Genomic DNA, 61,530 nt, shown 5'->3' with positions numbered 1-61,530 from the left:
TTTTCCTCAACTGCTTAGGCATAAAGGAAGAGTACTTTTCCAAAAAAAGAGTGACCTGCATCAATGGATATGCCCCATTGGCTAAAAAACCAAACCAAAACAAAGTAACATATAAATTCTGCATTATGAAAAATTAAAATGCTTTCAAGTCTACATTCTAGATATGAATATGGGGAGCTACCAAAATGTTTTCTTATAATGAGTAAATGAGTTTACATCTATTTTCTACTTCTTTTCTTTCTCCTTGATTTTCTCTGTCATTCACACTATCATAACAGCTGCATGACTTTTCTTCAAGTTTAGAGCATTGAATTATTATGTAATGAAATTTGTGCTGATGATTAATTAAAAATAATGAATATATTTTATTTGTAGTAAACTTTCAGAGTAGTATACTTTGCTGTTTTCCCTTCTTGCCCTTTGAGTGTCTTTAAATGTCAGCTGCCTCTTTTTCCCTTATTTATAGAGTTCATCCTGCAGTTTAGACTTCATGTCTTGCCTATTTTGTAGGTAATTTTCTGAAAATGTTTCACAAGGTACTTGAATGCTTTTGAAATTACAACACTGAGCCACTTTCTGTGCATCTGTTTGAAGTTTGAAGTGTTGTGGGGTTTGGGGGTTGGTCTATTTTTTTCTTCTTTTCTTTTGAGTTCAGAGTGAGGATGGTACATGTCATTGGCAAGCTCTTGCTTAATACTCCCACAAATGGCAGTGAGATTTGTGGATGAGAAAATTTAAAATCCCTCCGGTAAATTCTGTTGTTGCTTAACTGTTCATGTTTTTAATCTGAAGAGGACTGGTAAACCAGATTGGAGATGGTAATGGCAAAGAAATTCTATCATAATCACATTTGACATAGAAGAAAAGAGGATAAGGTTGTTTTAGTAATTTGTATTTGCTTGGAGGTCACAGAATGTTTTCCGAGTTGCAATGAGGGAGGGAGGATATGATAGTCAGTCAGCAGAACATTTTTCAGTCCTTCCCCATGTCTGGATTAATTGCACTAAGACATCTCAGGAAAGACGGAGGTTACTGTTCTGGCCTTTCATGACAAGCTTGTTAAAAACAACTCCTGAAACTGACGAGTCCCTATAACTTGAATTTGGGGATAAAAAATTGACCACACTAACAAGATAAAGGATTGTTTCTGGCTAAAACCCTCAGGAATATAATTTCAATGTATTTTTTTTCCCCAGGCACTCAGAAGAAACATGTAAACAACATTCCAGATTAAAAAGTTGCCATAAGTACACATGGTGGAAGATGGGAACAGGCAGGGTGAGCTCAAGGACTGCCGGAAGCCCGGCTCTTTCGATCCCGAGGAATTCCGTGCCGGCCAGAGCAGCAGCGGCCAGAGCAGCGCAGCCACCGGCGGGGCCGCAGGCAGCCCCGGTACCGCGGGCACAGGCGCAGCACCGGGGAGCCGAGCGCTGCCGGCGGGGAGAGACGGCGAAACTGCCCCCCGGTGGTCGGGGTGCCTTTTTTCCTGAATGGATTTGGGATCGAGGTGCAGACGACCGACCTTCAGAAGAAAGACGAACAGAGTAGCGAACACACACACGCGATCAGGAGCTGGCAAGGCGGCGAAGCGACCGTCAGAGCTGCGGGACGGCTGACGCCGGCCCCGCTGCGGTGGCCGGGGAGGCCGGGGAGGCCGGGGAGGCCGGCGGGCTGGCCCGGGGGCGGGGGAGCGGCGGAGCTCAGCCCGCCCCCGCTCTCTGCCCCTTGACGTGGCGCGGACTCTCCCATCAGCCATGTTGATGCGTCGGCAGCGCCGGGGCGGCTGCGAGCGGGCGGGCGGGGAGAGCGAGCACAGCGGGAGCGGCGGCGGCGGCGGCCGGGACGCGGGTGAGCGGGCAGGGCAGCGCTGAGGGGGCAGCGGAGGGCGCGGGGAGCCCGAGGCGGCGGAGCTGCGGTGCCGCGGGGAGGACAGGCGGCAGCCCCTCTCCCCGCGCTGGAAGGCACGGGGGGCACCGCGGGCCGCGGGGCCCCGCACGGCTGCCGGACCTGGAGCGAGCGTGGTGGGAGCTCCCCGCGTCCCCTCCGTGGCAGTGGGGGATCTCCGGGTTCCCGAAACTGCTCTGGGGCCCCCGGCGGCTGGAGGGTCCGGGGCTACCGCCGGCCACTGATCAGCCCTGCCCACGGCCTCCGGTGCGGCGGAGAGCGCCTGTCGGGCCGGGGCTCGGCGAGCGGCCCCCAGCTTGGCCGGGGTGCCGGCGCTCGGGTAGGGCCGGCGGGGCACGGCCTTTCCATGGCCGGGGGTAAAGGGCGGCACTCTCCGGCAGCGCCTGTGGTGCCCCTGTCCCGGAGCTCCGCTGTACGAACGCCGCTGTGCCGCTGATGGGGACGCCTTCCAGTGTAGGTAAAACTACAAGAAATGCAGGCCCTGCTGCGTTTTATGTGTTGATTTTTTAATTTAGGTGGGTTATCACATACTGTGGTTGTTTAAAAAAAAAGTTTTCAGTGAGAGGTCTGGGAGAGCAGATTTGGAAGATGACTGTGTTTGAGTGGTGAAAATGTCAGCAATTTGTTTTAGACAACTATTTAAACCATTTTGCTCGTGTATTTAAGTTCCTTCTTGGAACTGAAATAGATTTGTATTTGGTATGTAATTTGGGCATAAAAAATTAATTAAGGGTTTATTATTAATCTCTTTTACCAGGTTGTTAGTGCCTAATAAACTGAGAGAATAGGCGTGTTGTAAGACAAGTGTGCAGTGAGCTGTACTCACTTAGTGGTCGTTAAATACATGGTATTATGAGGGATTTCTATCTATCTATGCAGCACTTCCCTTTGCTTTGTGTATTTCTGTCTATGCTGGACCTCTTACAGTGCTGTAGAGAAAAATGTTTTGATTTTGTATATGTATGCAGAGATTAGGGGATATTATTTTGGGGTTATTCTGCATTGGGACATATTTATCTTTGCTGTGTAAACATTTAAAGATGCTGATATTCAACCAGTGACTCTCAATGCAATTCAAGTGTGGCTTCTTTTGCGACAGACAGTTGAGATTCTCATGCTGTGGGGTTGTGAGGTACATTCAGCCATAGCAGTGGGAGGAAGGAAACAAACCAGAAAGGGCTTCTGTTTCTTTTGGATATCCTAATCTGCAGTGACATCCCAAAGTGGGAACTGTTGCTGTTCACCTGTTCTGAAAAATCCCTTCTCTGAGGTTTTCTGAGGTGAGCAGTGTGTATTTTGTGGCATTTAGGTATCCAAAATTTGTGTGTAGGCTGTAGGCCAGGAGGGTTTGTTGTTCTTGTATAATGCAATACATCTCCACACCTATCTCAGAAAATGTGTCTGCATAGTTGTAACAATGCTACTGAATGTAACTTGTCAGACCAAGAGTTCCGTATTTGTTGAGTGGGGAAATACGTAAGCATTATTGGCTCTTGAAAAGGAAGAAAAGGATAGAAGAAAAGGTGGAGGAGAACTTGATTATTGGCCACTTTTGCCTTCTGAATAGGAAATCCATATTTAATAGGAAATAATAGTATTTAACACAGTAAATCCAACAAGTCGTTTATGTATCTATGTGCATGTGATTAGTCATTGCACAGTGGTGTTTGTACATTGCCCTTCAAGGAGCAATAACTGGGTGGTAAAAGTAATATCCACGTACAGCCATTTCAAACACAGCTAGAGCAAAATGTGGAGAAAATGCTTTGAAGTCCAGGGCAGAAAGTGTGACATGTTGCAGTGTTTAGAGCTGGATTTTGTGAATCTATAGTTGCTGGCAGTGAATGGCTGAAATAGCCTTAAGTTGCAATTTTCTCTGTCTTCTCAGGAAATAATTTTTAAATTGAGAGATTATTTAATTTGTGGTTAGAGTGGAGATAGTTGTATTGTGCAGATTCTTGCATTAATATCCCATTTTTCAATTTTTTTTACAAAACATGGATGGATTTTGATTTATTAGGAGAGACATTTCTTAAAATCTATATCCTCTTCAAATGCCAGGCTGTTCTTTCCTCTCTTAGCTGAGTTTATTTCTGTCTCTGATTTCTCTGTAGTAATTACAACTTCCAGATGTTCTCTCTTTTGCTCAGTTTTGTCCCCCTGCTTTGCAGAAATTTGAGTAAAAGCAATGGTGGAAATGCTTTTATGCACAAAGTCCCTCATGCTCCCTGTGTTGTAATTGCCATTAGGAGCAGATTTGCTCCTAATATCAAAACGTGCCCATTAAAATATTGGCAGTTGATTATTTCTTAAGGATATTAACTGTGAAATGCAGCACTTCCCTTTGCTTTATGTATTTTGTAATTCTGTTTTCTTAAAAGTTACAATTAGAATAAAAGTTTTAAGTTAGGCTATTATTTTAAATAACTTGAAAAGTTTTTAGCTGTTATAGAAACTAAAGGTGCAATGCCATTATAATTTTGATAGATAGAAATAGGTTTTGATAAATTGAGAGTTTCTGTGAGTCTCCTTACTGTATGTAAGGTCAGAACTAAGAATGTCAGTGTGCTTGGGAGAATTCCTGATTTAAATTCCAATTCAGGAGGGTTTCAGCATTTATAATAGCTCTTCTACTGTAACTTGTTACAGTATAAATTGAGACCTAGGAGTATTTCTACTTCCTTTTATGTGGTTCATGTAGGCTTTTACTGTAAATCCTTAATTATTAAGGAGTGTGAGTTTAGATATCCTAGTTCCTGGAAAAGCCTGTGCTATATGTTTTATAAAAGGTACTGTGTAGCATGCAGCAGATATTCTGGAACAGTGTGTATATAGCTGAGGAGTTTGGGATTGGAGGGAGGAAGTGCTCCTTGCTGACTTTACCAGATGTTCAGAGGTACCTGTTGAGCTTTTCAGATGTGTCTGTGCTCCCCAGTTCTCCAGCTTCTGAGTAATCATAGCAGAACATTTTGAAAGCCTTAAGTCAATGGCCAAAATAGTAAATTTGAATTCAAAGAATTGTTGAAAAGTGCTTCTTGGTACATAATATATTGTAAGGCACTTGTATTTCTTACAAAGTTACTTCCTAACATTGCTGTAGGAATGTACTCTTGTGGAATGTCATGTTGTCATCCCTTTATGTGTGCATGTAGGCTGCATCATGAGATACCAAAAATATAGTTAGAAACTCTTAAAAAATTTTATACAGAAGTATTTTCTTTCCCCTTAGAATTCTGCACATTGCTTTTAGGATTTAAGAAGCTCTACTTTGTTTTATTGACTGTAACTCAGTTACAGTATTTGAATGTGTGACTGTTACTACCTGCATTCAGCATTTAGTAGTTAAAAGTCTTTGCATCTCAATGTTCTGCTGACAGTTATCTTTTTCTTTTAGTGTTAGAGAGAAGTTGACCATGACAACCTTCCTGGAATTTATCCAGCAGAATGAGGACAGAGATGGAGTTAGATTCAGCTGGAATGTTTGGCCTTCAAGTCGTCTGGAAGCTACAAGAATGGTAGTCCCTGTGGCTGCCCTCTTCACACCCCTGAAAGAGCGGCCAGACTTGCCTCCTATTCAGTATGAGCCAGTACTGTGCAGTAGGACCACGTGCCGAGCTGTTCTGAATCCCTTATGGTAAACTCAAAGCATATTATTGTTCCAGTTCTTTGCTTTAGAATCTTGGGAGCAGCTGAACTGTGTGCAAGATCTGGTGCATGGAAGTTCAAGTACTCCTCACATCATTGTACAGTGCAGACTTGCAGGCCTCAGAAGGTTCTGCACATAGATTTGCATATGTAACATATTTACTGATAACGTAGCTTTCATTTCATGAGTTGTTTCAATGTACTTAGTATTGATTAGGTATGTTATTTTTCTGCAACTATACATTTTGGGATTTAGTATACTCTTGCATTTTGCCTCTGGAAAATGACTTGGGTAAAACGTTACAATACTGTATCTTTTGAACTGTTGGACCCTGGTATAGTTTAATTTCCAAGTGAAATAAAGTACGTTTATTACTGACATTAGTTCATCTGTGGACCAAAGCAGGTTATCTGTTTTAGTTAACATCAGAAGTAGGCATGAAAGAGGGTAGAAAGCTGTTTAAGCTTCAGGATGATGTTGGCATAAGCTCAAATGATTGTGGACTAGTCATGGGTAAGGTTGGGTTGCAAGCAGAGGAGATGTTTCATATGTCATTCCTGTCACAGAAGTATGGAAGAGAAGCAGAATGATTTCTAGGTTGGAGTTTGCTAGGCAAGGGCCCTGATTGATAGAGATTAGACATGATGCCAGAGAACCTGTAGAATAAATTTAATGTTATGAATGACTTGTCCCTGCTTGGGAGAAAAGACAGCTTCAAAGCAGATGCAAAATTGTGTTTCAGTATTAAACAGCCTCAGTGGCTGGTTATGCTGGCAGTCAGACTTAGTTGAAGTTAACTTTTTCAGAAGCATTATCTTTTATTGAGGGATGGAAGAAAAGCAATGAAAAGACAAAGTTATAGAGTCAGATGCCAACATTACAGTGAACTGTGTACATTTTTCCTGTGTTGTATGTGCTAGTAATGACTGGGTTTTTTTTCCCCTGAAAGGGTGGTTAGAGGCTCAATCTGAGGAGACTTTAGAAGCCTGTGTGGCACTTTAGGCTAGGTAATTTGCAGCCTCTATAACTGGTAAAGACAATTAGATAGCAATAGATCTATGTTTTGTTTAGAGCATGCTGGAACTTACCTGAAGATTCAATGATATTTTAAAAATGTTTTTGCTCTTGTAGGCGGGAGAAGATGTAATAGCAAAAAGTGTACATTGAGAACTATTAAGGTGACTTTCCCTTAAGATGTGATTAGGACTTTAAAACATCTCTGTAGTGTGAAGATAGAATTCACATTTTTTTTAACTTTCTGAATACTAATAAAAATGTAGACAAAAGGAGTAGACTCATAATTTGAAAGTAATCTTGTTTTTGTTACAGAGATAGCTGTCATGTTGGAACCTGTTTTTTTAGGGCAAAATGTATATTCAGGCTAGTCCCACACTCCGGCAGCTAATATATAGAGGCAGAAAAAGATGAAAAATTCAAAGGTAGGGAGAGTTCAAAAGATATGCGAAAACCATGGACAAAGGCTCTAATATAGGTGCTGAGTCTGTATTTTTAAATTTCTTATTTGCATTTTTTCCTGAAGACCATTCTTTCTCCCTAAACACAATACTTTACCTGATACATCTGTGTAAGGCTCCATTTTCTGTTTGTAATGTGGGTATTTAGGACAAAGTATATTTGAAAGAACCTTTTTAAAAGTCAATGTGTTTTTCAAGTGTTAAAGACATGTATTCTAGGGACAGTGGAGGCAAATGAATTGTTCATGCTAATATAAACTTTACCTGTTGTATTTTTATAGCCAAGTGGATTATCGAGCGAAACTCTGGGCTTGCAACTTTTGTTACCAGAGAAACCAGGTAAGAAAAATAAAAAATGCAATATATAGAAAATATTTTTATGAGGTGAAATGAAAACCTTGATTTTTCAAATTACAGTTGCAAACTGAAATTGACAGCCAGAGCATGAGTGTGCAATTTTATCTTCAGACATTGCATTGAGATTTTTTCCATAATAGCAATAGTGAATATCTGTGGAAAAATGTCTAGTTTTTTTTTCCTTTGTAGAAATTCCAATCTTTTATTTACATTTAATTTCTGTGTTTTTATTTGCAGTTTCCTCCTACTTACGCTGGCATATCTGAAATGAATCAGCCAGCTGAACTTTTGCCTCAATTCTCCAGCATTGAATATGTAGTACAGGTAAAATCATTAAATAGAATATTGAACATCCAGCACCTTGCAATATACAAAAAGAATAAATTTCCATTTTGCTTCTTCACTCTATTTTAGTGACTGTGAGTATTTATGTGCTTATTGAACATTGATGCCATCAGTTGGAAAATATTTTATAAGAGCATTAGGATGGCTTATAAGATTGGTTTCAAAAGAAAAAGAGAGTTCTTCTCTAAAGTTGATACTTCTATTAGGTCTATTTCTTTACAATGAATTTAATTTGTGTTTGTGTCAGGAGGCTGCTTACCTCTGTTGCTTGCTGAAGTAATTTCACTTCAGATGTTACTGTTCATTTATCTCTCATTAACCATTTGAATTTAAGTTTGTATTTGAATGATGAGTAGTTAATTCTAGTGCTGTCTGGTTTAGAAACAACAGCTAATACATATTCAATTCAGGTGTTTGAATTTTAATATTCATCCTTTTTCAGGACAGAGGTTACTTGAATAGAAATAAAAAATTGGCCTAAACCTCTAAATTGCAAACATTTGCAATTTCAAATTTTCAACCTCTAAATTAATTTTTGAGGATTAAAATTTGTAAGACCTCAGTGAGGCAAATCGTAATCTGAAACCTCACTGAAGTGTGACAAATTTTAATGAAAGGAAGGGTGAATACTGAACAGAATCTGTACTTTTTGCTGACTGTTGTAATGCAAAGTAAATTGAATGTTTGCTCATACTACAGCAAAATTAGTTTAGATAGAATAAAAAGTACTGATGATCTCTAGAGTAAAATCAGGAGGTGAAATGCCATGGACTGTCATCAGGCTAGAATCTTTTATAATTGTGAATAGTTTAATGACTGTTATGTTTACTTGGAGCAGTAAGAGGTCATTGTATTTTAAAATATGTATATAATTGGCTCATGCTTCAAAATTACTTGATATCCTGAAATGATTTTTTCTTTTCTTCTGTTGTAAGCATTTCCTTTTTGTACAGAATTCACTTTGGTGGGGGTTTTGTTCTGGATCCTGATTACCAATTGAGAGTTAAGTTAGATGAAGCTTTGACATTACTGGTATGACTAAAATTGCAACATTTATAAGATTTGCCTTACTTGTTCATTTTTGATCCTTTGAATATTGCAAGACTTGTTTTTCATTTGATTCTAATTTTGTTTCTCAAAGCGTGGTCCTCAGATGCCATTGATATTTCTTTATGTTGTGGATACATGCATGGAAGATGAAGACTTGCAAGCTCTGAAGGAATCCATGCAAATGTCCCTCAGTCTCCTGCCACCAACAGCATTAGTAGGTCTCATCACCTTTGGCCGGATGGTGCAAGTTCATGAGCTTGGCTGTGAAGGAATTTCCAAAAGTTATGTCTTCAGAGGAACAAAGGACCTCTCTGCAAAACAGCTTCAGGTAATGAACAGAAGCAAACAAAACCAAATCATTAAGGTGCTAATGGTGAAATAGTCCGCAAACAAATTTTGTAATAAAATCTTATTTATTTGGTGACAGGAAATGCTGGGGCTTACAAAAGTAGCTGTTGCACAAGTCGGTCGGGGTCCTCAGGTGCAGCAGCCACCACCTTCTAACAGGTAATCTACTTTAAATATCTTAAAACACATACCTTGACCCTACTAAGGTACTGGAAAACCTAGGTTTTATGATCAATAAAACAATAAACTGACAGCCAAACTTCTTGGTCAGGCACAAACTTACTAGTAGACAGTTCTTTGCTACAGTTTGTACTGGGAAGAATTGACTCAATGGGTAATAGTAATATTATTTGGATGATTTTTGGAAGTGCTCTGAGAGGCATGTTATAGATACATAAATAATAATAATGATTCTTCTGTTGACTGGTGTGCTGGAAAGTGTTAATAGATGGAAAGTGTTAATAGATGCTTTAGTGCCCCTTATGCAGATAGCCAGTTGTGCCTTCCTTTTTTCTCTCTCTTCTATTCCTCTTCCCTCCCCTTTGGTCTCTCATTTGGAAATTGCAGGCTGGTGTTTGATTTTCCTGTGTATTTCACTGTGGCAGAAGAAATTTATGAAATTATTGAAAGACAGTTTTGCTGTCTCTGCCCTCTAAAAATTAGCTGCATATTTAAACTACTTGCAGCAGCATGAAAGAGATCTTACTGTGTTAATTTTTCTCCTGATCTTTGATTGTCACTGAAGCAGGGAAACATGTTTCTTTTTGGAATTCATAGGTTTTCATCTGCTCTGTTCTTTTGACTAGTTAAGGTTCTTTCTGGATAATGGTGGTATCTGTAAGTCTGCAAGTTTCAGTTTTGCAAGCTCTTTGCTCAGCTTCTTAAACTGAGTGTGTATGTAGTAATTCCAAACTGCTTTATTTTGATGAAGCAGAGACACTGGTCTGAATTCAGACCAGAATCTAGAATTAGATACCTCAAAAGATACCTCAAATAGATGTCTAATATATTGCTAGTGAGCAATTGATAAAATTTTTATTTAATAACTTAAATCTAAACAACTTCCATGTATTTGTTTCCAGATTTTTGCAACCAGTGCAGAAGATTGATATGAATCTTACTGATCTTTTGGGTGAGCTGCAGCGTGATCCTTGGCCTGTTCCACAAGGAAAACGGCCCTTACGTTCCTCTGGAGTGGCCCTGTCTATAGCTGTTGGGCTCCTTGAGGTAAAAGCTTTAGCTGCAGCTAGGCTAAGCTACAGCTAGATAATTTTCTTTCAGAAAAGCTTCCACAATCAATATGTAAAAACATTTCTAATTGATGTGTATGAATTTTGTAGGATGATTCTGGTGAATCTCATCCTTTACATGCTTATAATTTCATAGACGTTTACATATTTTTAATAAGGGAAAAATGAGACTTAGAATTACTGGCAGATTTAACTTCTGGGAGTGAAAAAATGCTGTTATTGTTACAATCCTATCAGTGTGATAAATGTCCACATATCTAATTCTTTTGTTCAGTTTGTAGCAAAACCCAAAGGTTTTCTTTTGTCTTTTATTTCCTGCAGTGCACTTTCCCTAATACTGGTGCACGCATAATGATGTTCATTGGAGGACCAGCGACGCAGGGACCTGGCATGGTTGTAGGGGATGAGTTGAAGTTACCTATAAGATCATGGCATGACATCGAAAAAGACAATGCAAAATATGTTAAAAAGGGTACTAAGGTAAGAGATGGTCATGGGATCTCATACATATTCCTATAAAGTAAACATTTAAATTGGTGGGCACTGCAAAATGCTGTTAGTAATAGGAAATGTATAAAGAGGTGGGAATTGTGTGGTTTTGTTCACCGGGCTCTGAATAGTGGTATGTCTCAAGAATTTCTTCAGAAATGTCAGAATATTGAGTTAGGACTTGTTTAGCTCACATTAAAGTTCTTTGGAGTGTTTCTCTGGTTTAATTCAGAAATTTATGTGACCAAATGGTGTATCTAGTGTTGTAAGGCTGGTGCTTCTAAGACTGGTGCTCAAAACTGTCTCTTGAAGTTACCTATAAGAGTTGGGGAAGGATTAGGCTGTAGAGTTTAGTCATATCTAATTTAATTTAAAATGTACATTTGGGTTGGTGAACTGCATCCAAAACTTGTTCAAGTCATCTTGACTGATTATAATGGGAGCTTAAACAATTAGCTCAGTTGCAGGCATCTCTCATTGTAGACACTTGAGATTAGAATAGTAAATTCAGTTCTGTGCTGGATCTAGCACTAAACACAATGTTTAAAAGGAAGATGATCAAATTTTCTAGTTTAAATAGCAACCATTGTTCTCTTTAGTGGCAGTCAAGCTCTCAGCTGATCAGGAAAAAACCCTCAAGTGTTGAAAATTCCAGTCTTATTAACTTTAGGAAAAATATACTTTTATGTGAATAGAATCTGATAATGTTTTAGAAAAAATTTGTGGCTTTAGGATTTAATGTGAAGATGAGGAGAGTTCACATTGTAAATTGCTATGAACTGTATTTTCATCTTGTATTTAGCATTTTGAAGCCCTGGCTAATCGAGCTGCAACAAATGGTCATGTTATTGACATCTATGCGTGTGCATTGGATCAGACTGGTCTACTGGAGATGAAGTGTTGTCCCAACTACACTGGGTATGTGTCTGTTTGTTTTTTTTTGTAGTATATAAAGATGCAGTTTAAAATTGTTAAACATGAAGCACTTGCAAACAATTCTGCTATTTAAAAGAGAAAAGTGTAAACAGACAAACTCTATTGGCTACTTTTGTACTGGAATTTTAGAATATCTCGGCCTCTGGCAGATTTGTCACCACAATTTTTGGTTTAATCAGAAGCGGGTTTGCTGTTTTCTTTTAATGTGATATTTTTGAGGCTTGAATAACATGGATGTCTTTTAAACAAACAATTTATCAGATACATGTGTTTAAAACATATCTGTGTTTCTGTTTTTCTGTGTGTATCTGTGTAAGTGGAAGGTTTCAGTAAAGATAAGGACCTGTCCTTATTTTTCGTGTTCTTTGGAGTGGTATAAAACCCTCTGTTATTCTTTCTGTCTCACTTATGCCATTCTTTTATATATTGTATATATATAAAATCTATATATGTATTATATATATAGGTTCAGCTAGTGGTTTAGATGACTGTCAGGTACAGTTCCTGAGTTTCAGGCCAGCTTGGCCATGCTAATCACTGCTTCTCTTTGGAGCTGTGTGTATAGCCTTAGCTTGGGAGCTTTCACTGTTCAGGATATTTATATTTAAATTTGATTTTACCTGCATATTTGACTCCTGTTCCTTTTCTGCATCAAACAAACTTGAGTTGTGTTTTTGTTTATACTGTTTTGCTCCTTCTGTCTGCTCTTCTGACTCACCCTATTTCTGTAGCCTTAATGTATAGTTTGTTTATTTCTCTTACAGCTCTTCTATTTTGGTTTTGGCTACATCCCGCATACAGAGAGGAATTTTTGATTCTATCTGTGTCTGTTTTCTTCTATTTTTTAGTATCCACGTGGAAACTTCTTTTGAGTGTAATGTTTGACCTATTGACATATTTTACTAAAATGTTTTAATTAACATTTTTTGATGACTGAAAATATCTCCCATTAATATTTTCTAATGGCAGGGTATATTTCATGACAAGTGGTAACTGTTGCAGTTACATCCCCAGAATGTGGCTAAGCATAAAAATAAGTCCTGCTTCTTGAACGTAGTTTTAACCCTGAAGTAATGAATGAACTACACAAAATACATGGAACAAAATGTATGGAATAATAACTATCAGAAGACTTTGTATGTCAGGATCTTGAGACATCCTTAGTTTTGAAAGTCCACCACAGTATTTTTCCAGTGAAAGATTTTGTTACATACTATAATGACCTTAAGATGCATAGGACAAGGAGCTCACTTCAAACTTTCATCCTTAACATTGTAGCAAAATACTAATTTAATATTAGTCTATTTTAAGAAGGTAAAAATATGTCTTACAGTGAATTGTCTTTAGTTTCTTTAATAAAAATGAAGTATATAAATAATCTAATTTAACTCATGGGTTTTGTTTGTTTGTTTTGTTGTCTAGAGGCTACATGGTAATGGGAGACTCGTTCAATACATCATTATTCAAACAAACTTTTCAGAGAGTATTCACTAAAGACATGCAAGGACAATTTAAGATGGGATTTGGTGGCACATTAGAAATAAAGGTAAGCATACAAAAATGCAGTCTGTTAGTGAAAAAATGCAATAGGATGGCTACAAACTGGAATCTGCCTTTTTAAGGAATTTTTGGGAACATGCTAAACAGATCTATTAAGTTTGGGCTGTACATAGCTGTACGTAGTCCTAGCTATATTTCTGTAGTTCTGGGATTCTGTAAATGTGAGTTAGGTATAATGGTAGTTCTAATCTTGCATTCAATGTGAATGTACAGATTTTGATATCAGAGGTTTCTTGGTTTTAGATAAGTCAGTTTCTCTGTGTACTCCATTACAAATTTTCTTTCACTTTCCATCCTTACCAGAATCCATTCTGGCATTTTACAACATTATTTTTTGCCTCCACCATTGTGATAAGCTTAGAGCTGAATATCCTGTAGGTTCAAGCACTGCCTTCCTTGATGTTTCTTGAAAAATATTCCAATCTCATATTGTAGAAGAACATGAGACTATTTTCATTTTTGGTAAAATTCTGTTTAAATTTTTAGTAATAGGACAAATAGTTGAACCCTCTTTTTTTTTGTATACATATTGATGTGAATTTTGTTGAAAGATCCCAGAAAATGTAAAAATGGAGCCCCAGTTCTAGAGGGATACACAGATCACTTCAAAGAGGAAAGTGACATTGGAAGAACATAAATAACTAATTTAGCTAAATATGTTTAGGACATAGAGTAGAAATTCTTTATCAGGTGTGTGTAGGCTTATCTTACAGTACAAAGTATTCAGTCTTAATCTTACCTTTGGAAATTTTAATCCTTTCATTAGGAAGGAAGCATTACCCTGTATACTTTCTAGGCTCCTATGTTTATAAATCAAGCAGCTTTTCTCCATGTTTTAATTTATCTTCATGCTGTTAAGATATACTAATTAGTATGGCAAATAAACATAATTAAGTGTAGAAACTGAGCATGTGAAAAGTGTCTCCAGATGTATCAAGCATTATTATAACCTTTCCCAAAGGTATCAGTAATGCAGTATGCCTTGAGATTTTAATTATCTAACAATAAAATGAGACTGAATTCTTTAGCATGGTATGTTAATGTATATTTTTATTTGAAATATGAAGACTTCAAGAGAAGTAAAGATTTCTGGAGCGATTGGACCCTGTGTCTCTCTCAACTCTAAGGGACCTTGTGTCTCAGAAAATGTAAGTAAACTTTGCTGAAAATAAAGGTCATGTCCTTCTGTGGAAAAACAGGATTTAAGATTTCTGGATTTGAAGAGAGGCTGAAACTTCCATAAATGAAACAAAATGGTCACTTTTGACCAATTTTAAATTAAATACGTGCAAGCTTACATTCATTAGTAGGTCAGATTCAATTGTACTAGACCTTGCAGATCCCTTGTTACTTGTTTAGATATGTCCACTTGTTTAGATTGTTTAGATTTAGTTGCTTTAAAATTATCATACAAAAGTTATATGATGATGTAGCAGAAACCAAATAGAAAATGAGTTAGCATGCTTTATTGTTAATATCAGAGCTGTGTCCTTTTATCCAAAGTGAACCATAAAAATACGTTTTTTAGAAGGAATTGACAGAGCAAGAGGACACAAGACTGGAAACATCCCTTTTATCTGAACTCTCTCTTCCCATTTCTGTAGCTGTTTCACCAAGTGCACATTTAATTAAATAATTGAAAGATCCAGCTATTGTAGGCTCCTGAAGTAATACTTTTAAATTATATTAGACTTAAATGTTAATATATTTTCTTATAATTTAATATTACTAACTTTTGATTACCGATAAAAAAAACAATTTCTGCAAGTGACCAAAATGTCTTATATTTAAGAAGTTTCACTTTTGTTCCTAAGAATTTGCATAGTAGAGCACTTCCCAGTATGAAAATGCTCACAAATGGCCTTTAATCAAGCACTTTTATTCCTTAAATTTTCCTTGTATTTATGACTGCATCTTTGTGAATATAAAAAATTCAGTATATCCAACAGTTTTTTTCTTGGTGATCTGGTACAGATTTTTTTCATTTCATTGAATATATTGCAATAAAATGAAAAACCCCCAAAATAAATTAAAGGTACATATCCTTGTTTAAGCTACATATCTATTTCATAGGAGGTAGTAGAGATTCACTTGTGAGATTGTCTGTTGGCTTTGCAGTTATATCATGATTAATTTTTATTCCAAACCCCTTTTTGTTGAAATTATCTGAATTCAAATTTGAATATGAATAAAATGAGAGTACCTGCAGCTCATTTCAGTGGTAACTGGACAAGTCCTCTAGCCAAAATGCTTTCAAGTGAGTACAGGCACAGTGACAATATTGCCAGCATAGTTTTCCTTAGAAGTTTTATTTGGTTCCCCTGTGTCCATTATGGATGATGGGTTACTTTAATTGGTTTTGCTGGGTATTTATGTTGCTTTGATGGCAAAAAGGAATTGTCAGTTGAAATACATTGCTATCTGTGTACAGTTACCTTGTTAGTTACTAGAGACTGTGTAACTAAGTAAAATACAGTGTGTAAGCTATTGCTCAAAGTTTTACTGCTGCACCTTAGAACAGTCATTCCACTTGCATGTGCTTTTTGCCTCTGCTTAAGTGAAATCTGGTATTTTCCTGTTTCTGACTTGCTTTTTCAGTATTTTTCTAATGCCAGCTTCTGATCTTTCTAATGTATTAATTATTTAAAACAACAATCTCTTTTTTTAAAATTTTTTCTATTATTCCTACATCCAGCTCTGCAGTTGCTTTGCAGGAGCGTTTGTCTGAGAAGGTGACAGAGAGAGCAGGGAGAAAGCTTGTGAGAGTAGTTGCAAACAGTTACCTATAATGGCTGTTGCAGGCTGTATTTCATAAACAAGGAAATACTTCTGGTTTATAAAAGTATTACAAAATCTTTCTGCAGGAGATTGGAACAGGAGGCACTTGTCAGTGGAAGATTTGCGGTCTTAATCCTACTACAACACTTGCACTGTACTTTGAGGTGGTAAACCAGGTAATAAATATTTGTCTACTTGTGTACTAAACAGAGTAATCTTACTTTATGTGACTGTTGAAGCTTGTATTTTTATGTGATTCCCCCAAGCACAGTAGCAGGGATAAAAATGATGTTGCCATTTTGTGTTGTCAAAGTTTAGAGGTGGACAGTAACTGCTTAATGATGGGCTAATCTTCTTGTTTGTGACAATGAGCACTAAAGAACTCTACAAATTTTGATTTGAGTTCATAATCTCTTAACTCAAATTTTTTCTTTCAGTGTGTTACTTAATGAATATATTTTAATTGCATTATGTGGAAATGCTGTAATCTGTGTATTTAAAAGTGCTTTACAGTATTTCTCTGATGTTTTAGTTACAAGGTAATTACTACATCCTGTTACATTTTAATTTATTGCTCAGTATTTGCAAGCAAAGATTGGTTTCATTGAAATGCATGAAGGACAAATTGTCTGATTTCCTGTTTCCCTGAGGGAAAAGAGGATGAAAATAGAAGGAGCAAGTGTGGTACTCATTCTCACACCATTTCTTATTTCAAGAAGCAGCTTAGGAACTGAGCCGACCATAGTTTCTATATATTTAGTGTGCTGTATTTCAGTTTGTTATTCATGCAAAGGTTTGAAAACTTGAACTTATATTAGCCAGGTTTTGATTTTACTTCTTGTATATTTATGTTGGGCCCATTTTATTGGTAGCTCTAAAACCACCCTAATTATTTAGTGTAATAGTTGTTTTCAACTCTCCTTCTCTTTTGAATTGTTTATATAGCATGTTAGCCTGTATTTTCACTGAGCAGAGTTTCAAAATTTCAGTTTCAAAATTTTACAATCAGTCACCTGGATTCCAATCTTTGTTTTGACAGTGCTGTTGGAGATCCACTGATCAACATTTTAGATTAGTGTCACTTTTCTTATCCTGTAATTCCAGTGAGTCATATGGTGTTAGAATGTGGTGAAACCAGGAATTGTATGGCCCCTTGGAAAACATTGTCTCTGTAAGGGCATATGTAAGGAGAGAGCATTGGTTGCTTTAAGGATATCTGGTGAAGCCAGCAGCTGCTTCTAACATCCCTGAACAACCTCCAAGTTGATTATCTGTGTAGTAAAGGTACTCAATGTAACAAAAACACCAGATGATGCATTAATATAACTTGGTCCATCTATTGGAAAGAATTTCTAGTAATTAGTTATACATTTTCAAATCATACTGTAAAATCTTGAGATTCTCTTTAATTTTCTTTTCCTTTTGTACTTAGCACAATGCTCCCATTCCTCAAGGAGGACGTGGTGCAATCCAGTTTGTGACTCAGTACCAGCATTCCAGTGGACAGAGACGTATCAGAGTGACCACAGTTGCCAGAAAGTATGTTTTACTTGTGGTGAATAATTTTTGAAAAGTCAGGGTGTATATCTATGTATATGCCTTTTACTTTGTAGATTTTGTAAGCAGTCTTTTGTTTGAGACAGTTTCCTCTCTTGTCCTGTGGACTGTTTTTTCTCTGAGAGGTTACAGTGGCTGTATAATGTTATTGAAGGAGTGCTCTGAGGAAAGCCAAGTGATTTTAGACAAAGGGGAAGATGTGAATGAAATTCTGTGGCCTAAACTGAGGATATGTTTGGAGTTAGGGAATGGCAAAAATCACTTCAAAACTGAGCTGGAGAATGCTAACTGCAGTTCAGAGGGATGTAAATACTTGGTATTCCATGTATAACCTTTACCTGCAGTTTCCTTGATTCAATATACTTCACAATTTTAGGACATGATGTTTAATCCTTTGAATACATTTTTCAATGTCCAGTGACATTTATTTACTCTAAGCAGAAGGAGATCATTGCTTGGTTAATTAGATGGAAAATTCAGTTTGTTGAAAAAAGCATTGCCCTAATTGTTGAAAACACTATGTTGTTAACTTAATTAGTTGTATTTGTAGAATTCTGGTGACTGATGAAAGGTCTAATTAGTAGTTTACTCTATAAATTAAAAAGAACTTGCAAAATGCACAAGAAAATTGCTAATGTGGGAGTGTGTGATTAGATTAGTGGATGGTGATTTCTGTAACAACCTTTCATCATTATTTAAAAAAAAAAATTGGCACCTGTTCTATTAGTGCCATTATATTTTATTTCACTGGTTGCATGGCATCTGTACAAATAAGGAACATTTCTAATTAAAGAATGGTTAACTGGGAGGCTGCTTATTTAATCTGCCTAGTAGATTTTTTGAAGCTTCAGCATGAGTGTGTTAAACTGCTAACTGTTAATGTTTCTTTGCCTTAATTTTGAAGGGATATTTTCAGGTTGAAGTTTTTCCTTTCATTGTGATGCAAATCTTTGTATTTTTATTTTGCAGCTGGGCAGATGCACAGACCCAGATTCAAAATATTGCTGCATCTTTTGACCAGGAAGCTGCTGCAATTCTCATGGCTAGATTGGCAGTGTACAGGGCAGAGACAGAGGAGGGCCCTGACGTGCTGAGGTGGCTGGACAGACAGCTTATACGACTGGTAAAACAAGCTGTACTGAATGACTCAGATGGGTTTCTTGCAGACACATACTGTTCAGTGATAGTTTACTTTAAAATAAAAGTAAAAAATAATTTCCACATGAGGTTATACAGAATTAACAAAGATTTTCTATTTTAAATTTAAAAAATAGCAGGTGTGTATTTTCAGTTTATTTTTCATGTATTTTCATTTATTTGTTTCTTCAGCATATTGTAATTGCCAGGAATTAGGAGAAATTTTAGCATGTGATTAACAGAAATTATAGTTTTCTCTGCTTTCTGTTGTCTGTAATGATATTGTAGAGTAAATATTTTTAACAAAAAAAAAGTAGGCCAAGTATCTAGAAAACCATATGGATTCTTTTTTTATTTTAGAAAGTTCAATATCCTGTCTGGTGTTTTTAATGTTTTTTAATTTTTATTTGTACTACTAATAATAATAATAATAATAATAATAATAATAATAATAATAATAATAATAATAATAATAATAATTATTATTATTATTATTATTATTATTATTATTATTATTATTATTATTATTATTATTATTATTTAATTTTAAACAATTTCTTCTGGGCTGTTTAATCATCTAAGTCTGCTTAGTGATTTTAGAGGGAAACACAACTAACACACAAAGTTCTTAAAACTTCATATGCAAGAAAATCACTGCTTGTTAAAAAGAGAACTTGTGTCAGTGTTTTTGCTAGGTTTCTGTCTGTTCTCAGAGTTGCAAGCAGCACAAGTCATGTGCCCGTTAAAACCAAACTTAGAGTAATGGCATGACCATGCAAGTATATTTCTTAATATAGATTTTTTTTTCTTGTTTACTCCAGTGTCAGAAATTTGGAGAATATCACAAGGATGATCCAAGCTCTTTCAGATTTTCAGAAACATTTTCACTTTATCCACAGGTGAGTTTGTCTGTAGGGATAGAAGAGAATGCTCAGTGAAGAAAGAGTCCTTGTAATAAGACATATCAGGATGAACAGACCCCCTGCCCCCTTACTACTGTCTGGCATGTGGCATTAGGAAAATCATTTCTATTGTCTGTGCTGCTGTGTCCTTTCTTGTCCTCTGCCCTTACAGTTAAATGTCTAACTATGTATATTTTTTATTTCTCCTACAATAAAATCCTTATCTCACCTGAATTTGTGATTCATATGACAACACTTTTAAAAGGGCTGCTCTAATGAAGAAATTCAGAAAACATGAGGAAAATAAATGGACTTGCTTTATTGTTTCTCTCCCATATGATTTATGGTACTAACCAGAAAACAGACACTTCTCGGTGAAGTGAACTTGACCTTGACTGTATTAAACTTCAAATAGTTTCTTTGCTCATAATCTGTTCTGATAAATTTCTCCCTTCTGATAGCTCCAGATACTTCACTTTTAGACTTTTCACGCACTTCCATGGCATTTCTGTTTCAGTTATGTATTAATCTGTCTGTAGGTGTTAAGTGTTGTGTAGAGATTGAATCAGCAGGTGGAGAATTTGTTTCAGCAATGAAAGCATATGCTTTTACTAGCAAGGTTTGACTTTGCTGTCGCTAATTTTCCTTTTTCTGTTCATGTGCTGTAACTTAGTTGTAGAACAGCAACCTCCCTCATAGGAATGGTAGAACTTACAGTAAAGGAAGCATTTCAAAGCTGCTTTGTAGGTTTACCCATTCTGATACCTCTCTTACTGTCATGGGAGTCTGTAAAAACTAGCAAAGGTGCCTGTAGAGATTCAAAATGTTAAAGGAGCTGGGATTCAGTTTTGTTGTGGCATTGGTCTCATCCAGTTTGTGGAAAATATTTCTCTCCTTGTACAACTATCCTTTTGATCTGTCAAAGTTCAAAACAGTGGTTCTTGTTTTGCAGTTCATGTTTCACTTGAGAAGATCTCCTTTCTTACAAGTTTTTAACAACAGTCCGGACGAGAGCTCCTACTATCGTCATCATTTTATGCGTCAAGATCTAACCCAGTCGCTTATCATGGTTCAGCCAATTCTTTATGCCTACTCTTTCAATGGACCTCCAGAGGTATCAGTAAAATAACTCCATAGTGGGTTAAAAGATGCTTTGTTGAGAAAGAGCTGATTGCTGGCTTCACTGTTACGTGTTATAAAATGTATTGGTTTAAAATTTATTGTATGAGAAATAACATTCATTTGATTTAAAGCAGCTATGAACAAGGCATATCTCAGAATTGTGATGTAGCAGTCTTGAGAATAAAAGTCACTTTGTGAAGAGATTATTTTTTAAACTTAAGGATGGTACTTTTCTGTTAGTTTTTGAGAGCTTTCTTTGGCTTTGTGGAGCCAGAATGTAAATATAAACAAAAATGATTTTATTTAAAAATGTAGTTTCACTGTTACCTGAAAGAAAAGTTGAGGTTTTTTTTTAATGTAAAAAATTTCCTTAATTTTATTGCCTTAATCCAAAGCTTCTAATTTTAACATGGTTCCCATTATGTGTAGATTTACTACAGAACCTTCCAGCTGACCTCGTCAGGGCACATTCTGTATAAATCTAAAATAAAAAGCTAGTATTCCAAGAAGCTTCTGAAAGAAGTGTCAGTCACTTCTTTGTGTCAGCTGATAACAAAAGTAGTCTGTTACATAAAAGAGAGCAAGGCAGTGAAAACATAGTAGTTGAGGATCTTGGCAGGTTGTATTTCTAACTTTTTTTAGGATTTTTTCTTTTAGATTATTCATGAGGATATAAAAAAAAGACTTTTAGAAGTGGAATTCAAATGAAAGTAATAAGGTGGTTTGTGAAGAGCAGCTTGCAAGTCTCCCATGTATGAAAAACAAGTAGTTCCATTGGTGATTGAAGGATAAATATGATTAAACAGGAGCTAATGTCTCAGTGCAGAATGAATAACATTTTTTTCTTGATTCTTGGAATAGTTACCATTTATGTTATCTCTAGTAATTTTGATTCAGTTAAATCATATAGCACTGATAACAGTGTCACTACCCTTAAAAAGGTGGCTGAAAACCTTAAATATTATATTAGATTTCATAAACCATGAGTATTTACTATATACAGTAATAGGGGATATATATATGCATAGTACTAATATGCTGTGAAAACAAGACTTAAAAAAAACCCAAACAAAAATCTTACACTTGAACTGCTGAATCTTTATGCATTGAAATACAATTCAAATTAATGGCATTGTATGGGTAAATACAGAGGTACATGAAGGACTAGTAAAGTGCATAATAATGAAAGGGGTTTCAGCTCTTGAATACATTTTTTATTACTTTCATGAAGTATCAGACATAGAATCAGGCAGGATAACTTCAGAATGAAACTGTATGGGTTGCAGATGTGTAACATGGAAAGGAGCAAATATGGAGCTTTAGTAAGTGATTGAAAAAGTTCCTAAGTTACTGATTAAAAAATCTGGCAATGCCACATGATTGATCAATTCTGCCTCAGTTGATAATTTTTAAATTTATTTTTAAATCTTAGCCTGTTCTTCTGGATAGCAGCAGCATTTTACCAGATCGCATTCTCCTTATGGACACCTTTTTCCAAATCCTTATTTATCATGGAGAGGTAAGAGTTGTCATTTCTTACATAAATACTTTTTTTCTGTAGGAGTGATATATTATGGCAATCACTGGAAGTCAGGCTCCATTCTCATGCACCTCCAGTGCTTGACCCTCTCATCTGCATGGCTGACAGCAGAGTCCTAGTTTGTGTTTGTAGTTTGGTAGTTTAACATGTCTATATGCAGATACCGGACATGACTTGACATCTTGGTCCTGTTTCTTATGATGAGTTTGAGATGAATTAGCTTTAATATGCAGAGTATTTTTTAGATCAATATTTTTCCTACTTTAGAGAGTAAAGTAGGAAATATACCCTTCCTCCCCCTCCTCCCCACTTTTCACTCATTTATTTTAGACCTTTAAATTGGTTCTTCAGGGATGGGTAGTCAGAACACCAAGTTTATAGTTACCCTTTGTCTGTACTGTCCTGGATGAATGGAACTGCTCCTGGCAGTTTGGTAGATAGACATTCCTTAGTAATAAAGTGCTGGTGACTTGTTACTACTCTGCCTCCCTGGAGGAATTGAGCTGCTGCTTTTTACTGCTTTGCAAGTGTAAATGGTTCATAGCTGAGAATTTGAAAAATACTATTCTGGATCCTGTCCTTGTAGCTGCACTGATAAAAATATTTACTAAACTTCAACACTTCTTAAGTAGCAGAATATTACCTCATTTTTGTAAGGTGCTATCAGCAAGCAACAGTGGTGGGCTGCTCCCTGAGGGAAGGGGGGCAGGGGCTGAGCATCTCTGCAAGGCAGGCAGGGTCTTGTCACTGAGGTCCTGTCCCCAGTGTACCTGAGCAAGGCAAGCAGAGCAGCTGTGGGCTGTAGCCAGACTCAGCCTTCAGTGCAGATCACCAGACAAGTTGATGGGGATGAGGCAGCTCCAAGTTCTGGCCATGAAGTCCAGTCCCTGAGTGGGGGTCCAGATCAGTAGGTACATGGCCTGGTCCAGGCCTGTAGCTCAGGCAGGAGCCAGGAATGAGACCTTCAGTTTAAAAGCAGCTGCCAAGCAGAGGAGGGAGGAGCCCCTGCTGAGGGTCCCTCCAGGGCTTTCCTAGCAGCCCCTATCAGGGCTTTCCTAGCAGCTGCCTGTATCAGTGAGCTGACCTGGAGCAGCCAGCTTCTCTCCTAGAGGGTGGGGAGGTTGTGCTACAGACTCTGAAAGGTATCAGTATAAATACTTATTTCTTATGTGTCATAGACATGCATATTAGAGAAGTGTAAATAATATCTTTGACCTCCTTCAAACAAAATACTTGGCATGTAAAAGATGACAAAAAAAGAGGAAATACAGATGGACCACAAATTGTTAAGAAAAAAAATCTAGTAGCATGTTACCTGCACATCTTGGCTTTTGAAAATTAACTTCCTTACTATAGGGCAGAAAGGGATGAGTGATAGAAAAGAGGCCAGCAATGGCACATTCTCCTCTGAAAAGACCTGTATATCCTCTAAGAAAGTTTGGTAAATCAGTTCTAAACTTCTCTCTTTCCCTGTCCCCAGACCATAGCACAGTGGCGTAAGTCGGGGTACCAAGATATGCCAGAATATGAAAATTTCCACCACTTGCTACAAGCTCCAGTAGACGATGCCCAAGAAATTCTCCATTCCAGATTTCCAATGCCCAGATACATTGATACAGAGCATGGAGGAAGCCAGGTATGGTGAAGTGTATGTTATATAATCTTGGAAATGATATGTTAGTAATTTTGTGAGATATCTTTGGTAGTAAAAATCAATTTCTCTGCTAAAATATACATAAATTGCAAATCAATGTTCTGACTCTTAAAGCTTTTACAGAACAAGATATTTAGGAGTAGCTTTCTCCCTAATTTGTGAATCCTGCTATGTATTATTGTTTTAATCATTCTGACTTGGAGTCTCAGATTCTTTGTGTAAGCTTTGTAGGGCAGAAAAGACAGTACTTGCCTGGGTCTCTGAACCAATACCAGTATTACTATTGGTGTCATTTTTTAAAAACTTATTATTAATGTCTTGTTGATATTCACATTTGCTTTGCTAGTGCATGAAAAATACAAAAGCTTACTTTCAGCTGCATCAGAAAGTTGTTGGCAGTTCTTCATTAGAGCTGTGGAATCAGTGACTGGCTTTATTTACAGTGGTGCTGTTTGCAGTGTCTGTATCTCTGGATAATAGAAATGACATTTCATACATACGCAATTTTTTTCTGAGTGCAGGAAAATTCTGTTTGAGAAGATCAATTTCTTGTCTTTGTTTTATTTTTTTAAAGGCTCGATTCCTGCTTTCAAAAGTAAATCCCTCTCAGACTCATAACAACATGTATGCATGGGGACAGGTGAGTATGAATCTGCTGACAAAGCTTGTATACTTGATTTTTTTCCCCTTATTTCAGAAGGCAAGTGAAGTGGCACATTAGGTATGTATAAGTAATAATATGAAGTTTTTGAAACTGAAAAAGAAATGCAGTTTTGGTCTGATGTGACCAAAATTACTAAAGTTAAGAAAAATGGGCTTTATTTCTTCAGACAGAAATGATCTGGTTTACTATTTTAAGCTTCTGTTAGGCTGCTTTCATGTCTAGCCTACTTTCTTAGACGGTGTTGTCGGTGTTGTCTTAAGACTATGGGTTTGATGTTTGCCTGACAGAGCCTCTCAAAGGACTTTGACTGCAATAGTTTTGCAAAGTTAAAAGCAGATATTTTGTTGAGGCAACAGATAAAAAGATTTGGAATAGTCACTGATAAGAGCATTTACTGCCTTAGTACTAAATATTCTGAGGCTAGACAATGATTGATTAAGCTAAGTATATAATTTACAATTCATTAAGCTTAACTTTACCAGTAATTAAGTTTAGTTTCATTCTGCTTAGTAGCAGAGATGCAGATCTTACCAAACAGTGTTTTTGCTTTTGAGGGAGAGAGGAGCAAGCCCATCAGCCTGAAAGGTAGAATCATATTCCTGTCCACACCATGGTGGAATAGAATAATTTTATACCTGCTGTAGTCAAATAGGATGTTCCCTGTTGCTGCTGTGAAAGATGCAAGAAGGGCAGCCACTTTATAATTTTCATACTGGTGGGTGTGTTTTTTCATATGTAAATGAGTGACAATGAGGGTTTAGGCAGCTTTGGTCAGGCTGAGCTGTCTTGTGGATGAAAATTGCACAAGGGCAGAACAGAACAGTAACACTTCAGTATTGCTTGTATTGTTATCTTCCTGTCCACCTGTATCACAGAGCTTTAGATCTCATTGCTATCAATATCTTAAAATACTGGAAATGAGGGTGCTTTCCACACATGAAGTCGAAGGGACTGTTTTGCAGTAGGGGAGATAAGAGTTGAAGGTAGTTATACGAACTGGCAAATACACCGGTGCCAGTGTACTGATGTTTTCCAGAATTTCTGTGGCCAGAAATCAGTTTTCAAATCTTGTCTTTAAGCAGAAAGTTTTATTCAGAAGTTAAACCCTCTATAGCAGCTTGTATCCTTGAATGGTGCATCTCTGTTCTATGATCTCCTTCCACATTTATCTTCTGTAGTGAGTAAGTGCTAGTGCAGTGTCATCTTCTCATGCAAATCTAATGGCATCAGACATTTGAAGCTACATATTAACTGTGCTCTTAGAGTATTTTGCTAATTGGTGTACACTATTGAAGTCATGAGTGAGAAAGCTCTATAGCAATTTTATGGCAGTTACTTTGTCAAATAAGTTTTATCAGGCTACATTTTCATAGGGATGAATTGTATCTAATGAAGCTTCTGGCAATTTTTTGTACTGAGTCAGGTCCAGGACAATTTGAACACAAATCCCAAATTCTTTTGTTTCCAAACTTGGTAATCTAACCAGCAGTTCATTAGTGCTTCCCTTCATCTTGTTTCCCCTCAACATACACACAAATGCTGTAATTTAGAAGGTCTTATTTTTAATTTAAACATTACCTGGAATTTTTTGAAGTTTCCACATTTCCAGCAGTACAGGACAACTGTTTTCTGTTTGTTTAATTAATAAGCAAATGAAACAGTATTCCAAATGTAAATACAAAAAAAGAAATCTTCAACTGATCTGTAAGATAATGTTTCATGCTGGACAGGTGAGACTGATACATCTTGCAAAAGATAGCTGTCCATTTTAATGCTGAAAAGAATTCAGTTCTAGGGTAACATAAGAAATGATGTATTAACCTCCCCAGGGGCACTGCACTATGTGTGCTCAAGGTAATATACTAGTACTTGTATGGTAGCATTTCCAGGTTTTTTTTTTTGTGAAAAAAAGTTGAATCAAGTACTAATTATGAAATGAGAAGTGTTATATCTGGGAGAAATTTAAAACTGATTGGCATCTTGCTCTTTTTTTCTCATGACATTCCTGGATTGTTTCATATTTTATTTTGTGCACAACTAAAAGTCCACACTGACCTGAAGAGGGCACCCACACACCACTGAAAACATGTTTCAGGAGGTGATGAATTGCCTGGTTGGTTTTTAATATTCTAAGTAAAGATTTTCTTTAACCTTTAGGAGGCATGTGCCTTAATAGTATAGAAAGCATTTTCAGAAATTAATGAAAACCTTTTTGTGCGTCTTTATTATGTGGTTGGTGTCTGAAGATGCAGTTGAAATTTTCAGAAAGGACCTGTGAGTGCTGATTGACAGCTGCTGAACACGAGCCTGTATGTGCCCAGGTGACGGAGAACGTCAATGGCACTGTGGCTTGGATCAAGAATATTGTGTCCAGCAGGACCCAGGGAAGGGATTGTCCTCCTGTGCTCAGCACTGGTGAGGCCACACCTTGAGTCCTGTGTACAGTTTAGGGCCCCTCACTGCAAGGAGGACACTGAGGTGCTGGAGTATGTCCAGGAAAGGGAAATGGAGCTGGTGAGGGCTCTGGAGGGAGCTGGAGGTGCTTAGTCTGGAAAAGAGGAGGTTCAGGGGAGACTGTATCACTCTGCACAGCTACCTGAAAGGAGCCAGTTAGGAGTTGGTCTCTTCTCACAGGTGACAAGCAATACGAAAAGAAAAAATTGCCTCAATATGCCAGAGGACATTTAGTGTGGATATTAGGAAACATTTCTTCATAGGAAGGGTTGTCAAGCATTGGAATGAGAGGCCCAGGGAAGTGGTAGAGTAACTGTCCCTGGGGGTATTTAGGAGTTGTGTAGATGTGGCACTTAGGGACATGGTTTAGCGGTGGGTTTGTCAGTGCTGGGTTAATGGTTGGACTCACTGACCTTAGAGGTCTTTTCTACCTAAATGATTCTATGATTCTTATATAAGAGAGCTCAGACTTAGCATTTGACAGGCTTGGAAGTAGAGCATCCTTTAATCTCATCTTGCTGCCATCAGATGATAGCTAATTTCGTGTGCCTTCCCTGAGAGTGGCTGTGTATCGTAGTGATCCAAGAAATCTTGCTGCACTTGGATTTGTCTCTTGGTTGTTCACTGACAACTGTTTCTGGTCAGGTCTCAGAAAACAACATCTCATTAGGACTTTAGAATTCTGAGCATCCTCATTAGGACTTTTGTGTCTGTGTTTTGGAAGACTTTACAAGAGTTCCGACAGCTCTGGTTTTATTTGGAAATATGGATGCTTTGTACCTTTGAAAAGGTTGAATTGTTGAGCTCAACAGGAATTCTTCTTGTATCTGTAAATGGAAATAGTGGTAGACTGGTCTCAAAAGACTTAAGGAAGTTACTGTGTAATATTTGCAGAATTACCAACTGCTTGTTTATTTTGACTTTGTTAAATTTGGTAAATTTGTTTAGAAATAGTAATTAAAACATGACAGTTTTGAACTTCTTGGATTTGTGGAATTGCAAGAATCCACCCAAAAGGTTTTTTTAGTTGTTTTGTGATTTGATTGCTCGTGAGTTTCAGCTGCTTTTGGTCTTTCTCTGAGGTGGTAGAGAGCCACAGGAGAGAACAGGCCCACCTCTCTTTGGGAAAGCCAGATGACCTTTACTTGGTGTCAAATCAGACCCTTAGGGGATTTGTTTCCTTCTTTCACCATTTTGATATGTCTTAGCTTCACTGACAGATACTGATTTGTTGGTTGTGTCATTTGCATATTACTCTTTCTCTCCTTTTTGCTCTACTGAGGCAGGAATGATGCAGGAACTGTGCTGTGGAAATTTTATTTACATGTAGAAGTTTGTAAATTAATATTTGGCAGTTCTCGAGTTTTGTATGGCTGGTGTAAAGATCTTGCTATACAGCAAGTCATTGCTCTGTGTGTTAATGGAAGAGAATGTAGTTGTGGTTCATGCTTGAATTCATGTAAATGTATGAAAATTTATGTAAATGTACAGTCTGCTGGGTTTTTTGTCAGAATTTCAGCAATGATACGCTTCTAAGATCTTGCTAAATTTATAAAATGTTTATTCAATGGAACATATTGTGTCTTAAAATGCTTTTTCTTCACAATGTGTATAATCAGTTCTCTTTTTTTCCCTTATTTCATAGGAGTCTGGAGCACCCATTCTTACTGATGATGTCAGCTTACAAGTATTTATGGATCATCTGAAGAAACTCGCTGTCTCAAGTGCTGCCTGAAATTCTGCAGTGCATTAGAGGCACAGATAAACTGCAGCCATATTTCAGCTTTTTTCTCCTTTACCCTTTTCCATGTCTCTCTTGACAGTGCTCTGATATGCACAAGCTGCCTGACTAGATGTAAAGCAGTGTTGTTTTCAAAGAAAAGCTTTGTTATCAGCAAATGTTTTAATGTGAACTGCAGTTTGTAAAAATTACAGGTAGTAGATTAAGTTATAAGCAGAGGAAAAAGAACAGTCATTTTGATTACTGTGATACTATAATTACTTTGGGATTATTTGCAACAACTTTGAGATGTGATTTCAGTTTCTTGTTTGAAATGGTTGGGGTTGATGATGCTCTGCAGTACAAAGGCCCATTGAACAATAAAGGAAATCTTTGGTGATGTCTGGCTTTCCAGACTGCCATGTGTTTACTTTTGTTCACTCAATCTGAGCCTGAAGTGAACAAAACAACAACAAAAGCCTATAAGAATAGTATTAACTCAGTCTTTTGATTTAGGCTGATGAACTTCTATTTCCTGCAGAGATATTGCTGTTCATGAGTTGTTTAGTTTAGGTGTATTTAATTTCAAGTATTTCTTCCCATTTACCCAATTTGATTCTTTGGGAACAGAGTTTTTCTTTATTTCACCATAAAAATTTGAACTAAAAACATATAAACTCCACTGTTGTGCAAAATTTAAATCTACATGTATTTTGACCAAAGTATCTTATTATCAAAAACAGTAACAGGTGAATATGCTAAAAGTTAACAATTTCAGCTTGAGCAAAGAAGAAAGCCTACACTACCAAAATGAACTAAGAGAACAGGCTTGATTTTTGTCTTGGTGAGTATAGTTAAAAATAAAACTTACCTTTTTTATTATTGCCTTAAAATGTTATTACACTAATGCATGACACTGCACATCTGCTTTTTGTTTCTGCATCCTTTTTGTTATGAATTCAACAGGCTTTAGTTCTTGTTGAAACAGTATTACATAGAATATGATGTAATTAATTTGATATTTAGTTAATACTTGATTTTTTTGGGGGTGGATAAATTAGTAGGCTTTCCCATTTACTGGTTGAAGTTTACACGTAAAACAGATGTTTACATAGGTAATATAACATTTTGACAAACAAAGATGTGAAGTGTGGTAGTGGGCAGTAAAAAATGTGCCAGGTCTAAAGGATTAGAGAGTTCATAGGAAATTCAGTTGTTTATTGGTGTGATAAACATGAAGATGGTTTTTCTGTTTTCTGTAAATTCTTAAAAACTTGATTCAATCATTTGCTCTCCATTTCTTTGATCTAAATGAGATGAGCTCCTTTTGCCTCAAAACAAATAAAATACATGTTTTTCTCTCACTTTTTGTATTTGTTGTGCTGGTTTCTGTCAGTTCTTGAAATGAACTGTGGAAATAAAGGTGGTAGTGATAAAATTTAGAATAACTTCACTTTTTTGTTCTTGTACTAATTGCAATCAAACTAATTTAACTTCCAGTAGTTAAATTAGTTAACTAATTTAATTAGTTAACTAATTTTAACTACATAACTAATTTAAACGAATTAAAATTAGTTAACTACTTTAACTACTTTTTTGTAACACTAAATATGTCCAGTTTATTTGATAGTTAGATAGTTTGCCTTATAAATAAATTCATCACCAAGTCATGATAATGAATGGGTTTTTTGTGGTTTCCTTCCTACCCTTTTGTGGAGGGATAGAATGTAAGAAAATTGTGCACAAGTTGTCTCACACCTGAGGAGTTGCAGCTGCACTAATCACCAAAGATTAGGAACAGGCCTGCCCTTAACAGGCCCCAGCTGTGTCCAATAAGACAAGTGCTACAGAAGAGTGGGTTAGCTGGGTGAGGAGAGAGGTGGACTTTGTTGGCTGTGCTGTGAAGAAGGAGTAAGTGCTATGAGGAGCAGCACATGAGAAATCACTGAGGAGGTATGGAACTTTTGAAATAAGGTTGACAACACTCTTTAATCAGCTTTCACCTTTTAATAGTTCTTTTTAATCCAATTTCTTAGCAATGTTAGCTTATCAAGTGTTCAACGTTGGCAAATACTTTTTTGAAATCCAGGTATGTCTGGTGGTATCACCTTTTTCCTTCTGCTTATTCACCTCTTCCAGAGTCTCTGTGGTTAGTAAGACAGGATTTTCCTTCTGAAGAAGCATGTAAATTCTTTCCAAAATGTCCATATCTATCCATAGGCTCATAACTCTTATTAGAGGCTCTACAACTTTACCAGGGATTGAGATCAGGCTCATCGATCTGTAAGTTGTAGGATTCCCTCAACAGCCCTTTTTGTGGATGGGCAGTAGTGGTGTGCCAGTCATCTGGCACAGGGCCTGTCTGTAATGGTAGCTAAAAGTGTTCACTGACCATCCAGTCCTGGTGATTTGTAACATCTCCTTCATCTGCTTGATCCAATACCTCTTGCACATTGGCATAGGTCAGGTGAGCTACAGTAGGGGAAGGAAGCCATTTGTTCACTGAAAATTCATAAACATTTTAAATTAATATGTTTTTAGGGTTGTGCTATGGGAGAAAGTGATTTTAAAAAGATAAATTGCAACAATCTGAAGTCCTTGCTAGTGTCTGTATTACTGGGTTTCTTGGTGAAGAGTTTCTACCAATCTGCAATATTCATGACACTCAAAGTTGATCTATTTATGACTACTTTGAACATTTGATTTTGGCTGGAAACAGATGGGAAATCAGATGAAGAGTTGGTCAAATGTTTTTGAAAAAAAGACTTGGAGGAGCTAACCTTCTGCAGAACAAGGGATAAAACAGTTCTGACTGTTCTGCTAAGTACTGGCAAGTTAAAGACTGAAAATTATCCATGGCAAATCAGAGGTAGGGGAACAAGCAGCCAGGTGCTGCTTTCTTCATGTTGTTAGGCAGGCTGTGGGTTTGAGAACAGTGCAAGATCTGTTCTTGGTCTGAAGCTCCTCACTTGACATGTGTAAAACTGAAGCATTGCCATCTGGGAAATACATTTGTCTCAGAGAGCAACATGGGAGATTAAGTTAAAATTTTGCCAGGATCATAAAATCAGATGGAGCTCACAGCAGTATAGCAGCTGTCCCTGTTCTTTGATGTTCTTGTGTCTGGTGTTAGGACATATAGAAAAGCACATTGTGATTGACAGTGCTTACATAGTGCCTGGTCTATAAGGTGCTTAGTTCCAGCTGGGTGTTTCTCTGCACACCTTTACAGGCTGTACATGCTACACAACCATCTAAATTTTTCTTCTCTTTCTGTTACCTTAAGTCCTGTACTCGAGTCCATTTATTATGGACTCTGGTATATATATATAAAAATTAAAAAAAATAATATGTGTGTGTATATATATATGTATATGCCATTAGTGTGTTTAGATCAGCCCACAACACAAAGCTCCTATTGTCAGTGTCTTAAAAATTAGGTAAAAGTTTTCTGGACCTTGTAAGTGTGAGAGCTACCCTTCGTTCAGGAAGAGAAATGGTGGTTAATTATTTTGAAACAAGCCATTTAGAGCAATAGAAGCCATAATCTAAAATGTGGATGATAATTTCATATGTATAAAAACCTTTAAACTCTGGAGTATTTCTGACTGGACCTCAAAACTAGAATTGTTGCCATCCACATAGATATTTCAGTATGCTGGAAAGAATCTTTGACAGTGCTCTGTTCCTTCACTAGCAAGACATCAAGTCTCAGCTGTTTGGTTTCTCGCTGACTCTGAGCTGTTGTGATAAATGCCCTGGCTTGGCCTCTTGGCTGCTCCTGCTTCACAGGACTGGGTGGGGCTGGTGCAGTCAGTGTGTTAAGAACCTTTGGAAATACTTGATAGTAACTTAATCTGTTGCCATACAGCTTCGGGATCTCTCTTTTTTCTGGAGAGTCTGGGATTGTTTTTTTTTTTTTTTTTTTTGCTACTCTGTTTTGTATTTTTTTTTTTAATATCAACTGTTAATAATTTGGTTTCCTCTTCCTGAGGAAAAAGTACTGGATTGTTAAGTGTAGACTGCCTTCTCTTGCTTGGATGGGATAACTCCCAGGTTTAGACACAGATTTAACAAGGTCAGCCAAAAGTTGAAGTTAAGTTGCTTAAAGGCATGTGGATTTGCCTAGAAATACAAATACTGTTAAATTCCTAGAACTTCACATCTTGGTGTGTGGAACTGTGATGTCAATGCGAGATCCTATGGCAGCCATCAATGTTAGGCAAATTGCATTTCTCAGTGTTCCCTCTTTTCCTTGGTTAAATAGAATAGTTGGTGAACAGTGATGAGAAGCCTATCCTATTCAACCCAAATCTGAGGCAAATTATTAGATTACCTTCTGTCAGATTGTGAAGCACAATAGAATTGAGCTCAGTTTAGCTTTTGGCATTTTGTGTTCATACAAAAGTTAAATGTTACATGAAAGCCAACAAGCCTGAACAGAACGGATGGAAAAATTAATGAAGCTGTTGCTCTGCTCTGAATTTAATCTAAAATCTTGTTTAAAATAGCAGATTGTTCCTAATAGTGTAAGCATTTGTCTGAAGGAAGAACTGTGATGCTAAAAGATAAACAATTTAATCAACGCCCATAAATTGATTTTAGAAAAAATTAAGCAAAGTAATCCCTACATACTTTAATAAGGGAGGCTGTCCCCAGTTCCTACAGATTGTCCATTTTGTGTGTCCTTCCATCCTTTTCTATGACTGCCTGGAGGTATCCAGCTGTGTGGTACACTTGCCATGAAGCAGGGTAAGACTTTGCTTGCTGGCTAATGTGTGTGGAACAAGCAGTAGGCTGTTCTTTGGCTTTCTTGGGGAGAAATATGTACGTTATGTTATGATCTGCAGTCAGCTAAATGCATTGGAACTGTTCACATTTAGGGAATGTTTCTTTGGCTAGAGAATGGCCAAAGACCAATATACCTTACTAGAAGAAGAACCTGTGTCTTACCAAGTCCAGGCATGGCAGCCCTGTCATAGTCTCACTTCCTGAGTACTGGGAGCAGACAACAGCTCAAGAGACTTACCTCTTTCAAAGCATGTGTATAAATTATGTGATCAGGATAACTTGGAACCATAATGGTTGTTGAAGTGGGGTCAAAATAAAATTGGGCCAGCCTCTGAACTCCCTGAACATGCACTTCCTTCTGGGTTAGAACTCACCTCTTTGTGGTTACCAACCTTTCAACCTCAGGAGACATGCCAGTGACTCATGTACTAGAGTTCGCAGTCTACGGATAGCTGATGGAACTGCATTGCTTTTGTAGGGTTATTAGTAAAAACTTAGCAAGGGATCATGGTCATGCGTGAAAAACTGAAGTGAGGCAGAGACCCAGAAAAGCTTAGGTGGCACTAGATTGGTATGAAGTAGCCCTTGTATTTAATAAGTATCAAAGAAGAGGATTTAATGTTTTTAGCATTCAAGTGTGAGCTCCTTTTCAGCTGCATACCATGAGCTGGTGTGGATTTTGCTGTTTTCTGTAGCAGCGCAGATATGTTTGAGTCTTGGCTCTGAATTGTTGTGAACATTTTCAGGCCTTATCCTCTGTCACCTGAAGCAAGTGCTTCCATGGGAGAGAGATTGTCTTTTCCTTTTTTATTGTGCTTCTTCCTGCTAGATATGTCAGCATAACAGGGTAGCTTGCATTACTAGTTGAAACATGAACGGTTTAAACTGAGCTATCCTAATCTGCAAACAAATCACACCTGGCTAATGAAGTATTTTTATAAGGAGTTTATGGCACTGCTGGTCTTTATTCATCCTTGGGTGTACTTTTGTTAGCTCTGTTTTTTAAAAGGACCTGAACTTTCTAGAAAACTCACAGGAAGTTTATATGTGGGCAGAACACTACTTGCTGTGTTTTTCTGGCGTGCTGTGAAATGGCCAAAACAGCAGTGAACGACCCTCAGATCTCTTCTTGCTATCACAGTTGCTGTCAGTATGGAAGCCAGCTGCTTCCATACACTCATTTGTCCAAGAGCAGATGTGAGAGACAAACTGCAAGGAGATGTACTAACAGCTGGCCAAGCTGGCTCTCAAGGGCCAAGCTGGGGCTATTGTTGCTCATGGTTTCAGGCAATGCTGCCAGTCTACTTAGGACTGAAATGTGACCCTCCCATACAAGCTGCTGTGATGTTTCCTTCTTCCACTCTAGGTTTACACACTGCACTGAGGGGGAAAATAGCCCAGATGTGGTGTGAGCAGTGCTTGAGCATGAGGGGATATCACTTCTCATTTCAGACTTGCTCCCACTCATCTGCTAGGGGAGGAGGTAAATAGAGATGGCACCCTTTAAATGATGGCATTGAACCAGACAATGTTCTCTGGTTTTGGCCCTGTGAAAGCAGAAATGAGAAAGCTAAGTTCCTGCAGAACTCTGAAGAATGTATATTTTGTTATTTAGAAACTGAGGGTTTTATCACAGTTCCCTTGGAGTTAAAACCATTTGCAAAGCATCCAGCATTTTCTCACTGGAGTGCAGATGGGGCTGGAAAGAGAGATTGCCATCAGCTTAGTCCCCACAGCTGTACTTGCCTAACAGAGACTTTGCTCAGGTGAGTCAATGTTTTGCTGTTTCTTCTCTGAATGAGATGTCAGCCACAAAAGATATTTTACCATCTATTGAAAACCTAACTTCTCTCACAAAAATGTAAGATAAAATTTGCTCTGTGATATGGCAGAAAAAGCAGCTGAGATTGAAAGCATGTGACAGTGTCTGGGATTCTCTGCAATAGCAAAGAATTTTAAGTGAAATGCCCAGGTGATGGAACAAGTTAGCCATGTGAAATGAAGTACCTTGGAGGTCCCTGCCAATCTAACCAGAGCAGAAAAATCCTTGCTATGTTCCAATCAGGAAGCTAATTTAATGTGAAATGCTAGCAAGACACCCTGGAGTTTTCATTTGATTATGAGCAGCAGTTTGGCACCCTAGAGCAAGCAGTTGTTAGTGGCTGTTTCCAAGGAAGGCAAAAGGGCCCCAGAAGCCCAGCTGTGCTGTGAATGGGTGGTGGAGCAGACTACTGCAGCCCTTGCAGAATAGGTTATACAGTATGTTCATGGCAAAAAATTTCTTAATTCTGTTTTCTGATTTTTGGCCCATCAAAAGCAAATTGAGCCAAGTACACTGTGATTGCTATTTTTATAATTTGGCTGACTACAATAAACTGGATGGTTATGCTGAAATTTTAGTGCATAATGTTCTGCTGTTGCTTCCTTTCCTTTGTGAATACCTGAAATTGATTTACTTTGTACTTATGAGATGTGTTACTCATATGTTGACAGGATATTTTCGATCACAAAGTGATGCCTGCAGCCCCCAAATCGAAGTGATTAAATGACTTACTAACCTCATATTCTCTTTCTGGCTAAGGGATATGAAAGAATTTTCCTTGGGAAAGGGAGAATACAACCCTGATAGGTAACTCTAGAAAATGGATGGATTTGGTAATTAAATGTGAACTGCTGCAGGGTAGAGTATCCTTTTACTGTATGGGCTACTTTTCACAGAATCAGAAGAAGGTGAAGATTGGAAAGGACCTCTGGAAGGAACCTTCTTGTCCAGCCTGTTCAAGCAGGCCCACCTGCAGCTGGGCCAGGATCTTGTGTAGAGGGCTCTTTTTGACTTGAAAAGGAGTTGAAAATGTACAAACTTAAAGACGAGTCCTGGCACAGGCACCTGTTATCCAGCATAATTGTAACTGAAATGGAAATAGTCCCATAAACCGCAGGAGGTGGACAAAAATCTCTCTGCTTCCTGTGCTCTTTTTGGCATGGTGCAAAGCTACGTGTATAAACACACAGGGAGTATTTTTTGAGAGAGGATTTTAACTGAAAAGAAAACACATGTGCAGGATGCTTTTAAAGACTTAATCCATCTTAATAAGTAGACTTAAAGCAGATTAAACAAAAAATTAAATTGTTCCCTGTGTGTATCTTAAATACATGAAGTGACAGGTCTGCAGAGTAGACCAATTGCATCAGTATGAAAAATTATACTTTGTCCTAGTTAAGTAATGTATATAAATAAGTCTGGATTTATTTTTTGAGTTGCTATATTTGGTAACGTATGATATAATGCCATTCAAAGCAGAGCTTGAAATAACTTGGAATTAAGTTGGACAGAACAAATAGGACATCTGTTTTAGTCAGGTTTCTGCAACTTCTTAATCTTAGATGCAACCATTTCATTTGCTGATAGAACTATATTTTAGAAAGATGTCATACTTGAAATACTGTTGCCCATTGCAATTGACAGTTCCCATGTCCCTGCATGAAGCGGAGAATACTTTTACAGTTTCTGCCTCCACTTTCACAAAGGAATGGAATAATTTGATTTTGCAGCTTTGATCCTAATGGAATAAGTGGTTGCTTTGCTCTGTGTGCAGATCAAATGTGTGTGCTAATCTCCTGCAGGATCAGAGCTGTGGTTAAAAGATGTTCTCTTCTGAGATGAGCGTCAGTACTTAATGCTAACAGCTAAGCCTTTGCACCGCACTCTGGCTGCTATTCCATGCTTTTGTAGGATTGCAGTAGCAAACCAACTGCAGAGGAAAATAGTAATATGGATTTGCAGCTTCCCAGTGAGTGGGAATATTTCCATCACTGCATTACCTTGAGCAAACCTCCAGACAGCAGTAGATACATGAAGCTTCTGGTCTGATTCTTGTTCCAGTTACTTACTGGTGTAATCGAATGTTTTAGATTGTTCCTCTTTTACATCCTGCTGTGGTTTAACTCCAGTCAGCAACTGAGTACCACTCAGCAGCTTGCTTACTGCCCACCCTGCCTCTGGCATGATAGGAGGGAGAATTGGAACAAGGTAAAACCCATGGTTTGAGCTAAGAACAGTTTAACAATTGAAAAGAAATGAAATGAAAGTTGCCCTGCTCCTGCAGTCCTGCAAAAACACAGAATGCAAATTGGAGGGCTTATCTTTCTTTATTTAGCATTAAGTGCTGGTACTTGCCCACAGTGCAACATCTTCCTTTAACCACTAACAACAATAATAATAGTCATGAAGAGGAGAAAGGAGAGAAAGGAATAAAACCCAAGAACAACAAGTGATGCACAATGCAGTTGCTCACCTCCTGCTGACTGATGTCCAGTCCATCCCGGAGCACCAATTGGCAGCTCCCGGCCAGTTTCCCCCAGTTTATATACTGGGGGCATGACATTCTATGGTATGGAATATCACTTTGGCCAGTTCAGTCAGCTGTCTGGCTGGGCTCCCTCCCGGCTTCTTGTGCACTAGGAAATGTCCATGACTTTGGCTAAGCACTACTTAGCAGCATCTAAAACATCAGTGTGCTATCAAACTTTCTTCTCATACTAAATGCAAAACACAACATTGTACCAGCTACTAAGAAGAAATCTAACTTTATCCCAGCTGAAACCAGGACACATCCATAAAAGAGTGGACCCAATCAGTGTAGAATTTCACTTGAATTCACATTCACTTAGAAAAAAACAGGAATATTTTCTTTCTTTATTTCTTTCTTTTTTAAGTTTGAACTTTTATGATAAAAATGACAACACTTTAAAGGGAACAGCCTGTCATAAAGATTTTTGACATTATATTAAGAAATAACATAAAAAGAGTTACAAAAAACTGATCTAAAACTGAAATTCCCCTAGGTATAACATAGCATATTCTTTTAAAAAGGTGAATTTTTGAGATGTGCACAAATAAACACAAGAGAAGAAATTCAGCACAATGATCCTGTTTTTTCATCCTCATCTAACACATATACAAAATGAGAAGAAACTGAATACACAGACACTGATTTGTGTGCATATTTTTGTTTTTTGTACCTGTGAAAAGAGAAAAATAGGCTCTGATTGGCTAAAGGAAATGAGATGTGTTGTGTCTAGGGGCTGGTCACAGTCTTGCCCAAAATGCTTACTCAACTGGAATGAATATAAGAAGACAATTACAAGGTGTAAAATGACCTGAAGAAAACTTCTTAAGTTAGGATTTTTAGGATTGATTGAATGCTTCTGATAACTCCAGGTTCATTTTTGGGAACAAAACTCCATGGAATACATAAAGAATTATTAGTTCATAGAACAAGAGGACCATCACACCTAATCAGTTAAGCATCTCTACAGAATACTCATCTGGGGGCTGTCCTATGGCATGAAACAGGCAAAATTAGAGTCTAGTTGGAGACCTGTCACTAGCCTTGGCATCCCAAAAGGTTCAACAGTGGGCCCTGTACTGTTTAACTTTGATGCCTTCTCAGCAGGATCACTAAGGACACAAAGTTGGGAGCAGCCAATATCCCTGGGAGGGTGTCAAGAGGTTGGGTTTGGGCTCTTTGTGGTGCTGAGCAGTAGGACAGGAGGCAATGGGCAGAATGTGATACACAAGCAGTTCCACTTGAACATAAGGAAGAACCTCTTTACTGTGTGGGTGAGTGAGCACTGTAACAGGTTGCCCAGAGAGGATGTGGAGCCCCCCCCTCACTGGAGATATTCAAGAACCCTGTGGACACAAATCCTGTGCCATGTGCTCTAGTATAACCCTGCTTGAGCAGGGAGATGGGACCGGATGACCCACTGTGTTCCCTTCCAATTTTATCCATTTTATCATTCTGTGAAAACAGGCAAACCTGAAGCAGGTGGTTCAAAGCGTCAGGAAAGAGAAGCAAATGATTGTGGAGGGCTGGAGCAGCCACAGGTGTTTTTGCAGATGAGGCATGGTACTTGTGACTTGTAGACATTATGGGAGAAGTTCTTACAATGATAAAGCTGGTGGCTTTGATGCATGGAGTCACTGTGGTGTGCATGTCCTATTCACTGCTGCCTCCTTGTCCACATAGGAAGGAATTTAATTAGAGAAAGCAGATTATCAACTCTGATCTGCCCTTTGTAAATCCACGTTTTTCTCACTGCCTACTTGTTCTTCAGTTGTTTGGAAATGGATCCTCAAGAGTTGTGCTGCATGGTCTTTCTAGAGACTGAGTTGAAGCTGGCCAGCATTTAGTTCCTCAGATCCTCTACAGCTTTCTTAAAGATGACTGCACTATTTAGCCCCTTTCCATGGACTTCCCTGGATCACCACATGTGCATATAATGATGTGCTTCACAATCATATCCCCCAGGTTTTAATCATCCTTCCATGTGTCCCATCCATCTCTGTAGCCATGAATATACCCAATGTCTCCAAACAGTCCCTAACACTTGTGTGTTTCCTCATTCCTCAAACTGCAGGTGGGTATGGAGGTCTGGAAATGTTTTTAAGACTGAGGCAAAAAAACCTTTCCTTATTTCCCCGTCAATCAACAGTTTCATATTTCCTTTGAACCTCAGTTTGCTACTAGGCTGCTTACAGGATTCTTTTCCTTTTACATTTTATGCCCCTGGGCAGCTTGAGCTTCAACTGGGCTCTGTCTTTACTGACACCATCCCTGACTGCCAAAGCAATACTTTACTGCCTGTCCTTGTTTCCGCTTTTTGGATTTTTAAAAAAATTTAATTCATTAGCTGCTCCTTGCTTTGTCAGTTGGGCCTTTTGCCAAGGTTTTTGGTAGTACACAAAATTAGCCTTTAATTAGAATTCAAAGGTATTTTATTTTTGGTACATTTATCCATTTATTATTTTTAGACTAAATTCTGCCATTGGCCAACTCACAGATCTTGTGACCCAGTTTTTATGACAATCCTGCCCTGCAGGAGCCCCTTTAAATCTGAATGATTCCCTTCTGTTTCTTCGTTCAGTAATTGGGAGTTTTTACTTTAATGTAATGCAGATGTAGTTAAGGTGACATTCACTTGTAACCTTGGCAAGATGCAGATGTAGCTCAGATCCAGCTGACCTATCTTACTCAGATTGCTAATGCATACTTCAATATTTCCAAGTCTTTAATGTCATACACCACGGAATGTGTTTATTGTACATGCATATTGTATAAGGCCATGGCTTTTGGTGGACTCAGCTTTTGATAAAACAATGCTTTTATCTTTTAACACAACACTCAAGGTACACAAATTGGGAAAAGAAAATCTTTGTTCCACAAATGTCAGAGTCTCTATTGTTGGCTTGGAAGGCTTAGGTCACAAGAACTCAATTTTGATAGAAGGTTTTTATGTATGTGAGGACTATTGAGACCTTATTAAGTTCTTCCCATGTCAAACAGAATTGAAGATTTTTCTGTGGGGAAAAAGAGGTGTTGAAAGTCAGCATATCCAGTAGTGTGAAGTCAAGGCTTGTTCCATACCATGAGTAATAGGGAGAGTGGGCTCAGCAATGAAAAAAAGGTGATTTTGACTGTAGAAGAAGAAGAAAAACCCATAGGAACAACGTGATAGTGGTAACTTGTGATCATGGAATGAATTTTCAGATTCATTACTAGTAGTAAGAATATATTGACCCTGTGTTTTGGGAAATAGCTTGAATATATAGCTTTAAAAAATTATTATTTTCATTCAGAGAAAATGATATAATAAATATAATTTATTATATTTATATAATACATATAATATATAATATATATAAGATATATTATATAAATATTATATAATATATGTAATATATTTTATTATACATATTTTTATATATAATAAAATATATAATATAGTATATAGTATATAGTATATAATATTATATTATATATAATAATATGTATTATTATACATAATATATAATATATATAATACATAATATATTATATATAATAATATATATTATTATATATAATATAATATAATATTATATTATATATAATATAATACAGAGAAAATGATATAATAAAAAAACTACTCAGAACCAGGCAATGTAAAATTATCTTCTACTAAAGGATAATCCAGTGATGACTTTGGTAAGGGCAGGATTTGATTTCACTTGCCAAGCAGCTGTTGCATGCAAAGGTTAAGCTGCAGACAGGAGCGGCTGCACCGTGAGGCAGCAGTTCTCAGTGTGTGATTGAATTAGCTGATTTCCTGAACAGTGGCTGCAGATGTAAAGGCTCAGGCTTGACTTACAGCATGAAATATCTGTTGGAGGGAGTGACCTGCGAACCCACAGAGCTCTGGGAACAGGCACTACGGCATTTGATTTGTGTAACATCTCATTTTGCTTACTGTGTTGGATCAGGCACCTGCCCTGCTCCTGGCCTGGCTGTGTCCTTGCCACCCTCCTCTCCTCCCTCCTGTGAGGGCAGCACAGCCTGGCTGCTCTACCTTCAGTTTCCTGCTCTAGCTTCGGTTTCAGGTGGAAGGAACATTTGTCAGGGCATCCTGTCAGAAACAGGTATTTGGTTTCTTCAGTCTCCAAAGAAGTGCAGGAACTCCCATTTCTGCAGCACACCCAGCGGTGGGGTCACTCCTGCTGTGAGGTGAGTCCTGGCCTCCTGTCGCTGTGGACACCTCAAGCACAAAAACAAGCTCCCTGCTGGAAAGCTGCTGGGGTGCCATGACAAGGGCCAAACGTGTTCCCCTGTGCACTCTGGGAGCACATCTCCAGGCACAGGCTTCCATGCTGGGAAGGGGCTGGCACAGCTGTTTTCTCCCTGTAGTGCAGTCACCAGGCAGTCACATGCTGGTGACATGGTGAATGTCAGCTGTGTGAGTAAATGCTGGTGGCTGTACAGTCCTGGTGACTCCCTTCAATGTGGCAGCAGGACCTGAGAGAAGGATTTATTTAAAGCTGCCCCATGACTTTATAGTGAGGGGTAGCTTAGAGAGCACATCTGTAAGGCCTGCATATGGTGCCACTCTTATATTGGTGCCATCGTTATTCACCTGAACACCAGAGAGAACCCAAGTCTACCCTTTACAGTGATTTTTTCATTACAGAAAAGAATGCTCATTTTGCTATTTGCTGGAAATAAGGGCAGTTTTTAACATCGTGCAACCCAAGAAGGAAGAAAGGAAATCATTTGGAGAGAATTTCTTCCTTTCTAAAGTACGAGTGGCTTAACTTCTTTGTAGTTTTTGTACTGCTGTGAAATACCTCACAACTGTGGCCTGATCTGTACAGCAGACTTTTGTGCAGCACTGTTCTTCCTTCAGTGCAGCTCCCTTATTCAGTGTGACTGCATCCTCAAACGGAATTAGATGAGAGCCTGCTTGAAGTGCAGTGCTGATTAAAATCAAACCCATCTTCTTCCTTGTGTATTCAGTACATGGCTTTTGGAATACAGCATGACCTAGAAATTTTCCCCCTAAATCTGTGCTACTACTTTCTCCTGGGTTCCATAGGAGACTAATAAAGTTCTTGCAGAATTAAAGAATGCAACAATGAACACAGTTGCATGTGAACACAATTCACCCAGCCCTGTAAGATCTGCCACTCTTGATGCTGATGAGTATTAAGAATGTCTCAGAATGAGTTTCAGCTCTGAGACTGATGTGGCAAAGTCCTGGTTGCTCTAACTGTGCATGCATCTCTGGTTGAAGACTATGTATACTTCAAAGTGGAAAAGGATTGCTTTTCTACTTCAGACTGTCAGGACACACACATAGCTGAAGACACAGGTATGCCTGAGTTTTGAGTGGCAAGTCACATCCTGGGTGTTCCTCCTATGTAGGTCATAACACTTGGAATTGCTTTTATCCTCTATGTAGTAACCTGTTTTCATAATGCTTTTCACAGCAGATGTAGTGACGGGAGTCCTAACCTTTTGATAACCCTTTTTCCTTGAGTTGCAAGATAAACCAATGCTAACTTTTACTATCAATGTTGGAAAACAAATCTGTTTTCTCATTATTTAGTTTAATGCTACCTGAATGTAACAGAAATCCTGTGACTATTAGTCTAATATATATTATAGACATGGAGGGAAGTGAAAAAAAAATCACAAGGCTCTGCAGAATTTGAATACAATGGATTTTTTCCCCTCTACCATCAAAGAGTAAAACAAAAGCTTCAGGTTCACAGCTGAAATACTTCAAGAGCAAGGAATGAGACTGAGGGAGCTAGAGAACAAAATGTCTGTGGACCTAGAGAAATATGTATGAACATATGGGAAATATGTATCAAATAATTTCATCTACCCAGGGAAGCTGGGAGAATTGTCAGTTTAAACAGCCTCAGTGTTTAGAATCAGGAAACTCTTTATTTTAACATTAGCAACTAATTGTCTCAGATGCCTTTCTGTTTAATAACTTAATGTTTGCAGAATGGAAGATGGATGATGCTCTATTAGCAACGGAGTTTGAAAATGGAGTAAGAGAACAGAGGCCGGCTTAAAATTTCTTGAATGTCAGAAATTTTCTGACTTTTTGAAACATCTGAGCTTTTGCTGCTCTCTGAAGTCTAGGGTTCCTTACTGGCAAAAAGGGCCATTGTTTAAATGTGTTTTGTGTACCCTGAGTTACAGTTGCTCTTCAGTTGTTGAGTTTGCTGATATGCACATGAGTCCAGAAAATAGTCCAAATTCAACTCACCGTGTGGGGTGAATGAAATAATTGTCCCCACTCTGACACTGAATGAGGCACAGAAGATCCTGTGAACATGAAAGTCTTCAGACATTTTCTTTTCTCATATCAGCATACAGCCTGCAGTTAGCAGTGCTGCATGTTTTCAGCCTTGTTGTACTTAGAGGAAGCCTCCAAGAGAACAGACTGAAATGTCATGATAAGCCTCTGGTGGTCCAGCTGCAAATCTGAATTTTGGTGGTTAGGGAAATTCTTGCCATCCTGCACAATTCCCATTCCTATTTGTTCTTTGCCCCAGCCCTTCTCTGTTTCAAAGTTTCTGGGGATTTTTATCCTAGTTGAAATCCTCTTCAAGCAAGATTTAAACAAGATTTAAACAACCCTTACCTATCTTGAAAAGTCTTCAAGTAAAAAAAAAATGATATGGTGTGGAAGGGAACCAATATTACATATCAGCTAAAGAAGTGGAATGACAAGTGGTAGATGCTGCTGATGACAGTAGAAACAGAAATAGCCTAATGAAATACAGTGTAACTTTTTTCATTAAGGAAATGTATCACCACCATATGATAATATTTCATATAAAATTTAGAGTCCACTCTCTCAGCTGTGGTTAGAAATCCACCACGTGTTTTGTACAAGTTGCCTCCAGCTTGGTTGTGCAGACCAGTTGTTAAGAAATTCCTCTGGGTGTGGTATATGATGTGGTGGGCTGCAGGGACAGTTTTGTCTGTGCCACTGTAGATATTTCCTGACTCAACGGAAGGATGGTGTGTGGATACAGGCCAGGAAAAAAAATTGGAGCAGCTGCCACTTAATGCTGGCAAATAATTTTCCTTGAGGCTTATCTGGCATGACTGCATGGTCTTTATGCTTGACTTGACAAGAGGAATGAAATCTTTATCAGTCTTTGGGTATCTTAATGGGGTATCACGTAGAAGGAAAACCAAACTGAACTGGTAAACTGCATTTTCCAAAACACTAAAGTTTTAATGTCAAGAGGAAGGTAATCTTATACCAAGAGAACACTCCCCAACTTCTTAAGGGGAAAGTGTGATACCTCAGTATTCTGGCCTGAAACATATGTTAATGTAGCAATGATCTTCAAATGCACAAAACCAAAACTGATTGTCATTCCCTGTAGAGCTTCCTGTCTAAATTCAGTGCTATCATAGGATTATTACACAACTCCCCTCAGACCCACAGTAACTAAGATTGCCTTCTGATGCTTTTTTGGACGGTGGACTAAATTCTATTTCTTCTTGAAGTGGTAGTCTGGAGTATGTCCATTACATTTAGGGATCTACCTCAGATCATGTTACTGTACTGATTAAAAACTGAGTAAAGGTTTAAGGAGTTAACTTGTCTGTTCCCAAAATGGGTCTGTAGCTTTTGCTTAGGCCATAAATAGTGTTGTGGTAATAGTTTTTGTGATAATAATTTAGTCAAATCAGGCCTTAAGATTTAAATTTATTTTTGGCTCCTTTTTTACTTTTCTAATTTTCAACTGTATTGCTGAAATTGTTTTGAGGAAATTTTGATTTGCTTTTGTTTATGATGAGGTGACCACTGCCTCAACTTCAGTAGCAAAATCTCAGAGTGTGCGTGTTGCTTACCCAGTGTTTTCTGGCTTGTTTCAGTGAACTGGTTCACAAGTTTAGTTATGAAATGATTGTTCAGATTTAATGGTTCTTATCCATGTATAAACTGAAATAGCACTGGATATGTGCTATATATAGCACTGGTCATGAGCTTGAAAATATTGTGTCATACCTGTATAGGCATTCCTGTTACAGGAAAAAAAAAAGTTCTCAACAGCTCAGTCATTATGGTGGGATTTTTTGTATGCTTGGAGAAGCATAAGACCTTGAACAGAAAACTGATAAAATAGAAAAAGTTGTCTTTCAAAACACACCAACAGAATAGTTTCTTTAAAACTATTCATTACAAATGCAGCTGTACAACAGCAGATATGAAATGGTCTTTCAAATATATAGGAATTTAAGTTACCTCTTACCTCTAAGAGTAACAGATTTTCTATCCAAATATCTTTCAATCTTCAGCACACGAATTTCAGCTTTCCAGATGACCTTTGCTGAGTGAGGGTGGGAGTTCATGTGTGTTGCTGTACACTGTGGGCTAGGCTCCTGACTTGGAATGCCATCTACAGGGGCTAGCTCCAATAATGCTGAGATTTAATTGTGCAGGGATTCCTTGAGTAGGGAGGCTGGACCAGGTGACCCCCTCTGGTCCATACCAGCCTGACTGATTCTGTGATTCAGCCTGAGCTTTCCCTTTTACTGGCTCTCAAAGCTAAGATAAAGTGAGCTGTGTTATCATTCATACCAACACTTCCTCCAGGACCATTCTCCTGCTGCCATGTTCCCAAAGTCTTATTCTTGGCGTAGTATGCAAGATTTTCACTAATGCTGATAAAATGAAGAGCTGTAATTGGGTTCTAATGTAGCCCACTTTTCTAAAACTCACTAGACTCAATTATTTTCCTACCCAGGCTTATCCAATTTGCTATTTAACATTTTTATTACTGCTCAATATCCACAAAGGGTTTTCAGTGAAGGAGATATGGATAGATATCTGTGCATGACTCCCAAATCTTACACCAAATTTTTGGCTATGACTTAAAACATTCAAGTAAGTTCTGAAACTGCTTATAATAGCAACAGCAACTGTTTCATGACCTCATCTCTTCTATATAAGCTGTTCTGTGGAATTTTCAGTCTAAAGCTTTAGTGGGTGAAGCAGACCTTTTCATTAGCCAATCCTATGAAAAACTGACCAAGATAGGAAATATTCATGACCACGTAAAATTGTCATGTAAATGCAGTATTATGCAGCTTCCATTATAAAAATGCATCTACACCTAGGATTATCTTTCTACAATAAAAAAGTAAGTTATTATTTCTGCCCTTGTAACTCTTACATTTTTCAGCCAAATCCCTGAAGAAGTTACTGTTTGTTTTTTACCTTTCAGATGCCTTACACAGGACAGATTTCTGACCATCTTGGTAGCTTGAACTGATTCTCTCATATGGGATATATAGGAAAATCTCATTTCTTAGATGTTGTCATCATTACCAGAAAAGACCTACAAGATACCTCTTCTATAGCAGTTGCCCATGTACAAGTTTCCACAGGAAAAAAGGACAGCAATCTTCCCTGTGTGCTGATCAGACTGAGATTGAATAGGTTAGGTTTTAAGTTTACTATATTGACTGACCTGCTTTGATAATGTTCTTTTCACTCTTTTTCCTCTTTCTATCAGCCCTTCTTTGTGTCCTTAGAAGTGGGAACATGCTTTCAGTCACAAAGTAAACAGTCAGACATTTCCAAATTTGCTGTTGAATGGAAGCCAGTACATTTGACTGGGAGCTAATTGCAGTGGTTGGGAGATGGCTCAGTCACAGGCCCAGAACTACAGTCATTTTGTCAAGTAGATTGGTGTTGTAAGTGATGGCTTATCCATGCTGATTAATTTACAAATGATGTATATTAGAATGAATTCTATTCCAGCAACAGGAAGGATTAATTCTCCAATTAGTTTCATATTGGCTAGCACAATGGTATGTTTTGTCTGGCGCTAGTTAAGGACATCGACAAGGAATGAAATAGAAACACTTTTTATTCTTATAAATATTCCATTGAATTCTATTTTAATAAATTAGGTTCAGATATAACGGAGTGCAGCGTCAAGTTAAATAATCAAAAAGGCACATTGTTTTCCCATTGGTTTTCAATGTATACAGACACAGAGTATTACATGCCTTTCTAAGGAAGCAGCCTTGCAGCCATGGTATTCATGATAAAGCTGCTATCTGTGTGTTCTGATGGTTGAATGCTCTTTAGGAGGGTTCTGAACAGGCCCCCATGGACTGATTCAGAAGTTGGAAGACTTCCAGATGGTGAGGTCACACTTGGCACCTCCAGCATCTTGAACTTATTTGTAGATGTTTTGTCATTCACCTTGGGTTTTTAAATTAGTACTTCCTCACCCACCTCATCAAAGGAAGCCTGTTGGCCCTGCTTATCTGCATGACTGGTTTCTCCCTGCTTGTCCCCCTAACTGCTGCCCCCAGTTCCAGTACTTCCTCTTAAGAAGAAAAATGACCTTTTAATTCTTACCTTTCCTTCTTCTATTAGAATTAGCCCTCTCAGTAACTTTCACATGTAGTTACAGTAAATATATCTGCACAGATAAAATAATATATCTGCACACCAGTTTTCATGGTGACTTGGGGTAAGTCACTTGAAACACATCTCTACCCCCAATGTTTACCACTGTGCAGACTCATTTAAGGGCAATAAAAACCAGGTAGCCCTAATTCTGTAGGTGTCTGTTTTGCCATTTTGAGATGGAAAATGGAATGCTATGTTTATTACATTCACATAACCATACAAAGTGTCAATGTCTTATTTTTAGCTTATTAACCTTCAGGACAGTTACAGATTCTGTTTCCTGCCATAGGTGTTTGCATTTATCTATACAAAGTTTTATTAATATTTTTGGGAGCCAAAATACCAAGGGGGAAGTGGAAAGAGAGTGGAAATAATCTCTGTGTGCAAATAAAACTTCAAAGTAATGCAACTGGCACAAGAAGAGAAAAATCTCTTGAACTGAAGGAAAATAAATGGAAGTTTTAATTTTTCTGTCTATTCATATAAAAATGTTGAAATGACATTCCTTATATTTTAATTAATTTTAATTTACTTTTTAGCATAGCCTCTCTCTAAAGATTATTTTCCAAGATAGCTGCGAAGTATTTATGCAATATAGCCATATTTTATTGTGTTTTTTGGTGGAAGAGAAGTACCAATATGGGACTTGATAACAGAAGAATTTCCACAAGTGAGAGATTTCCTCTAATAGACTGGTGACACCAGGGAAAAAATTGCAAGCAGAAGGACAGTAGGGGGATGCTTAAACTGAGAGCCACAGGAGGAAAGTTTAATACGAAAAACTAAGAGAACTGATGAAGAAATGTGGGCTGGAATATGTTTAAAAAACTACTAATCCCATCTCAATACAGATGGTGTTGGGAAGAAACAGGAACATATTTTTAGGGCTTACTAGTAGGTTTTTCATCACATCAACATGCGCACGCTCTTATTGCTGAGTTAGTACAGCCCTTGGGAGCAGAAAAGATCATCTGATAAAACTGTTTAAGAAAACTATTAAGGAATGTGCTGAGGTTCTTGACTTCATAGTGGCAGAGTTTTTGCTCACATGCTGTACTCATTATTATATTTTCTAATTTTTATCTGCGTATGTCATCGCCAGGATTCATGACTTGTGGTCTAAATATTACAGACATTATTAAATGTTAGATTTGAAGCTTCAGCATAGATTACTAAGGAAGCTATTGCTGAAAGCTACACTTCCTGGATAAACATATCCTATTTATCCTCCCTGACCTCCACTAGCTAGCAAGGAATTTCTAAAATTAGTACAGGGATGATCTGTAAAGGAATCTTGCATCATTGGCACTTACACTGAAATATTTAGGTTTCTCTCTGGAATACCTGATGTCATGGTTTGACACTGGCACAATGCCAGTGCCTCCATGAAGATACATTCTCCCTGGTTTCTGCTGTGAGATGTGACCAGGAATAAGCAAAGCAGGCTCCTACTTAGGGAAAAAGAACCAGAACTTTATTAACTACTCTACAACTACAGATAAAAAGGAACACACACACAGGGAAAATGAAAACTTCACAAGTGCATTCCCTCCTCCCCCCACCAAATTTCCAACACAATACATTTGGTTCCTCAAATCACCAACTCTCGGTCCAGCACCACCTTTTAGACAATCAATCCTCAGTTCATCAAGAGGAGAGGAGTCCTTCTTGTACCATGGGCTTCCCCTGGAAACACAGCTGAAGCCTCGTGTGTTTCTGTGTCACTCGTGGCACTGCCCGGAGTACATCTGCCGTCGTGACTTCTTCCTTTCCATGTCCAGTGCTCTCACCACTGAACATGGACCAGAACTGCTTCTAGGGTTGTCTTTTTTAAGGATGCTCTGTTCCATTCCAAAAAAGGCACAGTCTCTCCTTTGGGACACCTGTCCCCACAATCTCTCCTTTGGGACACCTGTCCCCCCCATATTTTTCACCCCCTGGGGCCGAGGGGCATCAACACTGAACCCTCTTGGTTCTGAGGCCATTGCCTCCCCCTAGAATGCAGTCTCTGTATCACAAGGAACATGGTTCTGTCCATGGCTATACAAAAAGAGTCCAGCAAAAGCCACTCCATCATCTCTTCCCACTAGGATTCTTCTCTATTCTTCTACTATCTCTCACTCGCCCAGACCTCTCTCACACTGGCCCATTTCCTTCCTCATCTTCCACTCTATCTTCTAGGAAAGGTCAATGTTCTGTAAAGTTCTCATTCTCCAAAAAGGGGTTAAAAGCTCCTACAAGCGGCCGGCTGAACCCCCCCCCTCTTCTCCGTCCCAGCCGTGCTGCCGGCGCAGGCCCATGTTTATCCAGTTTCAAGGTTACAGTCTCAGGCAGCGGCTCTCTCTCTCTCTCCCTCTGTGTCTCTCAGGGGGGGCTGCCCGGTGGCTCCCGGTGTGTCTCTGTCTCTCTCTCTCTCTCTCTCTGTCTCTCTCTCTCTCTCTCTCTCTCTCTCTCTTTCTCTCTCTTCCACCCTTCCACCCCGGGGCTCAGGCCTACCTCTCTCGGCCACATGGCTTTCTCCTCCCCCTGCCCAGCCAGCAGCTGGGCCAGGGGAGAGACCCGAACTCTTTCCCGCCGGAAACCCAAGAGGACCCTCCCAGGGGAGAGCTCTGCTTTTAACTCCGTGTTCTCAGAGGCGTGTCCATGTCTCAATGGTCAGGTTAAATGCCAATATTAAAGTCTGAATATCCATTGGCCAAAAACACAGCATCTCAAAAAACACATTTCCTGTCAAACCACCACACCTGAAATTATATATTTAACTGAACTTTGGATAGGTGTAATGCAGTGGTTAACAACACAAAATCCCAAAGTATTTCTATGGAGTGGTAACATATGTCCCTATGCTTTTTATTAATCTGTGTTCTCCCTAGGAGTGACGAGCCTTGAGCTCTGTCACCTCTGCAGTGCCTCGTGCTCCAGTGCATTGTGGTGCATTAGGGGAGACTGCACCTGCTTGAAAGGTTTGACCCATACAAGTAAGTGACGGAGGGTACAAAGTACCTGGAAGAGAAGCATTATGAGGTGTTGTGAGCAATACACAAGAGACAGACCTGTTGAGCAGTCTGCCATTCCCGGTCTGGATTGGGCACTCTTACCCCTAAGTCCTTGAGACTTTCTGAACGGGAATCTGACACCTGATCAATGCAAGACAATTGATGAATTGATGAATCCAAGCCTCTGCAGCAATTGTAGCAAAACTCTTCATGGAAAGGGAAGAAGCAGATCACCTAAAAGTTAATTCCTCAGGGATGCCCAGGCCAATGGAAAACATTAGCATCAAGTTATAAGAAAAAAAACCCCACCCAAACTCCCTTCTGCATCACCAGCAGAAAAGCAATTTCATTTTAATTGGAGGATTTTGCTGTGTGGGGTGTCAATAGATAGGAAAGCCAGGGACTAATGTTCTAGATCGTGTCAGATTGGATTGCAATTTAACATTTAAATGGGTTAGTCTCCTATAAGTCTATTTGTGGCTGTTTTTGATCTTCCCCTCAGAAAAGCAAGGAAAAGTGATCTATAAATCATGTTGTTACAAATGTCTTCTATTTTCCTGGTTTCATGAAGAGAAAAGGTGTATTTGTTTCATCTTCCCCCTTCACTTATGCTTAAAAGACAGCTTTGGTTTTATCTTTGTTAAACAGAAACGACCTTTCTGTTCGTAACTAGGCTGATAATGTTGTGTAAGCATTTGGCAGTGGCTGTGTGCTCTGCAGTTCGTGTCAGACGAGGGTAGTTCTCCTGTCAAAGCACCAGTAGAAAGGTAACTGCACACTCATTTGCACCATGTAAGAACAAGCATGTAGGCTTATCTGCTCTGCCTGCTCAGCGGTGATGTGTCTGTGCTGCTGCTGGAGAGCTCTGCAATTCAAGTTTCTGGGGTATTATATATGGTTGCCATTTGTGTCCTTTAGCACCTGCCCTCTGACCTGCCAGTAAAATGGACTGGTTTTGGTTTTCTGGCCATCCCTAATCCTCTTCTGGCATTTAGTTGCACCTTAGCGACAGGAGGAGAGGACTCAGCCTCAGGCTGTTCCAGGGGAGGTACAGAACACAACACTGAAGCAGGAACACACCAGCTTCAATTTGCAATCAGGAGAAATTCTGTCATGGAAGAACTGTTAAACATGGGAATGGACTGGCCAGGTGGTGGAATCACCATCCCCAGAGGTGCTCAAGAAATGACTGGATGTGGTGGCACTTAGTGCCACCAAGTCGGTTGGACTCAATTATCTGAGAAATCTTTTCAGATTGTTATAAATGCTCAAATCAGGAGCCAAAATTATCAAAAATTTAGCAAAGATTTATTAATTTGTCTGCGAGACTGAAGTTTGGTCTTCGAAACCACCACAGCCAAAGAGCCAGTGTCGAGCCCAGGATCGGTGCCGGGTCAACCTGGATCTGACCTCCCAAGTGTCAGAGTCTCTCCTGTTCACGCTCGTGGCTTTGCGCAGTGAGGTTTTATACAGTTTATTCTGCCCGAGGCAAAGATCGAATTTTCTTTGTGTCTCTTCACATGCATCGCTGTTGCTTTCCATGGGCAGAGGTGGACAGAAGCCTCCTCCAGGTGTGCCACTGGTGTCAGTCGGCTCTGGAGAAGCCATGTATTCAGATGTATCAGGGTGGTGCCCGCTGACTATCTTGAGAAGCACAATCGGCAAGGTGATAATTGCTTTTGGGTGGCTCTTGACTACTCGGGAAACCAACGATCATCTCCTGGAAGCTTCTATTCTTACGTTAAGGCATCGATGGTTATCTTAACGTGTGACCCGAATGAGTTGAATTGAATAAGACAGCTGCTCCCAGCCAGGGTAGTCAGAAGACATGGTTTGGATTTTACAATATTTTATACCATACATTAATAGCATGAATTATCCCTACCATATATTACACAATCTAAATGATTCTGTGATTATTCCTTCTGCCTTTTACAGGGACCAGTGTTAAGAACCTGTATTATATGGGATAGTGTTATAAAACTGATTAATTTAGAAAGCAGAGCTGTGTATTTGCAGAACCTAAGGAAACAAGACCTTGAGTGGAGCTGTGAAAAATGGAATAAAATCAATATTAATTTGTTTCAATTAGTCAGTGCCCCAGTAATGCTGCTGTGCCAGGTTCAGTCAGCTGTGCTGGAAGTGGTGGAGTGAGTACATCTTCCCCACTTCCCCTGTGACCAATCAGAGATATCTGTTTGGAGTCCAGGAAATCTTACATTTTTAGCTGGTGCTGGGTGGAGGAGACCTTCTCAGACTTCTATTCTAGGCTGACACTGAAGAGGTTTTCATCTAAATACATGTTGCCCAAGCATTTTTTTTCTCTAAATTGCAAGCTTTATTTTATTATTTTTTTTTAAAGATGGATGGCATGTTTTGTTTTCCATGAGTGTTTGGGTTTTATCCCCCTTTGTTTTGGGATATCAGATACTGGTGGAAGGAAAACGACAAGATTTCTCTTAGAACCTCATAGCAAAAGGAGTACTCTAACATTTTATGCACTTTTCATGATGGCATTTTAAATATTGGTTTGCCAGTGGCTGTACTTAATCTCAGTAGAAGGATGTAACTGGAGTTTTCTACATTTTTTTCTTTGGTACAACAGATTCTTTTTTTTGTTGTTGTTGCTTGTTTTGCAGGTGGTGAATATGTTTTCTTATGGGCAGGTTTCTTTTGTATGCTGAGGTCGTGCCTTAAGGGCTTTGGTGAATTAATTCAGTTTGTTACATGTGGCTTTAGGAGTGCTTCAACAGCTAAAAACCCAATCAATAGAGAAAAGGACAAAAAAAGAGTATATGTTTGTTCCTTTATGGAATGAATAGCTGAGCTGATGACTGCAGTAAAGGCAATTGCACTGGTCAGTGCAAAACCACAACAGTTCACCTGAGAGCTGACAAGTTCACAACACAGATGAAGAAGGAGGGAATACGAGGGACAGCAAAACATAGACTCTGTTGTCCTTCATGAATGTTGAGGGTGTAGGTGAAAGTTGGTGTGGGGAATGAGGGGAGCATCTCTGAAAGAGAAGGACATATTGTTGATTTTCTTACCGTTTTGTTACAAGGCTGAAGAAATCTGAGCCTCTGTCTGTTCCAGGTGAAATGGAGCCAGGAAGTCTGTTAGGCAACTGAGGCCAAGTACCACAGCATACTTGTAGTAGTTGCCATAAATCTCTTGCAAGCCCCATGCAGAGCCTCAGTCCCACTCAACCATAATCCAGGGTAGAAGTGATGAATTTAGAACCTGTGAAATGACATGTCTTTGTAGCATGAAAACCTGGAACTTGGCACAAGAACATGCAAGTAAGCTTTAGGGTGTGAAGCTGTCTGGGATAGTCTTAGAGGATGGGAGGAAGCCAAACCTAGTGCAACCTGTCCACACTGCTAGCTGGGAATGGATCTTGGCATTGATGTGTCAGCTCTGTGTGAGATGTGTTTGTGCATTTTGCTGGAATACACTGGCTTCAATATGCCAGAATAGTTCCAGGCTGACAGCAAGCTGCAGTCCTGTAGAAGAGCTTGTCCTATTCACTTCTTCAGGACTCCATAACTCTGCTTCTGAAACAGACTTGAGAATGTCTCTGCAAGGACATCAGTCCTTTGGAAAGGGTCCACAGATCCGGAGGCATTTATCTCAGCTGGGATGTATCAAGCAGCTGTGTAACAGTGCAGAAGTTCTCAGTGGCTGTTGGAAAAATGAAGCCTGTGTTGAGAAATACAAGCTTTGATCAGTTTTTGGGAGTGCTGCTTGTATGTATTTCTTTATAGAAACAAACATTTACCATGCCTTAAAGGGTTCTGTTAAAATATCAGTAGATATCAACTGGCTGAGAAAGGGAAAATTGGAGGGTCATCTTGTCACAGGTATGACAAGATGTTTTTGGTCTGTAGAAATTCAGTCACATAAGTTTTTGGTCCATAGAAATTCAGTCACAAATACTACAAAATATATATATCGTGCTCCATAGCAGAAATGTCTTACTTTGCATCATGTTGTTCATCTTTTCTAGGGCATCTATGAAATTGCAGTGTTTTTCTTCTAAATCATTACCCCATGAAATCTGGTAGCTTTTAAAAAAAAAAAGCAAAAAAGGGGAAAAAAATAAAAATCAATGTTCTATATTGCTAGGTTTACTTTTAGTTTGTGTGGAGTTTCTAGACACAGCTGCAACTTGAAAACATAGCCTAATATTATAAACAAAAGTGCAGTGAAGCAGAAGCTCAATGAGGCACCATGAGGGTTTCAGCTTACAACAATGTTAAGTGAATTTATTGCTACAGGAATGTTTCATAAGCAGGTAGCTAGCTTTCTTATGACCTTCCTGGGATCAAGAGAGTTCTGAATTCACTGCCAATGTTTCCTAGGTAGAAATCCAAATAGGTAGTGAACATAATGCATTGCTATCTGAGGTAAAGTATTCTAAAAACATGGTGGGAAGGTGTCAATTCTCTAACCAAAGTTTCCAAACATTATTTATGTCCACTTACAACTGATCTCTATCCTGCCTGGCTCTCCTATCTTTTTTATTTTGGTTAGTGCTTGTAGCTGTGGTTGGGTTTTTGTGTGTGTGACCAGACTAATTTCTCTAATATGATGACTAAGAGAGTAAGTAGTCTGTAAGATCCTGCCTCAAATTCATAACATAAGCTTCCATTGCCCAGGGATCTGTGAGAAGCTTGAAAATCCTGCTGAATAAGTTAGAAACTATGAAACTAGGAAATCATTATTTCTCTAGTCTAGATTCCTTACAACACCTTTTTTTCTTAAGTGTCTGTGCCTTAAACCAATTTTCTTTCACTTGGGGAAGATATAATTTTTTTAAATAAAACTAAGCTTGTATAGATATTGAAGGGGGAACAAAACTTGATGATTTCTAACTATGAGATTGCATATTTCCAAAGTTTACAATGATACCCATGGTGAAAATCATGTTCTAAGCCAAAGAGCTAGAAAACCCCCCTGAAATTGCCCAAAATTGTAATCGTAACTGAAAGCAACAGAACTTCTGAAATTGCATCATATCTGTGATAGTATTTGGTATTAGGGAACAAATATTCTAGAAGAGTTTTGATTTATTAATTTACCTTTAGTTTTTTATTTCATACTCTTGTTGCTTCTTTAATTCTGGAAAGATTAGTAAATGCATGACTTGAATTTCTTCATTCTTATGACATGGTGACTCATCTGTCAAAGAGTTTAGCTGTGTTATGGCAAGTTGTGTCATTCTGACTTCTTCTCAGAGAACTAGTTTACAAGGTTGAACATCTACAGGATATAATAATATGTACTTAATTAAATTAATAATAATTAAAAACAATTATCTTTTTATATCTCCCTGAAATTGACTTTTTCTTCTTAAAGATTGATAACTGTAGGTCTGGGAGGAGAAAGGAATGGAACATTTTGCCATTGACACAGGATGTTTTGGCTTGATATTGGTTTGAACTGATAACTTCAGAACCTGCTCAGACTGCATGTGTACCATTTTTTCTTAAATAGAATGCTGCTTTAAAAACTAATTATATCTGCCCATTTTGTGGTGGAAAGAGTGCTTGCCAATGATCTCAACTGAGAAAGCTTAAGGGTTAGACTGCCTTCCCTATATCCAAGATCATACACTGAAAAAACTTAAGTGTTCCTAGAACCTAAGAGTTGGTAGAAGAAGACTAGAGAGTTCTGGATGACCCTGCAAAATGTCAAGGATCTGTAGCTTAACAATTGACAAATATTTGACTTGCAGTTTAATGACTAAAACAGCCACTATTGCTGTAGAGCTGATAAGCGGGGATTTGTATCTGTTTTACTAATGGTTGCAATAATTATCAGAAACCACAAGCATTTTTCAAGTGACTTCAATGTATTTTGCTAAAAAGAAGCTTTTACACAAATTTTTAATAGCTTACAACTGCAGGAAACTTTGCTGTACCAAACATGGAATACACATTTTTCAGAAGAGCTGGGTTGTGTCTCTAGGCTAACCTGTACTTCTAAATATCAATCTTGTCATCCTTGAATCAGAACATACAGTGCAACAGTGATGTTCCCATTACTTCATAGTGGCAACAGAAAGTCCATGCTCCTACTGCAATGCAAGCAGTAAGACTTATGGTTAGCTGTCCCAAGCTGAGGTAATAATAATAGCTAAGTAATGAATTTGTTACTGGAGTAAATGGTAGAGGAGGCAGCTGAACTTTTTATCTCCCCTACTTGCACTGTTTCATACTAAGTCTAAAAATCTTTGTTGTCCTCACTTGTAAATCTAACACAGAAATTCCAAGTAGTTATTGGAGATTTTTTGTTTTGGGCAAGAGATGTAAAAGTCAGCATGTGCAAATGCTATCTTTTGCTAGTTATGATGGGAAAAATCCATTTTTCCTTAAATAGAAGCAAGTTCTGTCTTAGATTGCATGTGTCACTGCTTAGGTGTGGTATGGTCAGACCCCTCAGAAAGTAGGACTATATAGGTAGAGGAATCTTGCTGTATAGATATAAAAATTGGGGAATGACAAAGAAAGTAGAAAATTTAAAAATTTTTACAGAATTGTACAGAACACAGAATCTCTGAGAGAAATGTTGGATTTCAGTGTTGAGGTTTAGGTACTGACCAATGGAAAAAACCTGAAGATTTCAGAAAAGGCTTTTTGTTTCCTTTTGAGTTCTCTTGCACTCTGAAGAAATAGGATTTTGTATGTTCCCTCTAAACAAAGATACCAGATTTCATTATGTCTTATCTTCAATAAAATCAACTCATATATCTTTGTTACTTTGGTCTGTTTGGATCAGGTAAATTCCAGTAATTGTAGATACTTCCTCAGAGAAGATCTTTGCTTGCATTTGTCCTGCTATTTCAACGTGTCCCCTTGTTGTCTGGCAAGACATTGAAAGAAACAATTTTGACTTCCAGTAGTCACTTCCATCTCTGAAAATATTATGAGCAGTGGAATCTACTGTGACTAACCTAAACAAAGAATCCCCAAAATTCAAGTCAACTATATAATGAAATATTGATGTGAATGTATTATCTCGGGGAAAATATGAATATAGGGCCCAATTTTCAGCTCTATTAAAAGAAAAGATGGATTAGAATAAAGGAGAATCTGCTTTGTTTTTCAGCAGAAAATGTAATCAGGAATCTGTTTTGTGGACAGTTGCTCATATAAAATAGAAATATGCAGTTACTAGCTGAAAAGAATTAAAATCAATGAATCACAGGAAAAAGTGGTTTAACGGCATAGTGAAAGAGGTAGCCATGTGAAGGAGGCCTTAGGAAGAATATATAAAGGAAGGGAAAAGCAAATGTCACAGAGAAAAAGAAAGTCAACAGATAAAAATTACACTGCAACAGCAGATTGAATGTTTAAGAGTATTGACTGTATCGAAAGCTGAAGGCCATAGAAAGGGTTGGAAGTCTGACTTGCAATGCAGGTGCCAGGCTGAACGGTTCTGTCCTCATGTATCCATGGGCTTGTGCAGATACAGTGTTCTATCTCTGTTAAAAGAATAATTTTTGGAATTTTGTGGCCATTTTACAAGGGTTGTCAAAAGATTTTCTTTGTGTTCAGACCTTTCAGCAGTCTTTGAAAGAATGTGATGATCGTTGGTTACTACTTTTACACTGAAGAATAACTTTACTTTTACATCTCCTAAACAATCTATTCTTCATGCTGGTGCTAGTTTATAAATAATATACTCTGTAGGATGTTTTTAAAAGAAATTGTTAATAAATCCAGAGGTGAAAACTCAGTTTAAAAAAGTGATGTATTTTTTCCTATGTCTGCACATCATCAGATAGTCAAAATATCAGCCCAGTGCTTCTTTAAGTTTGTTTTTAATATGTTTAGGTTTTTTACAACTTTGTAAATCTACCATTACCAGCTGTGTCACATTACCATTCTCCCTTCAATATCTGAACCAAGGGAAGTTTAGGCTGGATATTAGGAAAAATTTCTTCATTGAAAGATTTTTCAACCTTTGGAAGAAGGTTGTCCAGGTAAGTGGTGGAGTCACCATCTCCTGTAGTTGTGGCACTTAGGGACACGGTTCAGTGGTGGACTTGGCAGTGCCAGGTAAACGCTTGGATTTGATGATCTTAAAGGTCTTTGCCAACCTAAATGATTCCATGATTCTATGAAAATACTTGGTTGAGACAGGAAGTGGTGTTATTAACACTGCAAATGTTCAAAATTCTTCTTGAGTCAGGCAGTGCTTATGATTGAAACTCTTCCTGTTTCTAGGAACAGGAACCCATCTAGGAATACACTGTTCTTGGAAGGCAAGCTCAGGGCTGAGGGTGGGAAGAGCTGGTTTGTGTTTTAAACTTCTCAAATAGCAGTGGTCCCAGGACTGTAACTCTGATCTTCCTGCAACCTGGAGCACACAACTGTAATATGAAACTGGGATTCTGTCAAACTTTGGGATTTGTGCTTGGGGAATCACAGTCCTAACTGCAACTTATATACTTTGGTTTTTAAATATGTGAGGCAAGCAATCATTTTAGGGTGAAGAAGAAAGAAGCTTAAATTGTTTATTGTACACTTCCCACACTATTCCCTTCCTAGGCCGGTACAGTGGCAGTGCTTTGGTACTGCAGTTGTTTTTTTTGTTTTTCTGTGTTTTGCTTCTGAAAGATGAGTGAAATTCTAAGAAATTTTTTTTCAGTGACATAAAATATGGGCCAAAGTTGTTTGTGATGAGTGCAAGTAATTGAATTTTCTGAGATTGAACACATGACTGTAGAAGTAATCTCTTGAATGCAATTATTTCAAGATGGAACATGCTGATTGGGAATGAGCGGTGCAATTAGCAAGCAGGAAAAGATGATGATATGAACTTTCTCAGGGTCAGTAATTCTGATCCAGAATGGTTTTGCAGACATGTGAAAACTCCTTTTCTTGGCCCCCAGGCAGTAAGACGGTTTGGGATTTGTCCAGTAAGTGTTTAGTCCTGCTGAACATATGAATGGTTATGTAATCTCTGTGGTGGAATCTTAGTGCAAGGGAGAAAATGGAAATGAAAGCAATAAAATAAGCAGCAATACACTAAGGAAGCTGAAATTTGTTTTGGAAAGAAGAAAAATGTCAGATGATAAAAGCTGTGAGGTATTAAAAGAAGCAGAATTGTATAAACTACTGGTCTGTGAATCTTGGAAATAGATTTTTGTCCCTGATCTACTAATAATCCTGAAATATTTCACACCACTGATGTTTGATAGAAACTCCTTTATTGTTATATTGGTCAACTAAGAGAAGGCACTGACAAATGTATGAAGATGTTTCTCCCTGTATGCTCCTTCTCCCTCTCTGTGGTTTCGGCCTGGACATTTTGCCTATGTGGATATGAGTATAGTGAAAAGTATGCCTTGTGAAAGCAGCCAATTCAAAAGTTATTTGGAATGGGGAAAGTAAGAGGCAATACAGAAACGTTTTTTTTCTGATTTCCTCTTGAAGAGGACATGGTGACCATCACTTTATTTGCTCTCTTTGGGCGTGGATACTTTCTCCTCATTCATGCTCTGCTCCCCAGGGTACTCTGCTGAAGGGGTAGGGTACATTTTGATGATGTACTTCTGGGAGAGGCCATGGGAAAGGAAATAGAGTGCATTGTGGGCAGGTTACAGAAAACATTCCCTGTTCTAGGTGAACTGAGAGGCACTGAGGATTAATACAAAGAAAGGATTCTCTTCTTGCCAAATGAGTCACTAGAAGCAGCCTCTGACACAATCCTGAACTCTTCATTTTCCCCCAGCACCCCATGTCATGTTGTTCCCTGGTTGGTAGTTCTGGTCTGAAACTTTCATTAACTGCTTTCTGCAGTCTCAATCTCTGCAGAGTTCAAAACCATCCATGTGCTTTTTAATCACTCAATACTACTTAATTTTTTAATTCTGTGGACTGAACGGTACAATTTTCTTAAAAAAATGCGTTGGTGAAAATGAATTATGTTGTTTATCTGTTCATTCAGTGTGTAAAATGGACTGGAGATGCAGGTATATTTTTAGATCAGTCATCCAGTAAAATTGAACTTATGAGTAATGCTTTCATATAACATTAGAAAAGAAGTAATTAGACTAA

General features: G+C 38.3%; 1 protein-coding gene across 1 annotated transcript; it reads left to right on the top strand.

The window, feature by feature from the left end:
* Positions 1–1,762: 1,762 nt before the first annotated feature.
* SEC23A (SEC23 homolog A, COPII coat complex component) lies at positions 1,763–29,025 on the top strand. Its single transcript, XM_066552188.1, has 20 exons — positions 1,763–1,848; positions 5,300–5,539; positions 7,308–7,365; positions 7,621–7,707; positions 8,870–9,106; positions 9,206–9,285; positions 10,209–10,353; positions 10,698–10,856; positions 11,668–11,783; positions 13,224–13,347; positions 14,429–14,509; positions 16,226–16,315; positions 17,572–17,678; positions 18,666–18,819; positions 19,655–19,732; positions 20,688–20,849; positions 22,290–22,376; positions 23,878–24,033; positions 24,626–24,691; positions 28,815–29,025. Exons 2-20 carry the CDS (start codon positions 5,319–5,321, stop codon positions 28,902–28,904), a joined length of 2,298 nt encoding a protein of 765 aa, XP_066408285.1. The 5' UTR covers positions 1,763–1,848; positions 5,300–5,318; the 3' UTR covers positions 28,905–29,025.
* The last annotated feature ends 32,505 nt before the right edge of the window (positions 29,026–61,530 follow it).

The sequence above is a fragment of the Molothrus aeneus genome, chromosome 6 (genome assembly GCF_037042795.1).
Source record: "Molothrus aeneus isolate 106 chromosome 6, BPBGC_Maene_1.0, whole genome shotgun sequence".
NCBI classification, from domain to species: Eukaryota; Metazoa; Chordata; class Aves; order Passeriformes; family Icteridae; genus Molothrus; species Molothrus aeneus.
This window is presented reverse-complemented; position numbering and strand designations above follow the sequence as displayed.

Coding starts and splice junctions, on each gene's coding strand:
- SEC23A (XM_066552188.1), top strand. CDS start 5,319: ATGACAACCTTCCTGGAATTTATCCAGCAGAATGAGGACAGAGATGGA. Junction 18,820..19,654: donor ACAGACAGCTTATACGACTG/GTAAAACAAGCT, acceptor TGTTTACTCCAG/TGTCAGAAATTTGGAGAATA. Junction 24,034..24,625: donor CAGAGCATGGAGGAAGCCAG/GTATGGTGAAGT, acceptor ATTTTTTTAAAG/GCTCGATTCCTGCTTTCAAA.